This window comes from Aulonocara sp. 'chitande type north' Nkhata Bay, linkage group LG10, assembly GCF_057382095.1.
Source record: "Aulonocara sp. 'chitande type north' Nkhata Bay isolate Kocher_YH1m ecotype deep benthic linkage group LG10, A_spYH_male_GT1.1, whole genome shotgun sequence".
NCBI classification, from domain to species: Eukaryota; Metazoa; Chordata; class Actinopteri; order Cichliformes; family Cichlidae; genus Aulonocara; species Aulonocara sp. 'chitande type north' Nkhata Bay.
Window position 1 is genome coordinate 10,108,113 of NC_141353.1, and position 71,793 is coordinate 10,179,905.

The following is a 71,793-nucleotide window of genomic DNA, read 5'->3' on the forward strand; positions in this document are numbered from 1 at the left end:
AAAAAGTCTTTCAGTTGTTCACTAATGAACTTTTCTAGAACTTTTGCTAGAACAATTTAGTTAAACAACTCCTTGGTGGCAGAGCCCCTGGTGTTGATGAGGTCCGCCCCGAGTTCCTGAAGGCTCTGGAAGTTGTAGGGCTGTCCTGGTTGACACGCCTCTGCAATGTTGCGTGGAGATCAGGGGCAGTACCTGTGGACTGGCAGACCGGGGTGGTGGTCCCCATCTTTAAGAAGGGGGACCGAGGGTGTGTTCCAACTACAGGGGGATCCCACTCCTCAGCCTTCCTGGGAAAGTCTATGCCAGGGTGCTGGAAAGGAGGGTTCGTCCGCTAGTCGAACCTCGGATACACGAGGAACAATGCGGTTTTCGTCCTGGTCGCGGAACACTGGACCAGCTCTTTATCCTCTCGAGGATACTTGAGGGTGCATGGGAGTTTGCCCAACCAGTCTACATGTGTAGACTGGTTGGGCAAACCAGGGCTGCCCTTTGTCTCCGGTTCTGTTCATAATTTTTATGGACAGGATTTCTAGGCGCAGCCAAGTGGCGGAGAGCTTTCACTTTGGTGGCCTCAGACTCTCATCTCTGATTTTTGCGGATGATGTGGTTCTGTTGGCTTCATCGGGTGAGGGCCTCCAGCTCGCACTGGAACGGTTCGCAGCCTAGTGTGAAGCAGCGGGAATGAGGATCAGCACCTCCAAATCTGAGGCCATGGTTCTCAGCCGGAAAAGGGTGGAGTGCCCACTCCGGGTCAGGGATGAGTTCCTGCCCCAAGTGGAGTTCAAGTATCTCGGGGTCTTGTTCGCGAGTGATGGGAGAAGGGAGCCGGAGATCGACAGACGGATTAGGGCTACAGCTGCAGTAATGTGGACGCTGCACCGGTCCGTCGTGGTGAAGAGGGAGCTGAGTGTAAAAGCGAAGCTCTCAATTTACTGGTCGATCTACGTCCCTACCCTCACCTATGGCCACGAGCTGTGGGTAGTGACCGAAAGAACGAGATCGCGGATACAAGCGGCAGAAATGAGCTTCCTCCGAAGGGTGGCTGGCCTCTCCCTTAGAGATAGGGTGAGAAGTTCGGCCATCCGGGAGGGGCTCAGAGTAGAGCAGCTGCTGCTCCACATCGAAAGGAGCCAGCTGAGGTGGTTCGGGCATCTGACAAGGATGCCCCCTGGGCGCCTCCTGGGTGAGGTGTTCCAGGCATGTCCCACCGGGAGGAGGCCCCGGGGCAGACCCAGGACACGCTGGAGAGATTATATCTCTCGGCTGGCCTGGGAACGCCTTGGTGTTCCCTTGGATAAGCTGGAGGAGGTTTGATCTTAGTTTTGTTTTCATTCAAAATAAGAGAATTGCCGACAACCAATCCTTGACCTCTTTCATGCAGTCTAACAAGCAGTACTGTGGCGTGGTTTAAAGCCAGACTGAAATTTGTCAGTAATATTATTTGTGTTTAAGTAGGGCTGTATTTGCAAAAAGACAATTTTCTCTAGTACTTTAGATAAGAACAGGAGTTTGGAGATCAATCTATAGTTTGCATGATCATTCCGGTCAAGGCTGCTTTTCGTCACATGTTTAAAGGCAGTTGGGACACAGCCCACCAGTAATGATAGGTTCATCAAAGATAGAATATAAGGCCCAATTACATCAAAACCATCCTTAATAATGCAGAAAGGGGGGATGTCATGTACAGAATTAAAACTTCTCAAGTGTTCAATTAATCTCTTGAGGGTGGAGAGTGAAATTGGCTCAAACTGATTAAAATTTGACTGACATCTTAAAGTAGGAAGAGGTTTCACCACAGGAGGGTGTAAAGTGAAGCCTTAAGAAATAAAACATTTTCTTGTAAAATGAAAGAGTAGAAAGAGTCATAGGAGGGGCAGCCAGCCTCAATAACTGTACTTCGGAGCTAGAAAAGGTGGGAGAAGGCAATTGTCGGACTGTAAATTTATTTTTAAAAACCGAGGCTAGGCCACCATCCCTCCCAGAGGATCTCGATGAGGTGAAGAAAACACAATCCAGGGGAAGAAGTTTAGAGAAGGAAAAGGACTCACCAGGGCAAATCCAGGTTTATGTCAGGAACAAAGTATCCAACTGCAAGGTGAGAAACAAACCAAACAAAAGGAGCCAGAAAAAAAAAAAAAAAAAAAGCAACACTGGAGCCCGGAGAGCAACAGAACAAAAACAGGCTCACGACAGGCGCAGGCGGCCAGGAAAAACAGTTCACACAAAGTTCAGGGGGGCGGCCCGGAGGCTGACGGCCCAGGAGCCCAGAAAACAGGTCAGGGGGCCGGGCAGGCGGGAGGCACCGGCGGCGACCGAACAGGTCAGGAGGCCGGCCGGGCGGGAGGCACCGGCGGCGACGTAGTTCAGGGGACAATAACGTCCAGTCATCGGCCTGGAAAGCGGCTGAACAGGACGTGCAGGATGAGCAGGCCGGACAGGACATGCAGGCCGGACAGGACGTGCAGGCCAGACAGGACGTGCAGGATGAGCAGACCAGACAGGACGTGCAGGCCGGACAGGACGTGCAGGCTGGACAGGACGTGCAGGACCAGATGGCATGGGGACCTCAGGCGCAGACGAAGCTAGACGGAGCAAGGGAGGACCAGGCGACGCCGAAGGTGAAGACACGGAGGCTGGACCAGGCGACGCAGAGGCTGAAGCTGGACCAGGCGAAGCTGAAGACTCGGAAGCTGGACCAGGCGAAGCTGATGACTCGGAGGCTGGACCAGGCGAAGCTGAAGACTCGGAGGCTGGACCAGACGAGGGCGAAGACTCGGAGGCTGGACCAGAATCAGAATCAGAATGGGGTTTATTGCCAAATGTTGAGCAGGTTTACAACATTAGGAAATTGCTGCGGTGCTTCAGTGCAAACATGCTGTCATAAATAGCACTTAAATAGACATGGAAAAAAATAAAAGTAGGGATAAGAATTAAAAGTGCTACGTGGAAAGATATGTGCATGAGATATACATGAGATATATACATGAGAATAAGAATTAAGAGTGCTACGTTGAAAGATATATACATGAGTGCAGGTGGTGATCAGTGCCAAACATAGAATGATGCAGTGACACAGCGTAGGGTCATGTGTTAGTGGCGGGTACAGTCATATGGTTATTGTTCATGTGTCCAACAGCAGAGGGGAAGAAACTGTTCTTATGGCGAGAGGTTCTGGTGCGAATGGACCGGAGCCTCCTGCCTGAGGGGAGCAGGTCAAACAGACTGTGTCCAGGGTGAGAAGGGTCAGCTGAGATCCGAGCTGCACGCCCCAGTGTCCTGGAGGTGTACAGGTCCTGCAAAGATGGGAGTCTGCAGCCAATCACCTTCTCAGCAGAGCGCACAACACGCTGCAGTCTCTGTTTGTCCCTGATAGTGGCTCCAGCGTACCACACGGTGATGGAGGAGGTGAGGATGGACTCGATGATTGCAGTGTAGAACTGCATCATCGTCCGTGTTGGCAGGTTGAATTTCTTCAGCTGCCTCAGGAAGTACATCCTCTGCTGGGCTTTCTTGATGACGGAGGTGATGGTGGGCTCCCACTTCAGGTCCTGGGTGATGGTGGTACCCAGGAAGCAGAATGAGTCCACAGAGGTGATGGGGGTGTCAGTCAGGATGATGGGGGGGAGTGGGGCTGTGTGCTTCCTGAAGTCCACAATAATCTCCACTGTCTTCTGGGCATTCAGCACCAGGTTGTTGTGGCTGCACCAGGACACCAGACGTTCAACCTCCCTCCTGTAGGTAGACTCGTCCCCGTCCGAGATGAGTCCAATAACGGTGGTGTCATCTGCAAACTTGATTAGCTTGACAGACTGGTGGGTGGAGGTGCAGCAGTTGGTGTACAGGGAGAAGAGCAGAGGAGAAAGAACACAGCCCTGAGGGGAGCCGGTGCTGATGGTCCGGGAGTCCGAGACATTCTTTCCCAGCCTCACATGCTGCTTCCTGTCCGTCAGGAAGTCAGTGATCCACCGGCAGATGGGATCAGGCACATTCATCTGGGAAAGCTTGTCTCGGAGATGGTCTGGAAGGATGGTGTTGAAGGCAGAGCTGAAGTCCACAAACAGGATCCTGGCGTAGGTTCCTGGGGAGTCCAGATGCTGCAGGATGAAGTGTAGGGCCATGTTGATGGCGTCGTCTACAGACCTGTTGGCTCTATATGCAAACTGCAGGGGGTCCAGGAGGGGGGCCGTGAGGGTCCTGAGATGGGAGAGAACCAGGCGCTCAAAAGACTTCATGACCACAGATGTCAGAGCCACGGGTCTGTAGTCATTTAGTCCAGTGATCCTAGGTTTCTTGGGGACAGGGATTATGGTGGAGGACTTGAAGCAGGCAGGCACATGACATGCCTGCAGTGAGGAGTTGAAAATGCCAGAAAACACTGGGGCCAGCTCGTTTGCACAGTGTCTGAGGGTGGCAGGAGACACACCGTCTGGGCCGGGAGCTTTCCGAGCATTCAGGTTCTTAAACTGCTTCCTCACATCTGCTTCATGACCAGACGAGGGTGGCGCTGCAGGTGATGGCGTGGGAGCCGCAGGTGGTGGCGCTGCAGGCGACAGCGTGGGAGCCACAGGTGGCGGCTGGACGGGCCCCTATGAGGAACACCCCTATGAGGAACACCCAAGGCAGGTGTTCCGCGTCACCGGTGCCCCAGCACCCTCTCCCGGTCCAGGAGGGACATACAGCATTCCGGTAAGGACTCGAGAGGGGTATATGCCATGCTTTGGTGGACACGGGCTGTACGCAGACCCTCGTGCACCAAAGCTTGGTTCGCCCTAGGGCATTGCTGGAGGCAGAACGGGTGGAGGTGAAGTGTGTCCATGGTGATGTTCACTGGTATCCCATAGTGCCGCTGTTATTAAAGTATAAGGGCAAAACGCATAGAGTAACAGCTGCGGTTAGCCCGCGCCTGTCGCATCCCCTAATTCTGGGCACGAATTGACCGGGGTTTCATCATCTGTTAGGGCAGTATGCGGGGATGCGATCACGACCGTTAGTAGCGTGTAGTGTCCGCGCGGCGCTCAGGGGTGACGTGGGGTCGTCCGACGCTGACTCCGGGGAGGGGGAGACAGCGGGTCCTTCATGGGAGGCCCCGCCGGCTCCGGAAATTTCCCCCATGGGTGATTTCCCACTGGAGCAGTCTCGTGATGACACCCTACGCTCAGCCTTTGACCAGGTGATTGAGATTGATGGTCACGTGGTGCGCCCTGAAGTCGTGCGGACCTACCCGCGCTTCATTTTATTAAAAGATAGGTTATATCGAGTGAGTTGTGACACTCCCACGGAGGAGACACACACTCAGTTGTTGGTGCCGCAGGGCCGCCGGGAAATGATTTTCCAGCCGGCTCATTATAACCCCATGGCAGGGCATATGGGATACGAAAAAACTCTGGAGTGAATAACGGCCCGATTTTATTCGCCGGGCATCCGAGCGGATGTGCGCCACTGGTGCGCGTCCTGCCCGGACTGCCAACTTGTTAATCAGCCGGCCATACCAAAAGCGCCTTTGCGCCCACTCCCACTTATAGAGGTCCCATTTGAGCACATTGGCATGGACCTCATCGGGCCATTTCATCGGAGTGCACGCAGCTACCGCTTTGTATTAGTCCTGGTGGATTATGCAACGCGGTACCCGGAAGCAGTCCCGCTGCGCAACATCTCTGCAAAGAGTGTGGCGCAGGCACTGTTTCAGGTCATCTCCCGAGTCGGAATCCCGAAAGAGATACTGACTGACCAGGGCACGTCGTTCATGTCTTGCACACTGCGGGAACTGTACAAATTACTGGGCATTAAATCTATTCAGACCAGCGTCTACCACCCTCAGACAGATGGGCTGGTGGAGCGGTTGAATAAGACTTTAAAATCCATGATTCGTAAGTTCATTACCGAAGATGAACGCAATTGGGATCGCTGGCTAGACCCTCTGTTATTTGCAGTGCGGGAGGTGCCCCAGGCCTCCACGGGATTTTCTCCCTTTGAACTGCTGTTCGGCAGGAAGCCGCGTGGAGTACTCTACCTGATTACAGAAACCTGGGAGGAAGGTCCGAGCCCCGCCAAGAATGAGATTAAGTACATGTTGGACCTGAGAGCGAAACTCCACACTTTGGGGAGGTTGTCACGGGAGAATTTGCTCCAGGCTCAGCAGCGTCAGCAACGCCTGTATGACAGAGGGGCTAGACTCAGGCAATTTTCACCGGGAGAAAAAGTGCTTGTATTACTCCCTTCTTCTAGCTCAAAGTTGCTCGCCAAGTGGCAAGGACCCTTTGTGGTCACACGGCGAGTTGGGGACGTTGACTACGAGGTCGCTCGGTCGGACAGGGGAGGGGCCAAGCAGATTTATCACCTCAATCTCCTTAAAGAGTGGAGAGAGGCTGAAACCGCTTCTGTGGTAAGCCTGGTTAAGGAGAGAGATGAGTTGGGGCCGGAAGTACCAAATTCCATCATTTGCGCCTCCCTCCCTTGTGATGACCATCTCACACAGACCCAGAGAGCGGACGTTGTCGCGTTACAACAGCGTTTTGCTGATGTGTTCTCCCCCCTGCCCAGCCGAACGTCTCTCATTGAGCATCATTTTGAAACGCAGCCTGGCGTGACGGTGCGTTCACGGCCCTACAGGCTTCCTGAGCATAAACGGCAAATTGTTCAGAGGGAATTAGCTGAAATGCTGAAAATGGGAGTGATAGAAGAGTCGCACAGCGCCTGGTGTAGCCCCATCGTTCTTGTGGTGAAGAAGGATGGGTCTATACGGTTCTGTGTCGACTATCGCAAGGTGAATGAAGTGTCACGCTTTGATGCTTTCCCATGCCCCGGGTCGACGAGCTCCTGGATCGGTTGGGCACGGCCCGTTTTTTCACGACACTGGATTTAACCAAGGGCTACTGGCAGATTCCCTTGTCTGCTGAGTCAAAGGAGAAAACGGCCTTCTCCACTCTGTACGGTTTGTACCAATTCGTTACGCTTCCGTTCGGCTTGTTCGGAGCCCCTGCCACCTTTCAGCGCCTCATGGACCGGGTGCTGCGTCCGCACGCTGCATATGCTGCTGCCTACCTGGATGACGTGATCATCCACAGCGACATCTTGGCGGAGCATGTGCAGCGGGTGTCCGCGGTCCTGGAGTACCTGAGGAGGGCGGGGAAGTCTGCAGTTGGACGGAGGGAGGTACAGTATCTGGGGTACCACTTGGGGGGCGGGCAGGTGCGTCCACAGGTGGAGAAGACGGCAGGTATCGCATCCTGCCCGCGCCCCAAGACTAAAAAGGAGGTGAGATGGTTTCTGGGGCTGGCAGGTTACTACCACCGTTTCGTGCCGGGATTTGCGCAGCTGACCAGCCCCTTGACCGATTTCACCCGAAAGAGTGCTCCAGATCTGGTTCAGTGGACGGGGCCGTGCCAGGCGGCATTTGTGCAGGTGAAAAAGGCTCTCTGTGGGGAGCCGCTGCTTCACACTCCTAACTTTTCCCTCCCTTTTGTTCTGCAGACTGACGCCTCGAACAGAGGGCTGGGGGCTGTTTTGTCCCAGCAGGTAAGGGGGGCCGACCGTCCCGTTCTTTACATCAGCCGGAAGCTGGCAGAGCGTGAAAGACGGTACAGCACTGTGGAGAAGGAGTGCTTGGCTATCCGGTGGGCGGTCGACTCCCTTCGCTATTACCTCCTGGGGCACTCATTCACCCTCTGCTCGGACCACACCCCGCTGCAGTAGCTCCACCGCATGAAGGATGCCAATGCCTGGATCACCCAGTGGTATCTGGCTTTACAGCTCTTTAAGTTCAAGGTGGTCCATAGGCCAGGGGCGCGGCTGCAGGGGAGGAGTGGTGCAGTGAGCTCAACGGGGCGGTGCTGGAGACGCAGGTGAGAACAGCTGATGGCGTTTGGACTGATGATGGTTTCCTTCCCTTTTATAGTGAGACGGAGAGGAGCGGAGGGGAGGCTGGAAATCAGCTGAGACCGGAGCTGTCAGATTGTGGTCGGTCATAACATATGTAAACTATAAATAAACGTGGCATCTGGCGACAAACAAATGTGCGTGTGTGTACGTGTGTGAAGTGCATTTCACAGACATATATATTTCTTTTTTAAAATCCACATACATTTTAAGTCATTACATACATTTCCGACTACACATATGGGGAAAAGCCCTACAAAGAAAGAAAAAACAGTATTTACCATCTATTCCTCAACAGATTTAAAAAATAAACTACAAGTGTGAACTCTCATCCTTTATGCTGACTTCCTAATTACCTGGGGGCACCTTAAAAACAGCCAGCCCCTCTCAAGAATTGGGATGGTAAATGGCCTGTATTTGTATAGTGCTTTTACTAGTCCCGCCTAGGGACCCCAAAGCACTTTACACACCCAGTCATCCACCCATTCACACACACATTCACACACTGGTGGAGGCAGCTACAGTTGTAGCCACAGCTGCCCTGGGGCAGACTGACAGAAGCGAGGCTGCCATATCGCGCCATCGGCCCTTCTGACCAACACCAGTAGGCGGTAGGTGAAGTGTCTTGCCCAAGGACACAACGACCGAGACTGTCCGAGCCGGGGCTCGACCGGCAACCTTCCGATTACAAGGCGAACTCCCAACGCTTGAGCCACGGTCGCCCGGGATAGATCATTTGGCAAAAAAAAACAAGCAAAGGGGACCAAACATTGAGGAGCAAATCCTCATTTTCTGCTAAGGCAGCAGCAAATCTTTCATGAGAAATAACTTTAAACAATTCCCTGTACCACAAAGTAACAGTGGGTTTAACGGTTTAACGTTAACCTCCTAGGACCTGGTGTCCACATATGTGGACATCACATTTTGGGTTGTCTAGACCAAAATATCAGGATCAGCACCTCCAAATCTGAGGCCATGGTTCTCAGCCGGAAAAGGGTGGAGTGCCCACTCCGGGTCGGGGATGAGTTCCTGCCCCAAGTGGAGTTCAAGTATCTCGGGGTCTTGTTCGCGAGTGATGGGAGAAGAGAGCCGGAGATCGACAGACGGATTGGGGCTGCAGCTGCAGTAATGCGGACGCTGCACCGGTCCGTTGTGGTGAAGAGGGAGCTGAGTGTAAAAGCGAAGCTCTCAATTTACCGGTCGATCTATGTCCCTACCCTCACCTATGGCCACGAGCTGTGGGTAGTGACCGAAAGAACGAGATCGCGGATACAAGCGGCAGAAATGAGCTTCCTCCGAAGGGTGGCTGGCCTCTCCCTTAGAGATAGGGTGAGAAGTTCGGCCATCCGGGAGGGGCTCAGAGTAGAGCAGCTGCTGCTCCACATCGAAAGGAGCCAGCTGAGGTGGTTCGGGCATCTGACAAGGATGCCCCCTGGGCGCCTCCTGTGTGAGGTGTTCCAGGCATGTCCCACCGGGAGGAGGCCCCGGGGCAGACCCAGGACACGCTGGAGAGATTATATCTCTCGGCTGGCCTGGGAACGCCTTGGTATTCCCCCGGATAAGCTGGAGGAGGTGGCTGGGGAGAGGGAGGTCTGGGCCTCTTTGCTTAGGCTGCTGGCCCCGCGACCCGGCCCCGGACAAAGCGGATGAAGATGGATGGATGGATGGATGGATGGATAGACCAAAATACTAAATTTAGCTCCACAAGGGACTGATATCCACTTACGAGAACATTACACTGCCTCTGTTTTATCAAAATTTAAAACAAATTTCTTCATATGTGGCTCTCGTTTTTCTTAGAAACAAAAATCGGGTAAAAAAAAAAATCTGGTAATTCTTTGTTTTTACATTCATTGGGTTCCAATCAGCCCAAATATCAAAGAGAAATTAAAAATGCATGCCGTGGAAGAGTTCAGGTCTTAGGAAGTTAACTGAGTTAAGAATAAGAAAACATTTCCGAGCTAACAGCAATATTTTATCACATAATTTACGCTGTGAGTAAGTTAATGTTAATTATTTTGAAGGTAAACCAAGAATAAAATATCCAGGTTTCTTTTGGATCCAATTCTTAAAGATATTACTCAGATCTTGAGATATAGAACTCCAAAATCTTTTAATTAGTTTGCATTGCCAAAAGTAATGGGAAAAGGTACAAGTTTCTTTTTGACATTTGATACAGACACATCAGGTGTAATCTTATGCAGGCATTAGGAGTTACGCGGTGTCAAATTTTTTTATTGGGTCTCTTGCAAACAGTTGCAAGTAAAAGTAGATCTAGCTATGTTTCCACTCCTCCTCCACATATTGATTATTAAGATCTCTCTCCCATTTATGAATAGCACTCAATGTGCTGCTACTATGAGTATATAGTAAAGAATAAAAGGCAGAAATAAAATGAGTTCTGTCTTTTTGTTTAATAAGAAAAGTCTCCAAATCTTCATACATAGCTGTTTCTGCAGATTGTGAAATTTCAGAATCAACAAAATGACAAACATGGAGAAAGCCCAAAAAAAATTTCTCTAGGAATATTAAAATTTGAATCCAGTTGCTGAAAGTTCATCAGTGTGTTGTTTAAATACAAATCGCCCTTAGCCTGTTGTTATGCCACATATCAAACAGACTGCGAGACATTCCTAGAACAAAGTCTTTGTTTCTCAATAAAGGAGTCAAAAAAATCTCTGCCCAACCTTTTGTGCATTTCCCTCCAAAACCTTATTGTATTATAAATAACTGGGTTATTGTTAATCTCTGTTTGTAATTTCTTTTTGTCACAGACAACTAGGCCCCAAAGTGAAGAAGGTGAAGCAGACCAAGAGTCAAAAAAAAAAGACTGAACTTTATACCCTTTGTGTTCTGAACATGCACGAAAGGTCTGACAGATGGCAGGGTCATTGTATTTTAGCATAAAAATCATACTCTTTAAAAACATTTTCCTTTTAGTTAACATGAGAGAATGAGTAACTATTGATGTACTTTATGCAGTAACTTTATGAATTTAAAGAAAACAATCTTAATGGGGTTTTTTTACCTCACAAATGAAATGCATTTGGAAATCAACAACTCAAATTTTACTGTACAAGAATCTCACTTAAGATTATCACAATGACGTGCCTAATGCCAAATTGCCTTATTATAATGGATTGGATTTATATAGCACTTTTCAAGGCACCCAAAGCGCTTTACAATTCCACAAATTTCCACTATTCATTCACTCTCGCATTCACACACTTATTATTATTCTTTCAGTTTAGGTTCAGTTTCTTACATATACAATACTGAACCAAAATGGTGATATGTGCTGATTTTGTGAACTGTTCCTAATTCACTGTTCCAGTCTGATTTGCCAACATATGCACAGTAGTAAGAACAAAATTGGCTAGTGTGCATGTGTCATAAATGTGAGGGATTTTTCATACAAGCTAATTTTTGCAAGAAAATAAACACATTTTTTTCATGGGGTAAGAAGCTTTTCATGCTGATATTAGTGAATTATTCCCAATGAGTCTTTTGTCACTGGATTAATTAAAGCTCTCTCTCTCCTTTGCAGTATTGTTTTAATTCAGCTGTATTTTAAACGGCCTGTTTAAGTTCATATAAACATCTCAATCAGATTTAAGTCCCGAGATTGTCTTTTTTGGTTTTGAATGAAAGCTACGGTATAAGTAAGAATACTAAAAATTACTTCCATGCAAAGGTATTCTCTTGGCCTTTAAAATTCATTACATCGGTATAACCGGGTGTTATTGCTGGTTTCATACCATTATGTTCTTTCTTAAATACTAATTATGTATTTAGCTCCAATAAAACTGCACAGTCCTTGTGTCTGTGTTTAACAAAGGCTTACCAGCAGATAGCGAACATTTGCTTTTGTCTTTAACGTCATCTAATGTAAATTAAACTTCATGAATGAGACAAAACCACAGATTGGCTTAAGCTTTTATTTTACACAAACATACACACATTTTGAAATGCTGACTAAAGTTTTATACATTAGTTTCTTACAGCAGCAAAAACATTAACTTCCGTCTAATTATGATTAAAATAGCTGTCAGAGATGATCTCCCTTTAGATGTTGAATTTCTATAAAAACAAACAGAAACACATTCTGTTTATGATGCCAAAACCTTCTTGGATACACAAAACTTCAAAAGGGCTTTTTGTAGGTCTTTGGACTGCACACCATAAATAATGGGGTTCAGACTGCCTGGAAATATACCAAACAGAATAGCAGAGATTTTTCTGTACTCTGTGTACTGAGGGAAGCGATGCAGAGTAATAAGTGCCATTCCACTAAGTGTCATAATCAGATAAACAACCAGATGAGTGCTGCAGGTCTTCAACGCTTTACTGTTCAAAGACTTGTTCTTACTGGTCAGACAAACCACTGCAATGCTTGTATAGGAAAGAACTATTGCCCCTATAGAGCCCACATAAAGAGCCACAGTGAAAGTGATACCATAGATGTTGTTAATGACTACACTTTCACAGGAAAGTTTAAACAATGAGGCATTGTCACAGTAGGGGTTTGTGATCAAAGTCCTGCATCGACTCAGTCGTGTGGTCAGACCTAGAAGAATCCCGACCAAAACAAAGGCCACTCCCCAGGCACAAACTGTCAGCTTGATCATCATTTTGTTGGTCATTATGGAAACATAGTGAAAAGGATTACAAATGGCCACATATCTGTCATAGGCCATAATCATGAGAACAGTGTGACTTGTGGTTCCAACCAAGTGCGCAATGTAGGCCTGAACAACACACTGATTATAACTAATGAGGCGCTCAGATGGAGGTCTCATAAGGTCTATAAGCAAACGGGGCACCACGTTAGAGTTTACAAGAATATCATTCAATGGCAAGTTGCAAAAAAGGAGATACATGGGCTGGTGAAGATTCTTGTTCATGACAATCAAAATAGTAATGCCCACATTTATAATCATTATAAACAGGTAGGAGAAAAACAAGAAAAGAAAGGCGGGGTAGAGAGAATCCTTTGAAGTGTTTAAGCCCTCTAACTGGAGGATGTAGCTGTTGTAGGTGTAGTTCTCTATCATCCTGAAAGAACGTTATTTTACACTTACAGATCTTATGAGATAGTAAGTCCATATGATCTTATCAGAAACAATAAAAGTTACAGGAGGAACTTTATAGTAGTGAAAACAATGAGGCTGAGTTATAGAAAAGCTGATGTAAAGCTGTTGGTAGACTAATACATCAACGCACAGCTTGTTTGCCACTGTTCTCCGCTGTCTTATAGGCACAGACTCCCAGAGGGTGTCCACATTGCCTCAGATTTTGAATGATGTAATTGCAATGATAATAAGATCAGGGACTTGTTCTTAGTGGTTAGACACACCACAGTAATCTTAGTATAGGTAAGAACCATGCTACCAATAGAACCTGTGAACAAAAGCACAGTGAAAGTGAGGCCATAGACATTGTTAATGAACACATCCTCAAAGGACAGGTTAAACAGTGCAGTGTTAGGTTTTGTATTGTTTATTGTCATTTATGCTTAGAAATATCTACTTATATATGCTTAGACTTTTATAATTAGTTGTAGATTGGTAGAGGTTTGATCCTTAATAGTCTGCAAACTTTGTGTGCATTCCAGAGCACTCTGGAATGCACACAAAGTTTGCATTGGAGAGGTCGTACCTTGTCTTATTGTTTTATGGTAGGATAAACGTATCTATATCTGTTTTAGGCTAAGTGCCTTTTGTTTAGATGAACTGCTGGACTTCCAGACCAATGTAAATAGCTGACCTGACTGGATACCTCCCTGGACTTTTTTAGGGGGGGGGGGGGGGGGCAGGAAACAATGTTTAAAACAATAACAATAATTATATTTATATTTATAACAAGGTGCAATAATAATTAATGTGCAATAATAACAGTGTGCGATACACATGCACTGATTCTTCTTTTTTATACTAAGTTAATATACTGTGTTGTGTTGTTTGTTGCGTTGTGATGTGTCATATCGTGTCGTGTTGTGTTATATGTAGTGCCGACGTAGGACAGTTTTCCAATTTCATTGTACTACTGTACTATGTATGACTGTGCAATGACAATAAAGAGTTATCTTATCATTGTCACAATAGGGGCTTTTGATCAGAGTTCTGCATCGGCCCGGTCTCAAGGTCAGACCGAGCAGAATCCCAACCAAAACAAAGGCCACCCCCCAGGCAGAAACTGTCAGCTTCATCAACATCTTATTTGTCATTACTGCAGCATAACACAGAGGATTACAGATGGCTACATATCTGTCATAGGCCATTATCATAAGCACTGTGTGAGCTGTGGTACTAAACATATGTGTGGTGAAAGCTTGGACCACACATTCATAATAACTGATGAGGCGCTCAGACGGAGGCCTCAACATGTCTACAAGCAAACGAGGGATCATGATAGAGTTTCCAAATAAATCATTAATGGACAGATTACAAAAAAGGATATACATGGGCTGGTGAAGACTCTTGTCAACAAAAACCAAAACAGCAATGCCCACATTTGCAACAATTAGAAACAAGTAGGAGAAAAAAGAAAAAGAAACATAGCATATGTGGCTTCCTGTGGGACATTTAAACCCTCCAGCTGTATTGTGAAGATGTTGTTTGTATTTTGCATGGACCTGAAAGAACAAGACAATTTCAAAGGCATTTCAAAAGCAATCCAGTCACTATCTAAAATCACATTTTGGGTTGTCTAGACCAGAGATGGGCAGTAACGCTTTACTAGTAACGCTTTACTGGTAACGCGTTACTGTAATCTGATTACTTTTTTCAAGTAACGAGTAAAGTAAGGGATTACTATTGCAAAAACGGTAATTAGATTACTGTTACTTTCCCCTAGGAACGCTGCGTTACTGCGTTACTAAAACCGTGATTTTTTTTGCGAAAATGTCTCACGACAGTGGCGTAAGCGAGTGCGCCGTTCTGACAACACCTGTGTGCAGATCAACAATGGATCACATATCGATTGTGTATGTGCGTGCAGCGTTTAAAGCGTGGAAGTACTGACCTTACTTTGAGTTTAATTCCATAAAAAGTGACAAAAACATTAGCGTCCATCGTGCGTGGGAAGAAAACTTTTTACAGCGAAAAAACCCCTAAACTTCCAAGCAAGCACCGAGTGCGCAACGACGTAATGCGCAACTGACCGCGGCACACCTGCACCAAGGTAAACCTCCGCCTACTGCAGTCCTGCTTTACAGGTGAAAATAGAGCAAAAGGACCGCTTAGTCTTTGACTTTATTTATTTTCTGCTGTGTTTTACTTGCATCTATTTGAAAGACTGAGTGTAAACACAAAACAAATTTTATTTTATGTGCTGGAATGTGCAGAAAATAGGTTTAAATCTTAAACTAATTTATTCAAGTCAGAGAATGATGCATATAATTAAATTTTTGCTTGATGCATAAAGTTAAAAGATTAAAACTAATAAAACAAGTTTTAAAAAGAGACTTTTCCATTTGATTACATTTTGTATGATGGATTATGCAGAAAAAGTAGAATTGGGCTGAAAGATCTATCACTTTATCACCTCTTCAGGTTGTAAATCGTGTTTTTAAAAAGTAACTAAGTAACTAACTAATTAATTACTTTTGAAAATAAGTAATCAGTAAGGTAACGGGATTACTTTTTTGGGGAAGTAATCAGTAATTCGTTACTGATTACTTTTTTCAAGTAACTTGACCAACACTGGTCTAGACCAAAATACTAAATTTAGCTCCACAAGGGACTGATATCCACTTACGATAACATTACACTGCCTCTGTTTTATCAAAATTTAAAACAAATTTCTTCATATGTGGCTCTCATTTTTCTTAGAAACTAAAATCGGGTAAAAAAAAAAACAGTAATTCTTTGTTTTTACATTCATTGGGTTCCAATCAGCCCAAATATCAAAGAGAAATTAAAAATGCATGCCGTGGAAGAGTTCAGGTCTTAGGAGGTTAACCCAGTTAAGAATAAGAAAACATTTCCGAGCTAACAGCAATATTTTATCACATAATTTACGCTGTGAGTAAGTTAATGTTAATTATTTTGAAGGTAAACCAAGAATAAAATATCCAGGGTCCTTTTGGATCCAAATCTTAAAGATATTACTCAGATCTTGAGATATAGAACTCCAAAATCTTTTAATTAGTTTGCATTGCCAAAAGTAATGGAAAAAGGTACAAGTTTCTTTTTGACATTTGATACAGACACATCAGGTGTAATCTTATGCAGGCATTAGGAGTTAGGCGGTGTCGAATTTTTTTATTGGGTATCTTGCAAACAGTTGCAAGTAAAAGTAGATCTAGCTATGTTTCCACTCCTCCTCCACATATTGATTATTAAGATCTCTCTCCCATTTATGAATAGCACTCAATGTGCTGCTACTATGAGTATATAGTAAAGAATAAAAGTGTCATGGTCCTGCGGCCATGACTCAGTGACTTTGTGTTTGTGTTCCTTATTGTTATTATTCTCTTTATTATTCTTGGGCTGTTTTGGGATGGTTTGTGTTTTGGGATTTTAGATACTGGGTTTTGGGTTTGTGCTCCCTCTATTGGTCCCTGGTGTTAGTGTTCCCCTGTCTCGTCAGGTTAATCAGGTCCAGCTGTGTCTCCCACCTGTGTGTGATTTCCCAGTGTCTCTCTGTGTACTTATAGTGTGTGTTTGCCTCTGTTCCTCGTCGCGTCGTCTGTGTTCATACCTGGTGAATTTCCCTGCGTGCTCTCCCTGCTGTTCTCCCTTCATGTTCAGGTTTGCCACTCCTTTGTGTAGTTTCTCCCAGTTTAGTTCGTCCTTAGTTCTGTTTGCCATCTCCACTTTATGTTCAGTATTGTCAATAAATCACCCTTCACGTCTGAAATAGTGCTGCGTTTGAGTCCTCCTTCCACTCTTCACACGGCTGCTGCCCCGAGCCGTGACAGTACGACGCGACCACAAGATGGACCCAGCAGCGCTTAATCCGTCCAGGGAGCTACGGGAGACGCTCATCGATGCCACACAGGAGCTGATCGACCTGTGGCTGGAAAGCCTGGGTGGCACGTCCCAGCGCTAAAGAGAGGCGGCTACAGCGTCTGGTGACCGGTCTCCCATGGCTTCTGGACTCGCTCTGTTCGTGGGAGCGGGAGTTTCTCCTTTTGGACCTTGGACTTCACCCCCCGTCTGCATTTACTTTCGAGCACCCCGAGGCGGTGAGTGAGCGGGATGCATTGGCTTCCCCAGATTCCGGGACTTTGTTTTCTGGGGCTATTCAGAGCGGGATGGGAGACTGTACGGGTCGCTTACCTACCTTCGTGGTAACAGATCCTTCGCAAGTGGGCGTGTACAAACCCTCTGTGAAACCGAGAGACTGTTTCTCTGCCGCCCCTTCTGAGCCAGGACTTTATCGCCATTCTCCGGCTCAGTTCTGTGTCCAGCCACAAGCCTCCCAGTCTGTAGCTCAACCGCTAGCCTCCCCAAGGACACAATTACCTGTTCTGCCGCCGCTCCAGTTAGCCACTCAGCCACCACCACCGCTTGCATCACCGCAACCCGTAGTTCACTAGCATCCCCAGGCTTCTACCTTTCTACCTATAAAACCCGGAGAGCAGTCAAATGGTGGAAGTGGAAGCTAAATTGGCTAGTCATTCATATGTATATTAAGATAAGATAAGATAAGATAAGATAGAACTTTATTAATCCCTCGGGTGGGTTCCTCTGGGAAATTCGACTTCCAAAAAGCACAGCAACGACCGAAGTTACAGTTACAGAATTGTTATATATATATATACACACACACACACACACACACACACACACACACACACACATACATATATAAATACAGAGACAAATATAAATAAAATATACAAAGGGGATAAATAGAATAAATAGGAATAAAAAATAAAAATACAAGTGAATTGCACATTTCAAGTATTGAGTCTATTGCACTGTTGACTATTTACAAAAAGTATTGCACAAGGTATTGTACAGTGAGGTGAAGAGGCACTACAGCTTAGTTGTTCCCCCCTCCTTTGTTCTCCTGTTTCCCCTCCCTCTCCCCTCCAGAGAGGAGTTAAACAGTTTGATGGCGTGTGGGACAAAGGAGTTTTTAAGTCTGTTAGTTCTTGTCTTGGGGAGAAGCAACCTGTCACTGAACAGACTCTTCTGATTGTTTACCTGGGAATTCTGGAGGGAGGGGAGTGGGGGTGAGTGATTGAGGGGGTGGGGGAGTTGCTAAAAGCTGTGAACTTCCCTTTTGTGTTTCATCTTGATGCATTCTCAATCATCCAGGGAAATAAATCTCCAAAAGTCACCAACTTGGAGTGTTTCAGTTTGCCATCTTAGGGAGAAATCAACACACATGGGTGTATGCCCTTTGTTGCTGAGATTTATTGATAAAAACAGTACAAAAAACCAACCATTTGTACACATATTTACAAATAATAATAAAAAGCGAGTGAGTACATTACAACATTTTCAGCAATCACTCACAATCCTGGCACTGCCATGGTATGTGTAGTCTGCATTTACCACATGTGTATCTGTAGCAGTGAACACATCGCACAGTGGCCTGATTTTTCTTGCATTTGTGTTTGACTGTCAGGTCAAACACAAATGCAAGTCCACCATAGTTGGTGACAAATGATCCCCACACACTGGAAATTGCAGCGAACTTATCAGTTGTGATTATGCTTTTATTATACCAGTGGTCTGATTGATGCCACAATGGACCATTGATCAGTCGTCCATTGTGGCATCAATCAGACCCGTCCATTGTGGCAACCCGTCACACCCCGCTTAGCGACACTGCAAGCGATTATGCTTTTATTGTACCAGTGGTCTGATATATGGGTATATATATGATACAATCTCACTGCACTTAGCCTAATCCTTCATTGCCCTGAAGAATTCTGTGGTGTACGGACCTCCTCTCCAAGGAAAGAAAATGCAGAGAAGACTCACCACTCAGCAGGCCTTGGAAATGATCCTGAGGGAAGTCGACCCTTGTGACTCGGATGGAGAAGACCTAGAAGTTCAGCCGGATTCGGACTCAGAGCTGTCTGATCAGTCTTCCGGTTAGTTTCATTTCATGTTATTTCCTTTTTCATTTCAAACAAGTAAGTGGATGTAGTTAGTAAGTAAGATATTTCAGACATTATTCTGATACAGAGGAAGAGATACTGGAATTATAATTAGTATCTATGCATGCATTTGTGATTTTGTTTGACCTTCCCATTGCTCACAATTTGAATTTGTTCACACTGCAGATGAGGAGACTGCTTCTCCACCGAAAAAGAGAGCTTGTTTGGGGACTGAGACAGCGAAAGATGGCACAGTGTGGCGTGAAGAACATGTGGGGACCCGTCTCCCTTTCACCCCAATAGAAGCGTACGCTGCAGATGGAGAGCCAACGGCTAAGGCCAGGAGAAGTATCTCGAGTCGCCTTCAGAGCTTCCTGTGTTTCATCACTCTTGACATGCTTCGTAGCATTCAAGAATGGACTATTCAACATGCACAGCAAACGGAGCATGTTCATTGGTTCATGGACCTCCTTGAACTAATGGCATTTATCGCAATTGTCATCTTGCGGGGGGTTTACAGGGTTCCATCTGTAAATGACTGCTGGTCAGCAAACCTGGGAAACCCACAGATAATTGGAACTATGGCACGAAACCGCTTCCAAGACATCATGCAACACCTACGCTTTGATGACAAGTCCACCCGCTGTGATCGAGCAAAGACTGACAAGTTCGCTGCAATTTCCAGTCTGTGGGGATCATTTGTCACCAACTGCATCACGTGCTACAACCCTGGTCTACATATCACCGTTGATGAACAGCTTTTCCCATCAAAGACTCGGTGCTGTTTCCTGCAGTATATTGCAAGTAAACCTGACAAGTTTGGGATCAAGTTTTGGGTGGCTTGCGACCTAAAATCCAAGTACATTTGCAATGTCTTCCCATATCTTGGCAAGGACCCCAATCGTCCCACTGGGGAGAGACTTTCTGAAAATGTAGTAATGAGGCTGATGGAACCATTCCTAGACAAGGGCAGAAATGTTACCACGGACAATTTTTTCACATCGCTTTCACTTGCGCAAAAACTTCTTAGACGGAAAACCACCATCCTCGGCACAGTCAACAGGATTCGCAGGGAAATTCCTCAATCCACTAGACAGACAGATCGCAATGAGTTCACCACTCAGGTATGTTGCAGGTCTTTTGTGGTTCTATGTTTATGTGTTTCATTGTGTGTAAAAGGGCTATGGAAATAACAATTTATCTTATTTCTTAGGTGTTTTCAACCTCTGCTGCCACGCTGACGGCGTATGCGGCCAAACGGAAGAAGACAGTCTATATTCTTAGCAGCATGCACAGCGTGGTTCAGACTGATAACACTACCAAAAGGAAGCCAAACACTGTCACCCTTTACAACAAAACAAAGTGTGGCGTGGATGTGATGGACCAGATGGTTCGGGAGTACACTGTCCGCAAAGGAACACGGCGCTGGCCAGTCGCCGTGTTTTATAACATGATTGACATGGCAGCACTGAATGCACATGTGCTGTATCAAGCATGCACCGGGACGAAGGAAAGACGGGTGGACTTCCTGGTGGCGCTTGCAACAGAGTTGGCTCGCTCTCATGTAGCTGCGAAGAAGGCAAGAAAAGAACAGTTGCTTCGGGCACAACCCTCCACACCTAGCCCTAGAAAAAGAGCCACGTGTCAGGTCAAACACAAATGCAAGAAAAATCAGGCCACTGTGCGATGTGTTCACTGCTACAGATACACATGTGGTAAATGCAGACTACAGATACCATGGCAGTGCCAGGATTGTGAGTGATTGCTGAAAATGTTGTAATGTACTCACTCGCTTTTTATTATTATTTGTAAATATGTGTACAAATGGTTGGTTTTTTGTACTGTTTTTATCAATAAATCTCAGCAACAAAGGACATACACCCATGTGTGTTGATTTCTCCCTAAGATGGCAAACTGAAACACTCCAAGTTGGTGACTTTTGGAGATTTATTTCCCTGGATGATTGAGAATGCATCAAGATGAAACACAAAAGGGAAGTTCACAGCTTTTAGCAGCTCCCCCACCCCCTCAATCACACCCCCCCCCCCCCACTCCCCTCCCTCCAGAATTCCTAGGTAACAGCCTAATATACATATGAATGACTAGCCAATTTAGCTTCCTCCAGCATTTGACTGCTCTCCGGCTTTTAAAGGTAGAAACGCAAAATGATGGCTCCGCGGGGGTAAAATGATGGCTCCGCGGGGGTTTAAGTGCATCACCACAACCCGTAGTTCAGTTAATGGCTGAGTCACAATATTCACACTGTTTTTCCACCGCTGTTTCTAAGCAGGGAGATGAACTGTTTTACAACGGACCTGTTCCTCAAAAGCTGGCAACAATAGAGACTATTGCTCACTCCGGGGCTTCCCCAGAGGCTGGGTTACTGCCCTCAGCTTACTCTGGACCCCTGGAGGCCAAGATGCCAGCTGTGAACTGCACCGGGCTGTCACTGCCTGAGCAGGGTCAGTGCTCTGCGCAGCTGCAGCCCTCTGTATGTGTGCCAGAGGCCCACGTGCCTACTGGTTTTGTTTCGTGTGTGCCAGAGGCCCACGTGCCTACTGGTTTTTTTTCATGCGTGCCAGAGGCCCACGTGCCTACTGGTTCTTTTTCATGCGTGCCGGAGGCCCGCGTGCCTCCTAGTTTTGTTTCATGTGTGCCAAAGGCCCACGTGCCTCCTAGTTTTGTTTCATGTGTGCCAGAGGCCCACGTGCCTCCTAGTTTTGTTTCATGTGTGCCAGAGGCCCACGTGCCTCCTAGTTTTGTTTTGTGTGTGCCGGGGGCCCCGGTGCCCACTGGTTCTGCGGCTGTTTTTGCTGGGGGGCCCGAGGAGCCCGTCCAGCCTCCTGCTTCGCCTAATGGGGGGCCCGAGGAGCCCGTCCAGCCTCCTGTTTCGCCTGCTGGGGGGCCCGAGGAGCCCGTCCAGCCTCCTGTTTCGCCTGCTGGGGGGCCCGAGGAGCCCGTCCAGCCTCCTGTTTCGCCTGCTGGGGGGCCCGAGGAGTCCGTCCAGCCTCCTGCTTCGCTAGCTGGGGGGCCCGAGGAGCCCGTCTGGCCTCATGCCACACCGGCTGCCACGTCGGCTGGGGGGCCCGAGGAGCCCATCTCCACTTTATGTTCAGTATTGTCAATAAATCACCCTTCACGTCTGAAATAGTGCTGCGTTTGAGTCCTCCTTCCACTCTTCACATGGCTGCTGCCCCGAGCCGTGACAAAAAGGCAGAAATAAAATGAGTTCTGTCTTTTTGTTTAATAAGAAAAGTCTCCAAATCTTCATATATAGCTGTTTCTGCAGATTGTGAAATTTCAGAATCAACAAAATGACAAACATGGAGGAAGCCCAAAAAATTTTTCTCTAGGAATATTAAAATTTGAATCCAGTTGCTGAAAGTTCATCAGTGTGTTGTTTAAATACAAATCGCCCTTAGCCTGTTGTTATGCCACATATCAAACAGACTGCGAGACATTCCTAGAACAAAGTCTTTGTTTCTCAATAAAGGAGTCAAAAAAATCTCTGCCCAACCTTTTGTGCATTTCCCTCCAAAACCTTATTGTATTATAAATAACTGGGTTATTGTTAATCTCTGTTTGTAATTTCTTTTTGTCACAGACAACTAGGCCCCAAAGTGAAGAAGGTGAAGCAGACCAAGAGTCAAAAAAAAAAAGACTGAACTTTATACCCTTTGTGTTCTGAACATGCACGAAAGGTCTGACAGATGGCAGGGTCATTGTATTTTAGCATAAAAGTCATACTCTTTAAAAACATTTTCCTTTTAGTTAACATGAGAGAATGAGTAACTATTGATGTACTTTATGCAGTAACTTTATGAATTTAAAGAAAACAATCTTAATGGGGTTTTTTTTTACCTCACAAATGAAATGCATTTGGAAATCAACAACTCAAATTTTACTGTACAAGAATCTCACTTAAGATTATCACAATGACATGCCTAATGCCAAATTGCCTTATTATAATGGATTGGTTTTATATAGCACTTTTCAGGGCACCCAAAGCGCTTTACAATTCGACTAATTTCCACTATTCATTCACTCTCGCATTCACACACTTATTATTATTCTTTCAGTTTAGGATCAGTTTCTTACATATACAATACTGAACCAAAATGGTGATATGTGCTGATTTTGTGAACTGTTCCAAATTCACTGTTCCAGTCTGATTTGCCAACATATGCACAGTAGTAAGAACAAAATTGGCTAGTGTGCATGTGTCATAAATGTGAGGGATTTGGAGTATTGTTTTAATTCAGCTGTATTTTAAACGGCCTGTTTAAGTTCATATAAACATCTCAATCAGATTTAAGTCCAGAGATTGTCTTTTTTGGTTTTAAATGAAAGCTACGGTATAAGTAAGAATACTAAAAATTACTTCCATGCAAAGGTATTCTCTTGGCCATTACTCTGATTCATTACATCGGTATAACCGGGTGTTATTGCTGGTTTCATACCATTATGTTCTTCTTAAATACTAATTATGTATTTAGCTCCAATAAAACTGCACAGTCCTTGTGTCTGTGTTTAACAAAGGCTTACCAGCAGATAGCGAACATTTGCTTTTGTCTTTAACGTCATCTAATGTAAATTAAACTTCATGAATGAGACAAAACCACAGATTGGCTTAAGCTTTTATTTTACACAAACATACACACATTTTGAAATGCTGACTAAAGTTTTATACATTCGTTTCTTACAGCAGTAAAAACATTAACTTCCATCTAATTATGATTAAAATAGCTGTCAGAGATGATCTCCCTTTAGATGTTGAATTTCTATAAAAACAAACAGAAACACATTCTGTTTATGATGCCAAAACCTTCTTGGATACACAAAACTTCAAAAGGGCTTTTTGTAGGTCTTTGGACTGCACACCATAAATAATGGGGTTCAGACTGCCTGGAAATATACCAAACAGAATAGCAAAGATTTTTCTGTACTCTGTGTACTGAGGGAAGCGATGCAGAGTAACACGTGTCATTCCACTAAGTGTCATAATCAGATAAACAACCAGATGAGTGCTGCAGGTCTTCAACGCTTTACTGTTCAAAGACTTGTTCTTACTGGTCAGACAAACCACTGCAATGCTTGTATAGGAAAGAACTATTGCCCCTATAGAGCCCACATAAACAGCCACAGTGAAAGTGATACCATAGATGTTGTTAATGACCACACTTTCACAGGAAAGTTTAAACAATGAGGCATTGTCACAGTAGGGGTTTGTGATCAAAGTCCTGCATCGACTCAGTCGTGTGGTCAGACCTAGAAGAATCCCGACCAAAACAAAGGCCACTCCCCAGGCACAAACTGTCAGCTTGATCATCATTTTGTTGGTCATTATGGAAACATAGTGAAAAGGATTACAAATGGCCACATATCTGTCATAGGCCATAATCATGAGAACAGTGTGACTTGTGGTTCCAACCAAATGCACAATGTAGGCCTGAACAACACATTGATAATAACTAATGAGGCGCTCAGATGGAGGTCTCATAAGGTCTATAAGCAAACGGGGCACCACGATAGAGGTTGCAAGAATATCATTCAATGGCAAGTTGCAATAAAGGAGATACATGGGCTGGTGAAGATTCTTGTTCATGACAATCAAAATAGTAATGCCCACATTTATAATCATTATAAACAGGTAGGAGAAAAACAAGAAAAGAAAGGCGGGGTAGAGAGAATCCTTTGAAGTGTTTAAGCCCTCTAACTGGAGGATGTAGCTGTTGTAGGTGTAGTTCTCTATCATCCTGAAAGAACGTTATTTTACACTTACAGATCTTATGAGATAGTAAGTCCATATGATCTTATCAGAAACAATAAAAGTTACAGGAGGAACTTTATAGTAGTGAAAACAATGAGGCTGAGTTATAGAAAAGCTGATGTAAAGCTGTTGGTAGACTAATACATCAACGCACAGCTTGTTTGCCACTGTTCTCCGCTGTCTTATAGGCACAGACTCCCAGAGGGTGTCCACATTGCCTCAGATTTTGAATGATGTAATTGCAATGATAATAAGATCAGGGACTTGTTCTTAGTGGTTAGACACACCACAGTAATCTTAGTATAGGTAAGAACCATGCTACCAATAGAACCTGTGAACAAAAGCACAGTGAAAGTGAGGCCATAGACATTGTTAATGAACACATCCTCAAAGGACAGGTTAAACAGTGCAGTGTTAGGTTTTGTATTGTTTATTGTCATTTATGCTTAGAAATATCTACTTATATATGCTTAGACTTTTATAATTAGTTGTAGATTGGTAGAGGTTTGATCCTTAATAGTCTGCAAACTTTGTGTGCATTCCAGAGCACTCTGGAATGCACACAAAGTTTGCATTGGAGAGGTCGTACCTTGTCTTATTGTTTTATGGTAGGATAAACGTATCTATATCTGTTTTAGGCTAAGTGCCTTTTGTTTAGATGAACTGCTGGACTTCCAGACCAATGTAAATAGCTGACCTGACTGGATACCTCCCTGGACTTTTTTAGGGGGGGGGGGGGGGGGGGGGGGCAGGAAACAATGTTTAAAACAATAACAATAATTATATTTATATTTATAACAAGGTGCAATAATAATTAATGTGCAATAATAACAGTGTGCGATACACATGCACTGATTCTTCTTTTTTATACTAAGTTAATATACTGTGTTGTGTTGTTTGTTGCGTTGTGATGTGTCATATCGTGTCGTGTTGTGTTATATGTAGTGCCGACGTAGGACAGTTTTCCAATTTCATTGTACTACTGTACATGTATGACTGTGCAATGACAATAAAGAGTTATCTTATCATTGTCACAATAGGGGCTTTTGATCAGAGTTCTGCATCGGCCCGGTCTCAAGGTCAGACCGAGCAGAATCCCAACCAAAACAAAGGCCACCCCCCAGGCAGAAACTGTCAGCTTCATCAACATCTTATTTGTCATTACTGCAGCATAACACAGAGGATTACAGATGGCTACATATCTGTCATAGGCCATTATCATAAGCACTGTGTGAGCTGTGGTACTAAACATATGTGTGGTGAAAGCTTGGACCACACATTCATAATAACTGATGAGGCGCTCAGACGGAGGCCTCAACATGTCTACAAGCAAACGAGGGATCATGATAGAGTTTCCAAATAAATCATTAATGGACAGATTACAAAAAAGGATATACATGGGCTGGTGAAGACTCTTGTCAACAAAAACCAAAACAGCAATGCCCACATTTGCAACAATTAGAAACAAGTAGGAGAAAAAAGAAAAAGAAACATAGCATATGTGGCTTCCTGTGGGACATTTAAACCCTCCAGCTGTATTGTGAAGATGTTGTTTGTATTTTGCATGGACCTGAAAGAACAAGACAATTTCAAAGGCATTTCAAAAGCAATCCAGTCACTATCTAAAATCACATTTTGGGTTGTCTAGACCAGAGATGGGCAGTAACGCTTTACTAGTAACGCTTTACTGGTAACGCGTTACTGTAATCTGATTACTTTTTTCAAGTAACGAGTAAAGTAAGGGATTACTATTGCAAAAACGGTAATTAGATTACTGTTACTTTCCCCTAGGAACGCTGCGTTACTGCGTTACTAAAACCGTGATTTTTTTTGCGAAAATGTCTCACGACAGTGGCGTAAGCGAGTGCGCCGTTCTGACAACACCTGTGTGCAGATCAACAATGGATCACATATCGATTGTGTATGTGCGTGCAGCGTTTAAAGCGTGGAAGTACTGACCTTACTTTGAGTTTAATTCCATAAAAAGTGACAAAAACATTAGCGTCCATCGTGCGTGGGAAGAAAACTTTTTACAGCGAAAAAACCCCTAAACTTCCAAGCAAGCACCGAGTGCGCAACGACGTAATGCGCAACTGACCGCGGCACACCTGCACCAAGGTAAACCTCCGCCTACTGCAGTCCTGCTTTACAGGTGAAAATAGAGCAAAAGGACCGCTTAGTCTTTGACTTTATTTATTTTCTGCTGTGTTTTACTTGCATCTATTTGAAAGACTGAGTGTAAACACAAAACAAATTTTATTTTATGTGCTGGAATGTGCAGAAAATAGGTTTAAATCTTAAACTAATTTATTCAAGTCAGAGAATGATGCATATAATTAAATTTTTGCTTGATGCATAAAGTTAAAAGATTAAAACTAATAAAACAAGTTTTAAAAAGAGACTTTTCCATTTGATTACATTTTGTATGATGGATTATGCAGAAAAAGTAGAATTGGGCTGAAAGATCTATCACTTTATCACCTCTTCAGGTTGTAAATCGTGTTTTTAAAAAGTAACTAAGTAACTAACTAATTAATTACTTTTGAAAATAAGTAATCAGTAAGGTAACGGGATTACTTTTTTGGGGAAGTAATCAGTAATTCGTTACTGATTACTTTTTTCAAGTAACTTGACCAACACTGGTCTAGACCAAAATACTAAATTTAGCTCCACAAGGGACTGATATCCACTTACGATAACATTACACTGCCTCTGTTTTATCAAAATTTAAAACAAATTTCTTCATATGTGGCTCTCATTTTTCTTAGAAACTAAAATCGGGTAAAAAAAAAAACAGTAATTCTTTGTTTTTACATTCATTGGGTTCCAATCAGCCCAAATATCAAAGAGAAATTAAAAATGCATGCCGTGGAAGAGTTCAGGTCTTAGGAGGTTAACCCAGTTAAGAATAAGAAAACATTTCCGAGCTAACAGCAATATTTTATCACATAATTTACGCTGTGAGTAAGTTAATGTTAATTATTTTGAAGGTAAACCAAGAATAAAATATCCAGGGTCCTTTTGGATCCAAATCTTAAAGATATTACTCAGATCTTGAGATATAGAACTCCAAAATCTTTTAATTAGTTTGCATTGCCAAAAGTAATGGAAAAAGGTACAAGTTTCTTTTTGACATTTGATACAGACACATCAGGTGTAATCTTATGCAGGCATTAGGAGTTAGGCGGTGTCGAATTTTTTTATTGGGTATCTTGCAAACAGTTGCAAGTAAAAGTAGATCTAGCTATGTTTCCACTCCTCCTCCACATATTGATTATTAAGATCTCTCTCCCATTTATGAATAGCACTCAATGTGCTGCTACTATGAGTATATAGTAAAGAATAAAAGTGTCATGGTCCTGCGGCCATGACTCAGTGACTTTGTGTTTGTGTTCCTTATTGTTATTATTCTCTTTATTATTCTTGGGCTGTTTTGGGATGGTTTGTGTTTTGGGATTTTAGATACTGGGTTTTGGGTTTGTGCTCCCTCTATTGGTCCCTGGTGTTAGTGTTCCCCTGTCTCGTCAGGTTAATCAGGTCCAGCTGTGTCTCCCACCTGTGTGTGATTTCCCAGTGTCTCTCTGTGTACTTATAGTGTGTGTTTGCCTCTGTTCCTCGTCGCGTCGTCTGTGTTCATACCTGGTGAATTTCCCTGCGTGCTCTCCCTGCTGTTCTCCCTTCATGTTCAGGTTTGCCACTCCTTTGTGTAGTTTCTCCCAGTTTAGTTCGTCCTTAGTTCTGTTTGCCATCTCCACTTTATGTTCAGTATTGTCAATAAATCACCCTTCACGTCTGAAATAGTGCTGCGTTTGAGTCCTCCTTCCACTCTTCACACGGCTGCTGCCCCGAGCCGTGACAGTACGACGCGACCACAAGATGGACCCAGCAGCGCTTAATCCGTCCAGGGAGCTACGGGAGACGCTCATCGATGCCACACAGGAGCTGATCGACCTGTGGCTGGAAAGCCTGGGTGGCACGTCCCAGCGCTAAAGAGAGGCGGCTACAGCGTCTGGTGACCGGTCTCCCATGGCTTCTGGACTCGCTCTGTTCGTGGGAGCGGGAGTTTCTCCTTTTGGACCTTGGACTTCACCCCCCGTCTGCATTTACTTTCGAGCACCCCGAGGCGGTGAGTGAGCGGGATGCATTGGCTTCCCCAGATTCCGGGACTTTGTTTTCTGGGGCTATTCAGAGCGGGATGGGAGACTGTACGGGTCGCTTACCTACCTTCGTGGTAACAGATCCTTCGCAAGTGGGCGTGTACAAACCCTCTGTGAAACCGAGAGACTGTTTCTCTGCCGCCCCTTCTGAGCCAGGACTTTATCGCCATTCTCCGGCTCAGTTCTGTGTCCAGCCACAAGCCTCCCAGTCTGTAGCTCAACCGCTAGCCTCCCCAAGGACACAATTACCTGTTCTGCCGCCGCTCCAGTTAGCCACTCAGCCACCACCACCGCTTGCATCACCGCAACCCGTAGTTCACTAGCATCCCCAGGCTTCTACCTTTCTACCTATAAAACCCGGAGAGCAGTCAAATGGTGGAAGTGGAAGCTAAATTGGCTAGTCATTCATATGTATATTAAGATAAGATAAGATAAGATAAGATAGAACTTTATTAATCCCTCGGGTGGGTTCCTCTGGGAAATTCGACTTCCAAAAAGCACAGCAACGACCGAAGTTACAGTTACAGAATTGTTATATATATATATACACACACACACACACACACACACACACACACACACACACACACACACACACATATATAAATACAGAGACAAATATAAATAAAATATACAAAGGGGATAAATAGAATAAATAGGAATAAAAAATAAAAATACAAGTGAATTGCACATTTCAAGTATTGAGTCTATTGCACTGTTGACTATTTACAAAAAGTATTGCACAAGGTATTGTACAGTGAGGTGAAGAGGCACTACAGCTTAGTTGTTCCCCCCTCCTTTGTTCTCCTGTTTCCCCTCCCTCTCCCCTCCAGAGAGGAGTTAAACAGTTTGATGGCGTGTGGGACAAAGGAGTTTTTAAGTCTGTTAGTTCTTGTCTTGGGGAGAAGCAACCTGTCACTGAACAGACTCTTCTGATTGTTTACCTGGGAATTCTGGAGGGAGGGGAGTGGGGGTGAGTGATTGAGGGGGTGGGGGAGTTGCTAAAAGCTGTGAACTTCCCTTTTGTGTTTCATCTTGATGCATTCTCAATCATCCAGGGAAATAAATCTCCAAAAGTCACCAACTTGGAGTGTTTCAGTTTGCCATCTTAGGGAGAAATCAACACACATGGGTGTATGCCCTTTGTTGCTGAGATTTATTGATAAAAACAGTACAAAAAACCAACCATTTGTACACATATTTACAAATAATAATAAAAAGCGAGTGAGTACATTACAACATTTTCAGCAATCACTCACAATCCTGGCACTGCCATGGTATGTGTAGTCTGCATTTACCACATGTGTATCTGTAGCAGTGAACACATCGCACAGTGGCCTGATTTTTCTTGCATTTGTGTTTGACTGTCAGGTCAAACACAAATGCAAGTCCACCATAGTTGGTGACAAATGATCCCCACACACTGGAAATTGCAGCGAACTTATCAGTTGTGATTATGCTTTTATTATACCAGTGGTCTGATTGATGCCACAATGGACCATTGATCAGTCGTCCATTGTGGCATCAATCAGACCCGTCCATTGTGGCAACCCGTCACACCCCGCTTAGCGACACTGCAAGCGATTATGCTTTTATTGTACCAGTGGTCTGATATATGGGTATATATATGATACAATCTCACTGCACTTAGCCTAATCCTTCATTGCCCTGAAGAATTCTGTGGTGTACGGACCTCCTCTCCAAGGAAAGAAAATGCAGAGAAGACTCACCACTCAGCAGGCCTTGGAAATGATCCTGAGGGAAGTCGACCCTTGTGACTCGGATGGAGAAGACCTAGAAGTTCAGCCGGATTCGGACTCAGAGCTGTCTGATCAGTCTTCCGGTTAGTTTCATTTCATGTTATTTCCTTTTTCATTTCAAACAAGTAAGTGGATGTAGTTAGTAAGTAAGATATTTCAGACATTATTCTGATACAGAGGAAGAGATACTGGAATTATAATTAGTATCTATGCATGCATTTGTGATTTTGTTTGACCTTCCCATTGCTCACAATTTGAATTTGTTCACACTGCAGATGAGGAGACTGCTTCTCCACCGAAAAAGAGAGCTTGTTTGGGGACTGAGACAGCGAAAGATGGCACAGTGTGGCGTGAAGAACATGTGGGGACCCGTCTCCCTTTCACCCCAATAGAAGCGTACGCTGCAGATGGAGAGCCAACGGCTAAGGCCAGGAGAAGTATCTCGAGTCGCCTTCAGAGCTTCCTGTGTTTCATCACTCTTGACATGCTTCGTAGCATTCAAGAATGGACTATTCAACATGCACAGCAAACGGAGCATGTTCATTGGTTCATGGACCTCCTTGAACTAATGGCATTTATCGCAATTGTCATCTTGCGGGGGGTTTACAGGGTTCCATCTGTAAATGACTGCTGGTCAGCAAACCTGGGAAACCCACAGATAATTGGAACTATGGCACGAAACCGCTTCCAAGACATCATGCAACACCTACGCTTTGATGACAAGTCCACCCGCTGTGATCGAGCAAAGACTGACAAGTTCGCTGCAATTTCCAGTCTGTGGGGATCATTTGTCACCAACTGCATCACGTGCTACAACCCTGGTCTACATATCACCGTTGATGAACAGCTTTTCCCATCAAAGACTCGGTGCTGTTTCCTGCAGTATATTGCAAGTAAACCTGACAAGTTTGGGATCAAGTTTTGGGTGGCTTGCGACCTAAAATCCAAGTACATTTGCAATGTCTTCCCATATCTTGGCAAGGACCCCAATCGTCCCACTGGGGAGAGACTTTCTGAAAATGTAGTAATGAGGCTGATGGAACCATTCCTAGACAAGGGCAGAAATGTTACCACGGACAATTTTTTCACATCGCTTTCACTTGCGCAAAAACTTCTTAGACGGAAAACCACCATCCTCGGCACAGTCAACAGGATTCGCAGGGAAATTCCTCAATCCACTAGACAGACAGATCGCAATGAGTTCACCACTCAGGTATGTTGCAGGTCTTTTGTGGTTCTATGTTTATGTGTTTCATTGTGTGTAAAAGGGCTATGGAAATAACAATTTATCTTATTTCTTAGGTGTTTTCAACCTCTGCTGCCACGCTGACGGCGTATGCGGCCAAACGGAAGAAGACAGTCTATATTCTTAGCAGCATGCACAGCGTGGTTCAGACTGATAACACTACCAAAAGGAAGCCAAACACTGTCACCCTTTACAACAAAACAAAGTGTGGCGTGGATGTGATGGACCAGATGGTTCGGGAGTACACTGTCCGCAAAGGAACACGGCGCTGGCCAGTCGCCGTGTTTTATAACATGATTGACATGGCAGCACTGAATGCACATGTGCTGTATCAAGCATGCACCGGGACGAAGGAAAGACGGGTGGACTTCCTGGTGGCGCTTGCAACAGAGTTGGCTCGCTCTCATGTAGCTGCGAAGAAGGCAAGAAAAGAACAGTTGCTTCGGGCACAACCCTCCACACCTAGCCCTAGAAAAAGAGCCACGTGTCAGGTCAAACACAAATGCAAGAAAAATCAGGCCACTGTGCGATGTGTTCACTGCTACAGATACACATGTGGTAAATGCAGACTACAGATACCATGGCAGTGCCAGGATTGTGAGTGATTGCTGAAAATGTTGTAATGTACTCACTCGCTTTTTATTATTATTTGTAAATATGTGTACAAATGGTTGGTTTTTTGTACTGTTTTTATCAATAAATCTCAGCAACAAAGGACATACACCCATGTGTGTTGATTTCTCCCTAAGATGGCAAACTGAAACACTCCAAGTTGGTGACTTTTGGAGATTTATTTCCCTGGATGATTGAGAATGCATCAAGATGAAACACAAAAGGGAAGTTCACAGCTTTTAGCAGCTCCCCCACCCCCTCAATCACACCCCCCCCCCCCCACTCCCCTCCCTCCAGAATTCCTAGGTAACAGCCTAATATACATATGAATGACTAGCCAATTTAGCTTCCTCCAGCATTTGACTGCTCTCCGGCTTTTAAAGGTAGAAACGCAAAATGATGGCTCCGCGGGGGTAAAATGATGGCTCCGCGGGGGTTTAAGTGCATCACCACAACCCGTAGTTCAGTTAATGGCTGAGTCACAATATTCACACTGTTTTTCCACCGCTGTTTCTAAGCAGGGAGATGAACTGTTTTACAACGGACCTGTTCCTCAAAAGCTGGCAACAATAGAGACTATTGCTCACTCCGGGGCTTCCCCAGAGGCTGGGTTACTGCCCTCAGCTTACTCTGGACCCCTGGAGGCCAAGATGCCAGCTGTGAACTGCACCGGGCTGTCACTGCCTGAGCAGGGTCAGTGCTCTGCGCAGCTGCAGCCCTCTGTATGTGTGCCAGAGGCCCACGTGCCTACTGGTTTTGTTTCGTGTGTGCCAGAGGCCCACGTGCCTACTGGTTTTTTTTCATGCGTGCCAGAGGCCCACGTGCCTACTGGTTCTTTTTCATGCGTGCCGGAGGCCCGCGTGCCTCCTAGTTTTGTTTCATGTGTGCCAAAGGCCCACGTGCCTCCTAGTTTTGTTTCATGTGTGCCAGAGGCCCACGTGCCTCCTAGTTTTGTTTCATGTGTGCCAGAGGCCCACGTGCCTCCTAGTTTTGTTTTGTGTGTGCCGGGGGCCCCGGTGCCCACTGGTTCTGCGGCTGTTTTTGCTGGGGGGCCCGAGGAGCCCGTCCAGCCTCCTGCTTCGCCTGCTGGGGGGCCCGAGGAGCCCGTCCAGCCTCCTGTTTCGCCTGCTGGGGGGCCCGAGGAGCCCGTCCAGCCTCCTGTTTCGCCTGCTGGGGGGCCCGAGGAGTCCGTCCAGCCTCCTGCTTCGCTAGCTGGGGGGCCCGAGGAGCCCGTCTGGCCTCATGCCACACCGGCTGCCACGTCGGCTGGGGGGCCCGAGGAGCCCATCTCCACTTTATGTTCAGTATTGTCAATAAATCACCCTTCACGTCTGAAATAGTGCTGCGTTTGAGTCCTCCTTCCACTCTTCACATGGCTGCTGCCCCGAGCCGTGACAAAAAGGCAGAAATAAAATGAGTTCTGTCTTTTTGTTTAATAAGAAAAGTCTCCAAATCTTCATATATAGCTGTTTCTGCAGATTGTGAAATTTCAGAATCAACAAAATGACAAACATGGAGGAAGCCCAAAAAATTTTTCTCTAGGAATATTAAAATTTGAATCCAGTTGCTGAAAGTTCATCAGTGTGTTGTTTAAATACAAATCGCCCTTAGCCTGTTGTTATGCCACATATCAAACAGACTGCGAGACATTCCTAGAACAAAGTCTTTGTTTCTCAATAAAGGAGTCAAAAAAATCTCTGCCCAACCTTTTGTGCATTTCCCTCCAAAACCTTATTGTATTATAAATAACTGGGTTATTGTTAATCTCTGTTTGTAATTTCTTTTTGTCACAGACAACTAGGCCCCAAAGTGAAGAAGGTGAAGCAGACCAAGAGTCAAAAAAAAAAAGACTGAACTTTATACCCTTTGTGTTCTGAACATGCACGAAAGGTCTGACAGATGGCAGGGTCATTGTATTTTAGCATAAAAGTCATACTCTTTAAAAACATTTTCCTTTTAGTTAACATGAGAGAATGAGTAACTATTGATGTACTTTATGCAGTAACTTTATGAATTTAAAGAAAACAATCTTAATGGGGTTTTTTTTTACCTCACAAATGAAATGCATTTGGAAATCAACAACTCAAATTTTACTGTACAAGAATCTCACTTAAGATTATCACAATGACATGCCTAATGCCAAATTGCCTTATTATAATGGATTGGTTTTATATAGCACTTTTCAGGGCACCCAAAGCGCTTTACAATTCGACTAATTTCCACTATTCATTCACTCTCGCATTCACACACTTATTATTATTCTTTCAGTTTAGGTTCAGTTTCTTACATATACAATACTGAACCAAAATGGTGATATGTGCTGATTTTGTGAACTGTTCCAAATTCACTGTTCCAGTCTGATTTGCCAACATATGCACAGTAGTAAGAACAAAATTGGCTAGTGTGCATGTGTCATAAATGTGAGGGATTTGGAGTATTGTTTTAATTCAGCTGTATTTTAAACGGCCTGTTTAAGTTCATATAAACATCTCAATCAGATTTAAGTCCAGAGATTGTCTTTTTTGGTTTTAAATGAAAGCTACGGTATAAGTAAGAATACTAAAAATTACTTCCATGCAAAGGTATTCTCTTGGCCATTACTCTGATTCATTACATCGGTATAACCGGGTGTTATTGCTGGTTTCATACCATTATGTTCTTCTTAAATACTAATTATGTATTTAGCTCCAATAAAACTGCACAGTCCTTGTGTCTGTGTTTAACAAAGGCTTACCAGCAGATAGCGAACATTTGCTTTTGTCTTTAACGTCATCTAATGTAAATTAAACTTCATGAATGAGACAAAACCACAGATTGGCTTAAGCTTTTATTTTACACAAACATACACACATTTTGAAATGCTGACTAAAGTTTTATACATTCGTTTCTTACAGCAGTAAAAACATTAACTTCCATCTAATTATGATTAAAATAGCTGTCAGAGATGATCTCCCTTTAGATGTTGAATTTCTATAAAAACAAACAGAAACACATTCTGTTTATGATGCCAAAACCTTCTTGGATACACAAAACTTCAAAAGGGCTTTTTGTAGGTCTTTGGACTGCACACCATAAATAATGGGGTTCAGACTGCCTGGAAATATACCAAACAGAATAGCAAAGATTTTTCTGTACTCTGTGTACTGAGGGAAGCGATGCAGAGTAACACGTGTCATTCCACTAAGTGTCATAATCAGATAAACAACCAGATGAGTGCTGCAGGTCTTCAACGCTTTACTGTTCAAAGACTTGTTCTTACTGGTCAGACAAACCACTGCAATGCTTGTATAGGAAAGAACTATTGCCCCTATAGAGCCCACATAAACAGCCACAGTGAAAGTGATACCATAGATGTTGTTAATGACCACACTTTCACAGGAAAGTTTAAACAATGAGGCATTGTCACAGTAGGGGTTTGTGATCAAAGTCCTGCATCGACTCAGTCGTGTGGTCAGACCTAGAAGAATCCCGACCAAAACAAAGGCCACTCCCCAGGCACAAACTGTCAGCTTGATCATCATTTTGTTGGTCATTATGGAAACATAGTGAAAAGGATTACAAATGGCCACATATCTGTCATAGGCCATAATCATGAGAACAGTGTGACTTGTGGTTCCAACCAAATGCACAATGTAGGCCTGAACAACACATTGATAATAACTAATGAGGCGCTCAGATGGAGGTCTCATAAGGTCTATAAGCAAACGGGGCACCACGATAGAGGTTGCAAGAATATCATTCAATGGCAAGTTGCAATAAAGGAGATACATGGGCTGGTGAAGATTCTTGTTCATGACAATCAAAATAGTAATGCCCACATTTATAATCATTATAAACAGGTAGGAGAAAAACAAGAAAAGAAAGGCGGGGTAGAGAGAATCCTTTGAAGTGTTTAAGCCCTCTAACTGGAGGATGTAGCTGTTGTAGGTGTAGTTCTCCATCATCCTGAAAGAACGTTATTTTACACTTACAGATCTTATGAGATAGTAAGTCCATATGATCTTATCAGAAACAATAAAAGTTACAGGAGGAACTTTATAGTAGTGAAAACAATGAGGCTGAGTTATAGAAAAGCTGATGTAAAGCTGTTGGTAGACTAATACATCAACGCACAGCTTGTTTGTTACTGTCCTCCGCTGTCTTATAGGCACAGACTCCCAGAGGGTGTCCACATTGCCTCAGATTTTGAATGATGTAATTGCAATGATAATAAGATCAAAGGTGCTTTGTTCATGAAAACTCAAGGCAATTCCTTTGTTATCAGGGCCCTTACCAAATAATCCTCCAAGAGAAAGCACACAACACCCACAAATGACCAAATTAGTAGGAACAAGCATTTTACCATTTCAATTCATTCAGATATCTTTTATTTTGACAAGGAATTTCTTTCCATCTTTTCCTTATAATACACGCAGATAGTAGGGCTGCAACGATACACAAAATTCACGGTTCGGTTCGATTCTTTGGTGTCACGGTTCGATATTTTTTCGATACAAAAAAAATGTTCATGCCTTTTTAATTTGTCATTTATTAAAATTATAAATATATATTTTAACTCAAAAGTACAGTTTTTAAATTTAATGTTGCTGAAACAACAAAGTAACAAAATAATAAATCTATCTGATGGAGGAATCACTCATCTTTGGAAAAGAGAGTTTATTACAGAGAAATGGCTCTTTCCCAAATAAAAGCTATACTATACGCTTCTTCTGGGCTATATTCTCAGCAGAATGTTAAACATATCAGGTCCCCATAAGGAGAATCATGTGCTAACGGCTGTCTAAATGACTCGGGTAAAGTTTGTAGCATGCGTGCTTGTTGTTTTTGTCTGCTTCCACTTGTCTTTGCACTAGGATGCTGTCGGAGTAAATGTGCAGTCATATTCATTGTGTTCCCACTAGTGCTGTCAGCGTTAATCTCGTTGAAATGACGTTAACGCCACAACACAGCAAATCTCCGTTAACGAGCTACCACGGATCGCCCCGTGCATGGGGCTGGACGGCCAACACGTTAACAAGCTAACTTCGCTAACACACTAGTTCCCACCCATGTAATTGAGCATTGCGTGGCACATCCGACATACTGTTTTACTTTTGTCCATGACGCGCTTACCTTCAGGGTCATACGTCACATGAAAACCAAAATAGTTCCAAACGCCAGAATGAGGGTGGGGGAGGTTCAATTTGCCATGTTGCAACGAGAGCTTAACTTCTGTCTCGCTAGCTTGCCCTGCGCTCAGTGAATCTGCGTTCGACTACTCCGCCTAGGCTGCACTGTCGAGCGCAGATCCACTGAGCGCTCAACACAGTGCACACTTTTGTCAAATCACATGCCAAAAATTTGGGGGTTATACTTGACAGCAATTTCACCTTTGAAAAACAAATTAGCTCAGTTGTACAGCGGTCTTTCTTCAAACTGAGGCTTTTATCTAAGGTGAGATCATTTTTATCTTTTAAAAACTTTGAACGAGCGATTCATGCTTTTATTATATCCCAGCTGGACTATTGTAACTCCTTATATGCTGGAGACAGCCAGACCTGCCTGGCAAGGCTGCAGTTGGTCCAGAATTCTGCAGCTCGTCTTCTGACACGTACTAAAAGATGTGAACACATTTCCCCGGTACTTGCCTCCCTTTATTGGCTCCCTGTCCGCTTAAGAATTAATTTTAAAATTTTATTGTTGACTTACAAAGCCCTGAATGGACAGGCTCCCGGGTATTTGTCTGACCTCTTGCAGACTTATACCCCCCTTAGATCTCTTAGATCAAGTGATCTTTTGCTTTTAGCTGTACCAAGGTCGAGGCTGGTTCATAGAGGTGATCGAGCATTTGCAGTCGTAGCGCCTAAGCTGTGGAATAATTTACCCCTACACATCAGACAGGCTCATACTGTCAATCTTTTTAAATCTTATCTTAAAATGCATTTTTATTTACTGGCTTTTAATACAGCATGAGAGTTATTTGTTAATTCATATTTGGTGTTTGCCTTTAATACTCTAAGTTGTTTTTATTATGTATGTTGTATTCTTGTACAGCACTTTGGTCAACGCTCCTGTTGTAATTAAATGTGCTATATAAATAATTAAACTATTAAACTATTAAACACAGACAGCATCATCAGAAGGAAAGTTGATAAAATAAATAAAAAATTTTGTATTGTTCAATACATATGCGTACTGAACCGAAAGCACTGTATCGAATGGTTCAATATCGATACGAGTATTGTTGCACCCCTAGCAGATAGAGTGCAAAAAGCAGTGCTTCAGAAGCAGTTTCAGCAGTGTTGCATTACTCCCTTTTATTTTAGCAATCTGGTACTGACAGAAATGTAATGACTTTAATTCATATTAATAGAATTGGAGAAGTAAATTTGTAATAGTGACAACGGATCGAGTTGGCAAAGATCTCATTTATTAAGCCAGGTTTGTCACGGTGGTGGACGGACTCAGGCACAGACTGAGGTAGCATGGTTCAACAACACTTTATTAATCACTCCAGTGCGCTATGTACACGTGAAGGGGGGGTGGAGAGAAACACCAGGGTCCCGGGGATCAATAGGCCGGGGAAACACACTTCTTCACACTTGCTCCGCTCCTTGTCCAAACACTCCTCACACGAGCAACCCACTCACACTCACGGGGTCAAAACGGGCGGGTCCAAATAAACCTATAAACATAGACGAGGGTAAGTCGGCGGCAAGCACGGGAACAACTGATTCACAATGAAGCCAGGCAATAGTGATGAGGGTTACTCAATATTCGAGCAACGAATAGCTCAGAGCCCCAGCCTTAAGAAGAGCCAGGGATCAACTGCAATTCATTCGAGATCAGCTGCAGGTGCGTGGGCCAAGGGCAGGAGCCCAATCAGAGCTCCGCCCAGGCAGACAGGTAGGAGAGAGAGAGGGAGAGAGAGAAAAACAACAAAAACTTGTGGCCACACTGGGCTGGCCGGGGAGGCACAGGGACCATGACAGTACCCTTCCCCCCCCCCCCCCCTCCCCCTCAACGGGAGCCTCCCGGTGACCCACCAGGCTTACCCGGGTGCAGGCAGTGGAAGTCCCGGAGCAGACCTCTATCCACGCTAGCCGACCGGGGCACCCAGGAACGTTCCTCTAGCCCGTAGCCCTCCCAGTCAACCAGGTACTGAAATCCCCGGCGCCGGGAGTCCATGACGCACGAGACGGTGTAAACCAGCTGGCCATCCACGAGCCGGGGGGGCGGCGGGGCCTCGAACGAGGGCACACCGGGCTGAAGACCACTGGCTTGACCTGAGAGACATGGAATACATCATGAACATGCATATTGCGTGGCAGTGCCAATCGGACGGATGCAGGGTTGATTATAGCACTGATTTCAAATGGGCCGATGAAGTTGGGGGAGAGTTTTTTCGATTCGGCACGTAAGGGCACGAATCGAGTGGAGAGCCATACCTTCTGCCCCACCACATATTCAGGGGCGGCTGTCCTCCGGTGGCAATCCGCGAGCGCTTTATTGCGTTCCTTCATCCGGAGTAAAGCCGCCTGAGTGGCCCGCCAGGCCCTGCGACACATGCGGAGGTGATGTCGGACAGATGGAACAGTATGCTCACCTTCAACCATGGGAAACAGAGGTGGTTGGTATCCCAGAGACGCATTGAAGGGTGACACGCCGGTAGCAGAGGATGTGTGACTGTTGTGAGCATACTCCATCCATGGCGGAAGGATGGAAGCCAGAGGAGAGGCTGACCTTGGCTCCTATGGCAGAGCAGAACTCCTTCCACACCCGTGACGTGAACTGAGGGCCCCGTCCGAGACAATGTCCTCAGGGATGCCATGGAGCCGAAAAACATGTGTGGTGAGGAGTCGAGCAGTCTCCAAGGCTGTAGGGAGCTTAGGAAGCGCAATGAAATGGGCAGCTTTGGAGAAACGGTCAACAATGGTCAATATTGTAGTGTTACCTGCAGATGGTGGCAGACCAGTGATGAAATCCAGAGAGATGTGGGACCAGGGTCGGCTGGGTGTGGAGAGTGGCTGCAGACGTCCAGACGGGTGTTGATTGGAGTGCTTATTTTGAGCACAAGTGGTGCAGGCGGTTACGTACTCCCGTGAGTCTTTAATGAGGGCGGGCCACCAGAAATACCTGCGCAGGAATGCAGTGGTGCGGTTAACTCCTGGATGGCAGGAAAAATGGGCTGTGTGAGCCCACTGGAGCATTTGGGACCGGACAGCCGCCGGAACGAAGAGTTGATCAGGGGGGCCCGTGCCAGGATCAGGGTCGGTTTCTTGTGCCTCCCGGACGAGCTCTTCGATCTCCCACGTAACGGCTCCAATAATACAGGAAGCAGGCAGAACAGATCCAGGGTCAGACTTCTCTCCGACTGGAGCGAATTGCCAGGAAAGAGCGTCTGGTTTAACGTTTCGGGAGCCTGGCCTGTAAGTGATGGTGAAATTAAACCGGGTGAAAAACAAAGCCCACCTGGCCTGCCATGTGTTGAGCCATTTCGCCGAGCGGATGTATTCAAGGTTTTTATGATCAGTCCATACAATAAACGGCTGTGCGGCCCCCTCCAGCCAGTGTCTCCACTGCTCCAGAGCCAGCTTCACGGCCAGAAGTTCGCGGTCTCCGATGTCATAATTCTTCTCGGCTAGGGAAAGACGACGGGAGAAAAAGGCACAGGGGTGGAGCTTACCTTCGAACTGTTGAGAGAGCACGGCCCCTACTCCAGTCTCTGATGCATCCACCTCCATGATGAACTGCAGGGAGAGGTCTGGCTGGCGAAGGATTGGGGCGGTGGCGAACTGTTCCTTGAGGCAAGAGAAGACTTCCTGAGCCAGCCGGTCCCATTGGAATGGCACCTTGGGTGACGTTAACCTAGTGAGAGGTAGAGCAACTTTACTAAAATCCCTGATGAAACGTCTGTAGAAGTTAGCAAACCCCAGAAGGCGCTGAAGCTGCCGGCGATCGGGTGGTTTGGGCCAGTCCAACACTGCCTGAACGTTTGCCGGGTCAGGTTTCAAATCCCCTCTGGTGATGATGTAGCCCACAAATGCCACTGAATCCATGTGGAAGTCGCATTTCTCTCCTTTAACAAAGAGCCTATTTTCCAGTAGGCGCTGCAGGATCTGCCTTACATGGACCTCATGTTCCGCTTTAGATTTGGAGAAGACGAGAATCTCTTCTAAGTAGACAAAAGCACATCGGTCAGGCCGAACGGCATCACAAGGTACTCGAAATGGCCCAGGTGAGTATTGAAGGCCGTTTTCCACTCATCCCCTTCACGGATTCTCACCAGATGGTAGGCGTTGCGCAAGTCCAACTTACTGAAGATCGTGGCGCCCTGGTTACAATCAGGTTACAATCTCTGCACACTGTCAGTTTAAAAAACATTAATATGTCACTTCAAACTGTTCAAATAACCCTGAAAATTGTCTTTAATATAATGGCAAAACCTTCTTTAACTTAACATTTGATATATCTCTTTGGATTGCATACCATAAATGATGGGATTGAGGCTTCCAGGGATGATGTGATACAGGACAGCAACAATTTTTCTGCTCCCTGAGTACTCAGGAAAGCGATGCAGAGTGATTATGGACATACCACTGAACAAAAAAATCAGATATACAACCAGGTGAGTGCTGCAGGTCTTCAAGGCTTTATTGTTCAAGGACTTGTTCTTAGTGGTTAGACACACCACAGTAATCTTAGTATAGGTAAGAACCATGCTACCAATAGAACCTGTGAACAAAAGCACAGTGAAAGTGAGGCCATAGACATTGTTAATGAACACATCCTCACAGGACAGGTTAAACAGTGCAGCATTGTCACAATAGGGGCTTTTGATCAGAGTTCTGCATCGGCCCAGTCTCAAGGTCAGACCGAGCAGAATCCCAACCAAAACAAAGGCCACCCCCCAGGCAGAAACTGTCAGCTTCATCAACATCTTATTTGTCATTACTGCAGCATAACGCAGAGGATTACAGATCGCTACATATCTGTCAAAGGCCATTATCATAAGCACTGTGTGAGCTGTGGTACTAAACATATGTGTGGTGAAAGCTTGGACCACACATTCATAATAACTGATGAGGCGCTCAGACGGAGGCCTCAACATGTCTACAAGCAAACGAGGGATCGTGATAGAGTTTCCAAATAAATCATTAATGGACAGATTACAAAAAAGGATATACATGGGCTGGTGAAGACTCTTGTCAACAAAAACCAAAACAGCAATGCCCACATTTGCAACAATTAGAAACAAGTAGGAGAAAAAAGAAAAAGAAACACAGCATATGTGGCTTCCTGTGGGACATTTAAACCCTCCAGCTGTATTGTGAAGATGTTGTTTTTATTTTGCATGGACCTGAAAGAACAAGACAATTTCAAAGGCATTTCAAAAGCAATCCAGTCACCATCTAAAATCACATTTTGGGTTGTCTAGACCAAAATACTAATTTTAGCTCCACAAGGGACTGATATCCACTTACGAGAACATTACACTGCCTCTGTTTTATCAAAATTTAAAACGAATTTCTTCATATGTGGCTCTCATTTTTCTTAGAAACTAAAATCGGGTAAAAAAACAAAACAGTAATTCTTTGTTTTTACATTCATTGGGTTCCAATCAGCCCAAATATCAAAGAGAAATTAAAAATGCATGCCGTGGAAGAGTTCAGGTCTTAGGAAGTTAACCCAGTTAAGAATAAGAAAACATTTCTGAGCTAACAACAATATTTTATCACATAATTTACGCTGTGAGTAAGTTAATGTTAATTCTTTTGAAGGTAAACCAAGAATAAAATATCCAGGGTCCTTTTGGATCCAATTCTTAAAGATATTACTCAGATCTTGAGATATAGAACTCCAAAATCTTTTAATTAGTTTGCATTGCCAAAAGTAATGGGAAAAGGTACAAGTTTCTTTTTGACATTTAATGGCGCCGGTGAGGTCGGCTGCCGTCACGACTGCTCCGACCACTTTTTCTTTGTCTTTGCTTTTTAAGTTAGTTTTCAGCGTTTCTAAATCGGCAAAATCATCACCATTGGGTACATTAGGTATGACAGTGACACTCTTGTTTCTATTGGTATACAATGTACTCACAATTCGAAGTTTTTAACTCCGGATCCGAGCTGGCCGAGTGAGATCTCGAGGGAGAACAAAGGGAAGCGGCGGCGGCCTAGAGGGAAGCGAGCCGGCGTCAGGAACAGGCTGAGAGCTCGTGCACACCGCACACCTCTGCCTAGCATCCTGCTCGCCAACGTCCAGTCACTGGAGAACAAGCTTGACGACCTCAGGGCCAGGATAAAGTTCCAGAGAGACATTCGGGACTGCAATCTCCTCTGCTTCACCGAGACATGGCTGAACCCAGCGGTGCCGGACCACGCCATCCAGCCGGCCGAGTTCTTCTCGGTTCACCGCATGGACAGGACACGGGACTCGGGGAAGTCAAGGGGAGGCGGCGTGTGTTTAATGGTGAACAACAACTGGTGCAACAGTGCGAACGTTGTTCCTCTCACACGCTCCTGCACACCAAATCTGGAACTACTGTCCATCATGTGTCGTCCTTTTTATCTACCTCGGGAATTTACATCGGTCATTGTAAGTGCCGTTTATATTCCACCACAAGCGGACACGGTCACCGCCTTATGCGAGCTGCATGAGGCACTCACACAGCACCAGACACAACACCGGGACGCTGCGCTTATTGTGACGGGGGACTTTAATAGCGCCAACCTCAAACGCGCAGCGCCGAACTTTTATCAACACATCACCTGCCCCACCAGGGGTGAAAGGACACTGGACCACTGCTACACTACGGTCAAGGACGGCTACAAGGCACAATCCCGCCCCCCGTTTGGCAAATCTGATCACGCCGCCATCTTCCTCATGCCAAAATACAAACAAAGGCTGAAACAGGAAGTTCCGGTTCAGAGGAAGGTCGCGCGCTGGACGGATCAATCGGTGGCCGCGTTACAGGACGCACTCGATGACGCAGACTGGGGCATGTTCAGAAACAGCTCCGACGATGACGTCAACGTGTTTACGGAAGCGGTTGTGGGATTCATCGGGAAACTAGCGGATGATACCGTGGAGACAAAGACTATCACAACGTTTCCCAACCAGAAGCCGTGGGTGGATAAAACCATCCGCGACGCCCTGAGATCCCGCACCGCTGCCTACAACACGGGACTCATGACGGGGGACATGGACCCGTACAAAGCCGCGTCATATAACGTGCGGAGGGCGGTGAAAAAGGCGAAGCAGCGCTACGGGAGGAAACTAGAGTCACAACTCCAACAGAGTGACTCTAGGAGCCTGTGGCGGGGACTAAGGACAATAACGGACTATAAAGCACCAACAACCGGTATGACGAACGCGGCCGTGACTCTGGCAGACGAGCTGAACACTTTCTATGCTCGCTTCGAGGCTGCAGCTAAGGTCTCCAACAATGCTAGTGTTAGCGGCGCTAACGGCTGCAGACAGGAAGATACTGCCAGCACCGGAAACGTGCTCGTCATCTCCGAGCATGAAGTAAGGAGAGCCTTGAAGAGAGTGAACACCAGGAAAGCAGCAGGACCAGACGGCATCCCAGGTCGTATCCTAAGAGACTGCGCATACCAGCTAGCTCCTGTGTTCACTGAGATATTCAACATCTCGTTATCTCAGTCGGTGATCCCCACATGCTTCAAAGAGTCCATCATTGTTCCTGTCCCGAAGAAACCCCACCCTGCTTCTCTCAATGACTATCGCCCTGTAGCCCTCACCTCAGTAGTGATGAAGTGCTTTGAACGCCTGGTCAGAGACTTCATCATTTCTTCACTACCAGACACACTGGACCCACTACAGTTCGCTTACCATCCAAATCGTTCCACAGACGATGCCATCTCTCATCTCCTCCACACATCACTCACTCACTTGGACACTAGAAGGGGGAATTATGTTAAAATGCTCTTCATAGACTACAGCTCTGCATTTAACACCATAATTCCTGTCATGATTCGTTGTGTGGCAGGCAGGAGAAGGACCCAAGATGCAGACTCACAGACACGGGGATAAACTTAAAGAACACAGCTTTAATGCTGGCACGGCAGAACGTAGGAAATACAAAACTAAACTGGGAAAACTAAATACAAAGCTCGCCAAGAAACACAGGGAGGAACACACACAACATGAGGGAGAACGCGACGCCGAACAGAGGAAGACGCAGACAGAAATACACAGAGGGTTAACGAGGAAAGTGGGAACACACGGGGAACACAGCTGACACAGATAACCATAACGAGACAGGGCGGGGTGACATAACACTGACGGGTACAGGCACAGAGGTTCAGACAGGAGGAGAGAGAGCACGGGGAAAACACAGACATAACGGGCTGGGGAAACATGAAACAACCACAAAGGGAGACGAGGGCTCATAAATACATAGAGGGCACACAGGGGGGAGAGAGAGCACGGGGAGAATTTAGACATAAAGGGCAGGGGAAACATGGAATAAAACATAAGGAGAGACGAGGGCTCACAGATACACAGAGGGGCACACAGGGGGTAAAAGCCATGAAGGGAAAACACTTAGGGAACAACACAACAGGACAAACTCAGAAAACATGGTCTAAATAAGGAACGAAATACAAAAATACAAGAAACTAAGAATACTGGGCCCACATGGCCCAGGACCATGACACCACCCCCCCCTAAAGGGCTGGCTCCTGACAGCCCAAACCCGAGAAACAAAAACAACCCACCCAGGGCGGGAGGCGGGGGACCAGGACGGAGGGACCAGAACGGGAAACAAAACAAACAACAGAAAACACAGGAGCACATGACCATAGTCAAAATAAAGTTCAGGGGGCCGACCCAGAGCCCACAGGCACAAGAGTTCACGGGTCACACGGTCGGGGGGCCGACCAGGCGGGTGGCACAGGTGGCAGAGTTGGTCCGGAGGTCGGCCGTGCGGAAGGCAGCGGCGGCGGCGGAGGAGACGACGGAGCAGTTCAGGGGGCCGGCCGCGCGGAAGGCGGCGGCGGCTCTCCAGTGTCAGGCGTGCTGGCCATGGCCCGGTGGGCACAGGACCAGACGAAGCACAGGCTGAAGGCTCAGAGGCTGGACCAGACGAAGCACAGGCCGGAGCTGCGGCAGGTGAGGCTGAAGGCTCAGAGGCTGCAGCGGACGAAGGCTCAGAGGCTGCAGCGGACGAAGGCTCAGAGGCTGCAGCGGACGAAGGCTCAGAGGCTGCAGCGGACGAAGGCTCAGAGGCTGCAGCGGACGAAGGCTCAGGGGCTGCAGCGGACGAAGGCTCAGGGGCTGCAGCGGACGAAGGCTCTGGGGCTGCAGCGGACGAAGGCTCTGGGGCTGCAGCGGACGAAGGCTCTGGGGCTGCAGCGGACGAAGGCTCTGGGGCTGCAGCGGACGAAGGCTCTGGGGCTGCAGCGGACGAAGGCTCTGAGGCTGCAGCGGACGAAGCACAGGCTGGACCAGGCGTAGCAGAAGGTGGCTGGATGGGCTCCTCGGGCCCTCCAGCAGACGAGGCGTGAGGCTGAACGGGCTCCTCGGACCCTCCAGCAGACGAGGCGTGAGGCTGAACGGGCCCCTCGGACCCTCCAGCGGAGACAGGAGGCTGAACGGGCCCCTCGGACCCTCCAGCGGAGACAGGAGGCTGAACGGGCCCCTCGGACCCTCCAGCTGACGTGGCATGAGGCTGGTGCGGTTCTCCAGAACCCCCAGCTGACGAGGAAGGTTGCTGAACGGGCCCCTCGGACCCTCCAGCGGAGACAGGAGGCTGAACGGGCCCCTCGGGCCCTCCAGCTGAGACAGGAGGCTGAACGGGCCCCTCGGACCCTCCAGCTGACGTGGCATGAGGCTGGTGCGGTTCTCCAGAACCCCCAGCTGACGAGGAAGGTTGCTGAACGGGCCTCTCGGACCCTCCAGCTGAGACAGGAGGCTGAACGGGCCCCTCGGACCCTCCAGCGGAGACAGGTGGCTGAACGGGCCCCTCGGACCCTCCAGCGGAGACAGGTGGCTGAACAGGCTCCTCGGACCCTCCAGCGGAGACAGGTGGCTGAACGGGCCCCTCGGACCCTCCAGCGGAGACAGGTGGCTGAACAGGCTCCTCGGGCCCTCCAGCGGAGACAGGTGGCTGAACGGGCCCCTCGGACCCTCCAGCGGAGACAGGTGGCTGAACGGGCCCCTCGGACCCTCCAGCGGGAACAGACGGCTGAGGTAGAAGGCAGTCTGAGGCGGAGAGAAAGCTCACGCCATTCCTAGAAGGCTGAGAAGCAACCTGTACAGCTGACGTGGAAGGAAGCTGAACGGGCTCCTCGGGCCCTCCAGCTGGAAGAGACGGCTGAAGCAGAAGGCAGTCTGAGGCGGAGAGAAAGCTCACGCCATTCCTAGAAGGCTGAGAAGCAGCCTGTACAGCCGACGTGGAAGGGAGCTGAACGGGCCCCTCGGGCCCTCCAGCGGAGACGGGAGGCTGAACGGGCCCCTCGGACCCTCCAGCGGAGACAGGTGGCTGAGTGGGCCCCTCGGACCCTCCAGCTGACGAGACATGAGGCTGGACGCATTCACCTGACATCTTACAGTTAACAGTCCAGAAGCAAACAGGTGTCAGATGTCCCGAGGCACAGACTAGCTCATTCACTGCAAGACTCATGTAGGCTGACATAACAGGCTCCAAAACAGAAAGTCCTGCTTCTATATTCCTCCCTTCAGTCTCGAGCAATGACAGGGCTACAGGAGCTACTGGGGCCTGCGCTACAGGCGGCACTGGAGCTACTGGGGCCTGCGCTACAGGCGGCACTGGAGCTACTGGGGCCTGCGCTACAGGCGGCACTGGAGCTACTGGGGCCTGCGCTATAGGCGGCACTGGAGCTACTGGGGCCTGCGCTACAGGCGGCACTGGAGCTACTGGGGCCTGCGCTACAGGCGGCACTGGAGCTACTGGGGGTGACACTGGAGCTACTGGAGACTGAACTGGGGGTGACACTGGAGCTACTGGAGACTGAACTGGGGGTGACACTGGAGCTACTGGAGACTGAACTGGGGGTGACACTGGTGTACTGGGGTGAAGGCAGCGAGGATGCAGTCTCTCTCTTAAGGGAGGATCGAATGATTTAGCGATAAATCTTGACGGGAAAAGATGCCGATGCTGAGAATACCAGGCAGCGGGGGCTTCCAGGAGGGTAGCTGACTGAACTGAGGGTGGCTGCGAGGGAGCTAACTGAACTGAGGGTGGCTGCGAGGGAGCTAACTGAACTGAGGGTGGCTGCGAGGGAGCTAACTGAACTGAGGGTGGCTGCGAGGGTGCTAACTGAACTGAGGGTGGCTGCGAGGGTGCTAACTGAGTTGTGAGGGGCTGCGAGAGAGCTAACTGAACTGACCTGGGAGGAGAAACACGAGCAGGAAAAGGAGCAGGCTCAGAAAAAACTGTCCGAGAAATGGCAGGCTCAGGGTCGACAAAAATAACTCTATCAAAGATGAACCCGCCGTCCACTTCATGTTTTGTAGTCTTAGCATTGTCCGGTTTATGGCGGCGGGCGCGCCGCCTCCTTCGAGCAGAGGAAGCTGGCGCGATGGGCGCTGATGGCGCCAACACAGAGGGTGACGTAGTGGTGAGTTCCCCGTCGTCCGCCCCCATCCTTGCCAGAAATGAGGCAGGCGAAAAATAGCCTAAGCGGATCGGAGACGGCGAGCGGCTGGTAGGCTGTGCAGCAGGTGAGAGGTCCTCCTCCGGGATGAGCCAGGGTTTCCGCCGGAGCTCGTCCTCCCGATAAGCCCGTAACACCTGCTGCCGCTCTTCCTCGCCAAAGTCTATGGCTTCCGTTGTCTCCGTGCGCCACGCCGTGCGGCCAGACCGCGGTGAAGACGCGGAAGCCGGCGGGGTGCGGGCGGAAGGTGTGTCTGTGGCGAGCCTCACCGTTCCAACTCTGACCGCTACTGGCTCATGAGACAGCGGGGAAACGGCGCAACGGCACGGCTCTGGTGAAGGTGCACGCCCACCGGGCCGCTGCTCCTGCGGACGGAGTTGGAGGGTGGAGACGAGAAAGTCGCTGACGAGGGGGTGCAGCGTCTCCCATAACCAGGGGAACACAGATACGCACACCCCTACTTGGCGGGCGAACTCCTCTCGTTCCTCCTCACTGGAACAGTGCAGCCACTTGTCGCAGAGAGACTCCACTGTCCGGACGATCCCCCTCCTCCGTGTCGCTGGGTCCGACATGTTCGCGTCGTCCTGGAGGTCCGCGGAGGGGTTGTGAACTGCTGGGTCCATGTTGTGGTCGCGTTCTTCTGTCATGATTCGTTGTGTGGCAGGCAGGAGAAGGACCCAAGATGCAGACTCACAGACACGGGGATAAACTTAAAGAACACAGCTTTAATGCTGGCACGGCAGAACGTAGGAAATACAAAACTAAACTGGGAAAACTAAATACAAAGCTCGCCAAGAAACACAGGGAGGAACACACACAACATGAGGGAGAACGCGACGCCGAACAGAGGAAGACGCAGACAGAAATACACAGAGGGTTAACGAGGAAAGTGGGAACACACGGGGAACACAGCTGACACAGATAACCATAACGAGACAGGGCGGGGTGACATAACACTGACGGGTACAGGCACAGAGGTTCAGACAGGAGGAGAGAGAGCACGGGGAAAACACAGACATAACGGGCTGGGGAAACATGAAACAACCACAAAGGGAGACGAGGGCTCATAAATACATAGAGGGCACACAGGGGGGAGAGAGAGCACGGGGAGAATTTAGACATAAAGGGCAGGGGAAACATGGAATAAAACATAAGGAGAGACGAGGGCTCACAGATACACAGAGGGGCACACAGGGGGTAAAAGCCATGAAGGGAAAACACTTAGGGAACAACACAACAGGACAAACTCAGAAAACATGGTCTAAATAAGGAACGAAATACAAAAATACAAGAAACTAAGAATACTGGGCCCACATGGCCCAGGACCATGACAAATTCCCTCCACACTCACCACCAAGCTGGAGCATCTGGGACTCAGCTCATCTATGTGTCAGTGGATCTCCAACTTCCTAACTGGCAGACCACAGGCAGTAAGGATGGGCGGACATGTCTCAGCCTCCACCACTCTCAGCACTGGAGCCCCCCAGGGGTGTGTTCTGAGCCCCCTGCTGTACTCTTTGTACACATATGACTGTGTGGCCACTACCAGCTCCACCACCATCATCAAGTTTGCTGACGACACCGTCGTGGTGGGCCTGATCTCTGATAACAACGAGACGGCCTACCTGAAGGAGATTAGGAATCTGGAGAACTGGTGCCAGAGGAACAACCTCCTTCTAAACTTCAGTAAGACAAAGGAGCTGATAGTGGACTTCAGCACTAAGCAGGAGAGGAACTACCAGACCCCCGTCATCAACGAGTGCCCAGTGGAGAGAGTGGACAGCTTCAAATACCTCGGAGTTCACATCACGCAGGACCTGTCATGGTCCTGTCACATCAACACCGTGGTGAAAAAGGCCCGACAGCGTCTCTACCACCTCAGACGCTTGAGAGACTTCCAACTGCCCTCCAAGGTGCTCAGGAACTTTTACTCCTGCACCATAGAGAGCATCCTGGCGGGAAACATCTTAACCTGGTTCGGGAACAGCACCATGCAGGACAGACGAGCTCTACAGAGGGTTGTGCGGTCAGCTGAGCGCACCATCCGCTCCGAGCTCCCTGACCTGCACTCAATCTACAGCAGGCGGTGCTGGACCAAGGCCAGGAAGATCGTGAAGGACCTCAGCCATCCCAACAACAGACTGTTCTCTCTGTTGAGGTCAGGAAAGCGATTCTGCTCCCTGAAGACCAACACAGAGAGACTGAGGAGGAGCTTCTTCCCGCAGGCGATACGGTCTCTCAATCACACCACCACACAGTACTGACCCACACATATGGTTCTTACACACACACTGGACTTTCTGGACTTTGGTTTTGCACAACACTGGTCACTATATTCTTCATTTCCGGTTAATACTTGTACAGCTGCTGTTATTGTGTATATATTTATTTATATTTAGATTTCTTCATACATTCTTATATAGTTCTATATTGTGTATTGTGTATTTTGTTGTACAGTTATTTTATTTTCAACTTTAATTTATATATTTATCTTTATCTTATTCTTCCCAGTTAAATTTACCCTTCATTCTAATTTGTGTTGTACAGTTATTTCATTTTTAACCTTAATTTATATTTTATTCCTTCCTAGTTAAATTTACCCTTTTTAATTTTTCATATTTATTTCCTATCTTATTCATAGCCTTTTCCTTTTTTGTTCTCTTTAGGTCACGAGCAGTTGTCCAAGCATTTCACTACATATCGTACTGTGTATGACTGTGTACGTGACAAATAAAATTTGAATTTGATTTGATACAGACACATCAGGTGTAATCTTATGCAGGCATTAGGAGTTAGGCGGTGTCAAATTTTTTTATTGGGTATCTTGCAAACAGTTGCAAGTAAAAGTAGATCTAGCTATGTTTCCACTCCTCCTCCACATATTGATTATTAAGATCTCTCTCCCATTTATGAATAGCACTCAATGTGCTGCTACTATGAGTATAAAGTAAAGAATAAAAGGCAGAAATAAAATGAGTTCTGTCTTTTTGTTTAATAAGAAAAGTCTCCAAATCTTCATATATAGCTGTTTCTGCAGATTGTGAAATTTCAGAATCAACAAAATGACAAACATGGAGAAAGCCCAAAAAAATTGTCTCTAGGAATATTAAAATTTGAATCCAGTTGCTGAAAGTTCATCAGTGTGTTGTTTAAATACAAATCACCCTTAGCCTGTTGTTATGCCACATATCAAACAGACTGCGAGACATTCCTAGAACAAAGTCTTTGTTTCTCAATAAAGGAGTCAAAAAAATCTTCTCTGCCCAACCTTTTGTGCATTTCCCTCCAAAACCTTATTGTATTATAAATAACTGGGTTATTGTTAATCTCTGTTTGTAATTTCTTTTTGTCACAGACAACTAGGCCCCAAAGTGAAGAAGGTGAAGCAGACCAAGAGTCAAAAAAAAAAGACTGAACTTTATACCCTTTGTGTTCTGAACATGCACGAAAGGTCTGACAGATGGCAGGGTCATTGTATTTTAGCATAAAAATCATACTCTTTAAAAACATTTTCCTTTTAGTTAACATGAGAGAATGAGTAACTATTGATGTACTTTATGCAGTAACTTTATGAATTTAAAGAAAACAATCTTAATGGGGTTTTTTTTTACCTCACAAATGAAATGCATTTGGAAATCAACAACTCAAATTTTACTGTACAAGAATCTCACTTAAGATTATCACAATGACATGCCTAATGCCAAATTGCCTTATTATAATGGATTGGTTTTATATAGCACTTTTCAGGGCACCCAAAGCGCTTTACAATTCGACTAATTTCCACTATTCATTCACTCTCGCATTCACACACTTATTATTATTCTTTCAGTTTAGGTTCAGTTTCTTACATATACAATACTGAACCAAAATGGTGATATGTGCTGATTTTGTGAACTGTTCCTAATTCACTGTTCCAGTCTGATTTGCCAACATATGCACAGTAGTAAGAACAAAATTGGCTAGTGTGCATGTGTCATAAATGTGAGGGATTTGGAGTATTGTTTTAATTCAGCTGTATTTTAAACGGCCTGTTTAAGTTCATATAAACATCTCAATCAGATTTAAGTCCAGAGATTGTCTTTTTTGGTTTTAAATGAAAGCTACGGTATAAGTAAGAATACTAAAAATTACTTCCATGCAAAGGTATTCTCTTGGCCATTACTCTGATTCATTACATCGGTATAACCGGGTGTTATTGCTGGTTTCATACCATTATGTTCTTCTTAAATACTAATTATGTATTTAGCTCCAATAAAACTGCACAGTCCTTGTGTCTGTGTTTAACAAAGGCTTACCAGCAGATAGCGAACATTTGCTTTTGTCTTTAACGTCATCTAATGTAAATTAAACTTCATGAATGAGACAAAACCACAGATTGGCTTAAGCTTTTATTTTACACAAACATACACACATTTTGAAATGCTGACTAAAGTTTTATACATTCGTTTCTTACAGCAGTAAAAACATTAACTTCCATCTAATTATGATTAAAATAGCTGTCAGAGATGATCTCCCTTTAGATGTTGAATTTCTATAAAAACAAACAGAAACACATTCTGTTTATGATGCCAAAACCTTCTTGGATACACAAAACTTCAAAAGGGCTTTTTGTAGGTCTTTGGACTGCACACCATAAATAATGGGGTTCAGACTGCCTGGAACCATATAACACAGAAGAGCAGAGATTTTTCTGTACTCTGAGTACTGAGGGAAGCGATGCAGAGTAATAAGTGCCATTCCACTAAGTGTCAAAATCAGATAAACAACCAGATGAGTGCTGCAGGTCTTCAACGCTTTACTGTTCAAAGACTTGTTCTTACTGGTCAGACAAACCACTGCAATGCTTGTATAGGAAAGAACTATTGCCCCTATAGAGCCCACATAAAGAGCCACAGTGAAAGTGATACCATAGATGTTGTTAATGACCACACTTTCACAGGAAAGTTTAAACAATGAGGCATTGTCACAGTAGGGGTGTGTGATCAAAGTCCTGCATCGACTCAGTCGTGTGGTCAGACCTAGAAGAATCCCGACCAAAACAAAGGCCACTCCCCAGGCACAAACTGTCAGCTTGATCATCATTTTGTTGGTCATTATGGAAACATAGTGAAAAGGATTACAAATGGCCACATATCTGTCATAGGCCATAATCATGAGAACAGTGTGACTTGTGGTTCCAACCAAGTGCGCAATGTAGGCCTGAACAACACATTGATAATAACTAATGAGGCGCTCAGATGGAGGTCTCATAAGGTCTATAAGCAAACGGGGCACCACGTTAGAGTTTACAAGAATATCATTCAATGGCAAGTTGCAAAAAAGGAGATACATGGGCTGGTGAAGATTCTTGTTCATGACAATCAAAATAGTAATGCCCACATTTATAATCATTATAAACAGGTAGGAGAAAAACAAGAAAAGAAAGGCGGGGTAGAGAGAATCCTTTGAAGTGTTTAAGCCCTCTAACTGGAGGATGTAGCTGTTGTAGGTGTAGTTCTCCATCATCCTGAAAGAACGTTATTTTACACTTACAGATCTTATGAGATTGTAAGTCCATATGATCTTATCAGAAACAATAAAAGTTACAGGAGGAACTTTATAGTAGTGAAAACAATGAGGCTGAGTTATAGAAAAGCTGATGTAAAGCTGTTGGTAGACTAATACATCAACGCACAGCTTGTTTGCCACTGTTCTCCGCTGTCTTATAGGCACAGACTCCCAGAGGGTGTCCACATTGCCTCAGATTTTGAATGATGTAATTGCAATGATAATAAGATCAAAGGTGCTTTGTTCATGAAAACTCAAGGCAATTCCTTTGTTATCAGGGCCCTTACCAAATAATCCTCCAAGAGAAAGCACACAACACCCACAAATGACCAAATTAGTAGGAACAAGCATTTTACCATTTCAATTCATTCAGGTATCTTTTATTTTGACAAGGAATTTCTTTCCATCTTTTCCTTATAATACACGCAGATAGTAGGGCTGCAACGATACACAAAATTCACGGTTCGGTTCGATTCTTTGGTGTCACGGTTCGATATTTTTTCGATACAAAAAAAATGTTCATGCCTTTTTAATTTGTCATTTATTAAAATTATAAATATATATTTTAACTCAAAAGTACAGTTTTTAAATTTAATGTTGCTGAAACAACAAAGTAACAAAATAATAAATCTATCTGATGGAGGAATCACTCATCTTTGGAAAAGAGAGTTTATTACAGAGAAATGGCTCTTTCCCAAATAAAAGCTATACTATACGCTTCTTCTGGGCTATATTCTCAGCAGCATATTAAACATATCAGGTCCCCATAAGGAGAATCATGTGCTAACGGCTGTCTAAATGACTCGGGTAAAGTTTGTAGCATGCGTGCTTGTTGTTTTTGTCTGCTTCCACTTGTCTTTGCACTAGGATGCTGTCGGAGTAAATGTGCAGTCATATTCGTTGTGTTCCCACTAGTGCTGTCAGCGTTAATCTCGTTGAAATGACGTTAACGCCACAACACAGCAAATCTCCGTTAACGAGCTACCACGGATCGCCCCGTGCATGGGGCTGGACGGCCAACACGTTAACGAGCTAACTGCGCTAACACACTAGTTCCCACCCATGTAATTGAGCATTGCGTGGCACATCCGACATACTGTTTTACTTTTGTCCATGACGCGCTTACCTTCAGGGTCATACGTCACATGAAAACCAAAATAGTTCCAAACGCCAGAATGAGGTTGGGGGAGGTTCAATTTGCCATGTTGCAACGAGAGCTTAACTTCTGTCTCGCTAGCTTGCCCTGCGCTCAGTGAATCTGCGTTCGACTACTCCGCCTAGGCTGCACTGTCGAGCGCAGATCCACTGAGCGCTCAACACAGTGCACACTTTTGTCAAATCACATGCCAAAAATTTGGGGGTTATACTTGACAGCAATTTCACCTTTGAAAAACAAATTAGCTCAGTTGTACAGCGGTCTTTCTTCAAACTGAGGCTTTTATCTAAGGTGAGATCATTTTTATCTTTTAAAAACTTTGAACGAGCGATTCATGCTTTTATTATATCCCAGCTGGACTATTGTAACTCCTTATATGCTGGAGACAGCCAGACCTGCCTGGCAAGGCTGCAGTTGGTCCAGAATTCTGCAGCTCGTCTTCTGACACGTACTAAAAGATGTGAACACATTTCCCCGGTACTTGCCTCCCTTTATTGGCTCCCTGTCCGCTTAAGAATTAATTTTAAAATTTTATTGTTGACTTACAAAGCCCTGAATGGACAGGCTCCCGGGTATTTGTCTGACCTCTTGCAGACTTATACCCCCCTTAGATCTCTTAGATCAAGTGATCGAGCATTTGCAGTCGTAGCGCCTAAGCTGTGGAATAATTTACCCCTACACATCAGACAGGCTCATACTGTCAATCTTTTTAAATCTTATCTTAAAATGCATTTTTATTTACTGGCTTTTAATACAGCATGAGAGTTATTTGTTAATTCATATTTGGTGTTTGCCTTTAATACTCTAAGTTGTTTTTATTATGTATGTTGTATTCTTGTACAGCACTTTGGTCAACGCTCCTGTTGTAATTAAATGTGCTATATAAATAATTAAACTATTAAACTATTAAACACAGACAGCATCATCAGAAGGAAAGTTGATAAAATAAATTAAAAATTTTGTATTGTTCAATACATATGCGTACTGAACCGAAAGCACTGTATCGAATGGTTCAATATCGATACGAGTATTGTTGCACCCCTAGCAGATAGAGTGCAAAAAGCAGTGCTTCAGAAGCAGTTTCAGCAGTGTTGCATTACTCCCTTTTATTTTAGCAATCTGGTACTGACAGAAATGTAATGACTTTAATTCATATTAATAGAATTGGAGAAGTAAATTTGTAATAGTGACAACGGATCGAGTTGGCAAAGATCTCATTTATTAAGCCAGGTTTGTCACGGTGGTGGACGGACTCAGGCACAGACTGAGGTAGCATGGTTCAACAACACTTTATTAATCACTCCAGTGCGCTATGTACACGTGAAGGGGGGGTGGAGAGAAACACCAGGGTCCCGGGGATCAATAGGCCGGGGAAACACACTTCTTCACACTTGCTCCGCTCCTTGTCCAAACACTCCTCACACGAGCAACCCACTCACACTCACGGGGTCAAAACGGGCGGGTCCAAATAAACCTATAAACATAGACGAGGGTAAGTCGGCGGCAAGCACGGGAACAACTGATTCACAATGAAGCCAGGCAATAGTGATGAGGGTTACTCAATATTCGAGCAACGAATAGCTCAGAGTCCCAGCCTTAAGAAGAGCCAGGGATCAACTGCAATTCATTCGAGATCAGCTGCAAGTGCGTGGGCCAAGGGCAGGAGCCCAATCAGAGCTCCGCCCAGGCAGACAGGTAGGAGAGAGAGAGGGAGAGAGAGAAAAACAACAAAAACTTGTGGCCACACTGGGCTGGCCGGGGAGGCACAGGGACCATGACAGTACCCTCCCCCCCCCCCCCCCCCCCCCCCTCTCAACGGGAGCCTCCCGGTGACCCACCAGGCTTACCCGGGTGCAGGCAGTGGAAGTCCCGGAGCAGACCTCTATCCACGCTAGCCGACCGGGGCACCCAGGAATGTTCCTCTAGCCCGTAGCCCTCCCAGTCAACCACGTACTGAAATCCCCGGCGCCGGGAGTCCATGACGCACGAGACGGTGTAAACCAGCTGGCCATCCACGAGCCGGGGGGGCGGCGGGGCCTCGAACGAGGGCACACCGGGCTGGAGACCACTGGCTTGACCTGAGAGACATGGAATACATCATGAACATGCATATTGCGTGGCAGTGCCAATCGGACGGATGCAGGGTTGATTATAGCACTGATTTCAAATGGGCCGATGAAGTTGGGGGAGAGTTTTTTCGATTCGGCACGTAAGGGCACGAATCGAGTGGAGAGCCATACCTTCTGCCCCACCACATATTCAGGGGCGGCTGTCCTCCGGTGGCAATCCGCGAGCGCTTTATTGCGTTCCTTCATCCGGAGTAAAGCCGCCTGAGTGGCCCGCCAGGCCCTGCGACACATGCGGAGGTGATGTCGGACAGATGGAACAGTATGCTCACCTTCAACCATGGGAAACAGAGGTGGTTGGTATCCCAGAGACGCATTGAAGGGTGACACGCCGGTAGCAGAGGATGTGTGACTGGTGTGAGCATACTCCATCCATGGCGGAAGGATGGAAGCCAGAGGAGAGGCTGACCTTGGCTCCTATGGCAGAGCAGAACTCCTTCCACACCCGTGACGTGAACTGAGGGCCCCGTCCGAGACGATGTCCTCAGGGATGCCATGGAGCCGAAAAACATGTGTGGTGAGGAGTCGAGCAGTCTCCAAGGCTGTAGGGAGCTTAGGAAGCGCAATGAAATGGGCAGCTTTGGAGAAACGGTCAACAATGGTCAATATTGTAGTGTTACCTGCAGATGGTGGCAGACCAGTGACGAAATCCAGAGAGATGTGGGACCAGGGTCGGCTGGGTGTGGAGAGTGGCTGCAGACGTCCAGACGGGTGTTGATTGGAGTGCTTATTTTGAGCACAAGTGGTGCAGGCGGTTACGTACTCCCGTGAGTCTTTAATGAGGGCGGGCCACCAGAAATACCTGCACAGGAATGCAGTGGTGCGGTTAACTCCTGGATGGCAGGAAAAATGGGCTGTGTGAGCCCACTGGAGCATTTGGGACCGGACAGCCGCCGGAACGAAGAGTTGATCAGGGGGGCCCGTGCCAGGATCAGGGTCGGTTTCTTGTGCCTCCCGGACGAGCTCTTCGATCTCCCACGTAACGGCTCCAATAATACAGGAAGCAGGCAGAACAGATCCAGGGTCAGACTTCTCTCCGACTGGAGCGAATTGCCAGGAAAGAGCGTCTGGTTTAACGTTTCGGGAGCCTGGCCTGTAAGTGATGGTGAAATTAAACCGGGTGAAAAACAAAGCCCACCAGGCCTGCCATGTGTTGAGCCATTTCGCCGAGCGGATGTATTCAGTCCATACAATAAACGGCTGTGCGGCCCCCTCCAGCCAGTGTCTCCACTGCTCCAGAGCCAGCTTCACGGCCAGAAGTTCGCGGTCTCCGATGTCATAATTCTTCTCGGCTAGGGAAAGACGACGGGAGAAAAAGGCACAGGGGTGGAGCTTACCTTCGAACTGTTGAGAGAGCACGGCCCCTACTCCAGTCTCTGATGCATCCACCTCCATGATGAACTGCAGGGAGAGGTCTGGCTGGCGAAGGATTGGGGCGGTGGCGAACTGTTCCTTGAGGCAAGAGAAGACTTCCTGAGCCAGCCGGTCCTATTGGAATGGCACCTTGGGTGACGTTAACCTAGTGAGAGGTAGAGCAACTTTACTAAAATCCCTGATGAAACGTCTGTAGAAGTTAGCAAACCCCAGAAGGCGCTGAAGCTGCCGGCGATCGGGTGGTTTGGGCCAGTCCAACACTGCCTGAACGTTTGCCGGGTCAGGTTTCAAATCCCTTCTGGTGATGATGTAGCCCACAAATGCCACTGAATCCATGTGGAAGTCGCATTTCTCTCCTTTAACAAAGAGCCTATTTTCCAGTAGGCGCTGCAGGATCTGCCTTACATGGACCTCATGTTCCGCTTTAGATTTGGAGAAGACGAGAATCTCTTCTAAGTAGACAAAAGCACATCGGTCAGGCCGAACGGCATCACAAGGTACTCGAAATGGCCCAGGTGAGTATTGAAGGCCGTTTTCCACTCATCCCCTTCACGGATTCTCACCAGATGGTAGGCGTTGCGCAAGTCCAACTTACTGAAGATCGTGGCGCCCTGGTTACAATCAGGTTACAATCTCTGCACACTGTCAGTTTAAAAAACATTAATATGTCACTTCAAACTGTTCAAATAACCCTGAAAATTGTCTTTAATATAATGGCAAAACCTTCTTTAACTTAACATTTGATATATCTCTTTGGATTGCATACCATAAATGATGGGATTGAGGCTTCCAGGGATGATGTGATACAGGACAGCAACAATTTTTCTGCTCCCTGAGTACTCAGGAAAGCGATGCAGAGTGATTATGGACATACCACTGAACAAAAAAATCAGATATACAACCAGGTGAGTGCTGCAGGTCTTCAAGGCTTTATTGTTCAAGGACTTGTTCTTAGTGGTTAGACACACCACAGTAATCTTAGTATAGGTAAGAACCATGCTACCGATAGAACCTGTGAACAAAAGCACAGTGAAAGTGAGGCCATAGACATTGTTAATGAACACATCCTCACAGGACAGGTTAAACAGTGCAGCATTGTCACAATAGGGGCTTTTGATCAGAGTTCTGCATCGGCCCGGTCTCAAGGTCAGACCAAGCAGAATCCCAACCAAAACAAAGGCCACCCCCCAGGCAAAAACTGTCAGCTTCATCAACATCTTATTTGTCATTACTGCAGCATAACGCAGAGGATTACAGATCGCTACATATCTGTCAAAGGCCATTATCATAAGCACTGTGTGAGCTGTGGTACTAAACATATGTGTGGTGAAAGCTTGGACCACACATTCATAATAACTGATGAGGCGCTCAGACGGAGGCCTCAACATGTCTACAAGCAAACGAGGGATCGTGATAGAGTTTCCAAATAAATCATTAATGGACAGATTACAAAAAAGGATATACATGGGCTGGTGAAGACTCTTGTCAACAAAAACCAAAACAGCAATGCCCACATTTGCAACAATTAGAAACAAGTAGGAGAAAAAAGAAAAAGAAACACAGCATATGTGGCTTCCTGTGGGACATTTAAACCCTCCAGCTGTATTGTGAAGATGTTGTTTTTATTTTGCATGGACCTGAAAGAACAAGACAATTTCAAAGGCATTTCAAAAGCAATCCAGTCACCATCTAAAATCACATTTTGGGTTGTCTAGACCAAAATACTAATTTTAGCTCCACAAGGGACTGATATCCACTTACGAGAACATTACACTGCCTCTGTTTTATCAAAATTTAAAACGAATTTCTTCATATGTGGCTCTCATTTTTCTTAGAAACTAAAATCGGGTAAAAAAACAAAACAGTAATTCTTTGTTTTTACATTCATTGGGTTCCAATCAGCCCAAATATCAAAGAGAAATTAAAAATGCATGCCGTGGAAGAGTTCAGGTCTTAGGAAGTTAACCCAGTTAAGAATAAGAAAACATTTCTGAGCTAACAACAATATTTTATCACATAATTTACGCTGTGAGTAAGTTAATGTTAATTCTTTTGAAGGTAAACCAAGAATAAAATATCCAGGGTCCTTTTGGATCCAATTCTTAAAGATATTACTCAGATCTTGAGATATAGAACTCCAAAATCTTTTAATTAGTTTGCATTGCCAAAAGTAATGGGAAAAGGTACAAGTTTCTTTTTGACATTTAATGGCGCCGGTGAGGTCGGCTGCCGTCACGACTGCTCCGACCACTTTTTCTTTGTCTTTGCTTTTTAAGTTAGTTTTCAGCGTTTCTAAATCGGCAAAATCATCACCATTGGGTACATTAGGTATGACAGTGACACTCTTGTTTCTATTGGTATACAATGTACTCACAATTCGAAGTTTTTAACTCCGGATCCGAGCTGGCCGAGTGAGATCTCGAGGGAGAACAAAGGGAAGCGGCGGCGGCCTAGAGGGAAGCGAGCCGGCGTCAGGAACAGGCTGAGAGCTCGTGCACACCGCACACCTCTGCCTAGCATCCTGCTCGCCAACGTCCAGTCACTGGAGAACAAGCTTGACGACCTCAGGGCCAGGATAAAGTTCCAGAGAGACATTCGGGACTGCAATCTCCTCTGCTTCACCGAGACATGGCTGAACCCAGCGGTGCCGGACCACGCCATCCAGCCGGCCGAGTTCTTCTCGGTTCACCGCATGGACAGGACACGGGACTCGGGGAAGTCAAGGGGAGGCGGCGTGTGTTTAATGGTGAACAACAACTGGTGCAACAGTGCGAACGTTGTTCCTCTCACACGCTCCTGCACACCAAATCTGGAACTACTGTCCATCATGTGTCGTCCTTTTTATCTACCTCGGGAATTTACATCGGTCATTGTAAGTGCCGTTTATATTCCACCACAAGCGGACACGGTCACCGCCTTATGCGAGCTGCATGAGGCACTCACACAGCACCAGACACAACACCGGGACGCTGCGCTTATTGTGACGGGGGACTTTAATAGCGCCAACCTCAAACGCGCAGCGCCGAACTTTTATCAACACATCACCTGCCCCACCAGGACACTGGACCACTGCTACACTACGGTCAAGGACGGCTACAAGGCACAATCCCGCCCCCCGTTTGGCAAATCTGATCACGCCGCCATCTTCCTCATGCCAAAATACAAACAAAGGCTGAAACAGGAAGTTCCGGTTCAGAGGAAGGTCGCGCGCTGGACGGATCAATCGGTGGCCGCGTTACAGGACGCACTCGATGACGCAGACTGGGGCATGTTCAGAAACAGCTCCGACGATGACGTCAACGTGTTTACGGAAGCGGTTGTGGGATTCATCGGGAAACTAGCGGATGATACCGTGGAGACAAAGACTATCACAACGTTTCCCAACCAGAAGCCGTGGGTGGATAAAACCATCCGCGACGCTCTGAGATCCCGCACCGCTGCCTACAACACGGGACTCATGACGGGGGACATGGACCCGTACAAAGCCGCGTCATATAACGTGCGGAGGGCGGTGAAAAAGGCGAAGCAGCGCTACGGGAGGAAACTAGAGTCACAACTCCAACAGAGTGACTCTAGGAGCCTGTGGCGGGGACTAAGGACAATAACGGACTATAAAGCACCAACAACCGGTATGACGAACGCGGCCGTGACTCTGGCAGACGAGCTGAACACTTTCTATGCTCGCTTCGAGGCTGCAGCTAAGGTCTCCAACAATGCTAGTGTTAGCGGCGCTAACGGCTGCAGACAGGAAGATACTGCCAGCACCGGAAACGTGCTCGTCATCTCCGAGCATGAAGTAAGGAGAGCCTTCAAGAGAGTGAACACCAGGAAAGCAGCAGGACCAGACGGCATCCCAGGTCGTATCCTCAGAGACTGCGCATACCAGCTAGCTCCTGTGTTCACTGAGATATTCAACATCTCGTTATCTCAGTCGGTGATCCCCACATGCTTCAAAGAGTCCATCATTGTTCCTGTCCCGAAGAAACCCCACCCTGCTTCTCTCAATGACTATCGCCCTGTAGCCCTCACCTCAGTAGTGATGAAGTGCTTTGAACGCCTGGTCAGAGACTTCATCATTTCTTCACTACCAGACACACTGGACCCACTACAGTTCGCTTACCATCCAAATCGTTCCACAGACGATGCCATCTCTCATCTCCTCCACACATCACTCACTCACTTGGACACTAGAAGGGGGAATTATGTTAAAATGCTCTTCATAGACTACAGCTCTGCATTTAACACCATAATTCCCTCCACACTCACCACCAAGCTGGAGCATCTGGGACTCAGCTCATCTATGTGTCAGTGGATCTCCAACTTCCTAACTGGCAGACCACAGGCAGTAAGGATGGGCGGACATGTCTCAGCCTCCACCACTCTCAGCACTGGAGCCCCCCAGGGGTGTGTTCTGAGCCCCCTGCTGTACTCTTTGTACACATATGACTGTGTGGCCACTACCAGCTCCACCACCATCATCAAGTTTGCTGACGACACCGTCGTGGTGGGCCTGATCTCTGATAACAACGAGACGGCCTACCTGAAGGAGATTAGGAATCTGGAGAACTGGTGCCAGAGGAACAACCTCCTTCTAAACGTCAGTAAGACAAAGGAGCTGATAGTGGACTTCAGCACTAAGCAGGAGAGGAACTACCAGACCCCCGTCATCAACGAGTGCCCAGTGGAGAGAGTGGACAGCTTCAAATACCTCGGAGTTCACATCACGCAGGACCTGTCATGGTCCTGTCACATCAACACCGTGGTGAAAAAGGCCTGACAGCGTCTCTACCACCTCAGACGCTTGAGAGACTTCCAACTGCCCTCCAAGGTGCTCAGGAACTTTTACTCGTGCACCATAGAGAGCATCCTGGCGGGAAACATCTTAACCTGGTTCGGGAACAGCACCATGCAGGACAGACGAGCTCTACAGAGGGTTGTGCGGTCAGCTGAGCGCACCATCCGCTCCGAGCTCCCTGACCTGCACTCAATCTACAGCAGGCGGTGCTGGACCAAGGCCAGGAAGATCGTGAAGGACCTCAGCCATCCCAACAACAGACTGTTCTCTCTGTTGAGGTCAGGAAAGCGATTCCGCTCCCTGAAGACCAACACAGAGAGACTGAGGAGGAGCTTCTTCCCGCAGGCGATACGGTCTCTCAATCACACCACCACACAGTACTGACCCACACATATGGTTCTTACACACACACTGGACTTTCTGGACTTTGGTTTTGCACAACACTGGTCACTATATTCTTCATTTCCGGTTAATACTTGTACAGCTGCTGTTATTGTGTATATATTTATTTATATTTATATTTCTTCATACATTCTTATATAGTTCTATATTGTGTATTTTGTTGTACAGTTATTTTATTTTCAACTTTAATTTATATATTTATCTTTATCTTATTCTTCCCAGTTAAATTTACCCTTCATTCTAATTTGTGTTGTACAGTTATTTCATTTTTAACCTTAATTTATATTTTATTCCTTCCTAGTTAAATTTACCCTTTTTAATTTTTCATATTTATTTCCTATCTTATTCATAGCCTTTTCCTTTTTTGTTCTCTTTAGGTCACGAGCAGTTGTCCAAGCATTTCACTACATATCGTACTGTGTATGACTGTGTACGTGACAAATAAAATTTGAATTTGATTTGATACAGACACATCAGGTGTAATCTTATGCAGGCATTAGGAGTTAGGCGGTGTCAAATTTTTTTATTGGGTATCTTGCAAACAGTTGCAAGTAAAAGTAGATCTAGCTATGTTTCCACTCCTCCTCCACATATTGATTATTAAGATCTCTCTCCCATTTATGAATAGCACTCAATGTGCTGCTACTATGAGTATAAAGTAAAGAATAAAAGGCAGAAATAAAATGAGTTCTGTCTTTTTGTTTAATAAGAAAAGTCTCCAAATCTTCATATATAGCTGTTTCTGCAGATTGTGAAATTTCAGAATTAACAAAATGACAAACATGGAGAAAGCCCAAAAAAATTGTCTCTAGGAATATTAAAATTTGAATCCAGTTGCTGAAAGTTCATCAGTGTGTTGTTTAAATACAAATCACCCTTAGCATGTTGTTATGCCACATATCAAACAGACTGCGAGACATTCCTAGAACAAAGTCTTTGTTTCTCAATAAAGGAGTCAAAAAAATCTCTGCCCAACCTTTTGTGCATTTCCCTCCAAAACCTTATTGTATTATAAATAACTGGGTTATTGTTAATCTCTGTTTGTAATTTCTTTTTGTCACAGACAACTAGGCCCCAAAGTGAAGAAGGTGAAGCAGACCAAGAGTCAAAAAAAAAAGACTGAACTTTATACCCCTTGTGTTCTGAACATGCACGAAAGGTCTGACAGATGGCAGGGTCATTGTATTTTAGCATAAAAATCATACTCTTTAAAAACATTTTCCTTTTAGTTAACATGAGAGAATGAGTAACTATTGATGTACTTTATGCAGTAACTTTATGAATTTAAAGAAAACAATCTTAATGGGGTTTTTTTACCTCACAAATGAAATGCATTTGGAAATCAACAACTCAAATTTTACTGTACAAGAATCTCACTTAAGATTATCACAATGACATGCCTAATGCCAAATTGCCTTATTATAATGGATTGGTTTTATATAACACTTTTCAGGGCACCCAAAGCGCTTTACAATTCGACTAATTTCCACTATTCATTCACTCTCGCATTCACACACTTATTATTATTCTTTCAGTTTAGGTTCAGTTTCTTACATATACAATACTGAACCAAAATGGTGATATGTGCTGATTTTGTGAACTGTTCCTAATTCACTGTTCCAGTCTGATTTGCCAACATATGCACAGTAGTAAGAACAAAATTGGCTAGTGTGCATGTGTCATAAATGTGAGGGATTTGGAGTATTGTTTTAATTCAGCTGTATTTTAAGCGGCCTGTTTAAGTTCATATAAACATCTCAATCAGATATAAGTCCAGAGTAGGGATGGGTATCGTTTAGGTTTTATCCGATACCGGTGCCAAATCGGTACTTTTGAAACGGTGCCGGTGCTTAAACGGTGCTCGAACCGGTGCTTAAAGAATGGAGAACACAAAATTGGTCCAAAAACCTCTCATGTTCAGCTGGTTCACCAGGCCATCAGACTGCTGAACACGTCATAGACACCTCAGCTTCACTACTGGAACTTTAACATTATGCACTCCATACTGTACAGTAATGCCACTGTTTTGCACATGTCTCAACTCTGTATATTTTATATATTTTATTTATTGTTTACTCTATTTAATTTGTAAAATATGTGTACACACACACACACACACGTAGGAAAATATTTACTATACACATCCAGAAATGCATATACTATTATATATTGTACATATATTTATTAGTTTCAGATGTAGCCATTCTTGTATTTTGCTTGTTTACATTATTGTATTTTGCACAACTCTGTTGCTTGTGAAGCTCGCACACAAGAATTTCACTCACATGTGCTGTACCAATGTACCTGCACATGTGATGTGACAATAAAAGTGATTTGATTTGATTTGGTTTTTGTAAAAAGATAACAATGTTAGCCTTTTCTGCAGCTATAGGGCATATATGGTATCACTCTTGGCTGGAAGCAGTGCATAAACAATGGAAAAAACACAAACTTTGTCCAAAAACCTCTCATGTTCAGCTGTTTCCCTCTTTTTCTTTGGTCATTTTAGCCTTTTTGGCCAGGGTGAAGGGAGTAGCTGCCATCAAACAAGAAGACAGCCGCATGTAGATATGATGATATTTGCTAGTTCACCTTACATGCATTAATTTAATAACGTGGTTAGCCTACTCAACGTAAATTACTCACGCAGAGAAGAACGGCTGCTGCTGCTGCTGCCATCATCATCCGTCATCATTTCTGCTACACTGGCAGGGCTAGGGGCCAGGACTCTCCTCTTCGTGTTTTTAGGTATGTTGCTAACTCCGGGTCCGATAACAGGCACCACACCGCAGTAGATGCGCTCGGTGTGAGATCTCGCAGCAAGCTATCAAATACAGCGCATTTCTTGGTTTTTGGAGAGAAAAAAACGCTATGCGTCGCTAGGTGTTTCATCGGATTTGAGGAGTTACCTCCTTTGACAGTATCAGCTTAAAGCACTTGTTGCAGGCTGCTGAGTTTGCATCTTTTGCTGTGAAGTACAGCCAGACTTTTGACCGCTTCGCCTTGGGCATTTTTAATCTGTAGCTCTGCATAAAAGAACGTACGTACCTGGCCCCGCCTACTATCCTCGGAAACGTAAAATGATTGTCTAGAAGTGTATCACAGCTCAGGAAAAAAAAGCACCGAAATAAAGCACCGAAATGTGCGCTGCTTTTCGGTCTGGTTACTACCGTTTATGTCAGAACCGGTGCCATCATGGCACCGGACACCGGTACCCATCCCTAGTCCAGAGATTGTCTTTTTTGGTTTTAAATGAAAGCTATGGTATAAGTAAGAATACTAAAAATTACTCCCATGCAAAGGTATTCTCTTGGCCATTACTCTGATTCATTACATCGGTATAACCGGGTGTTATTGCTGGTTTCATACCATTATGTTCTTCTTAAATACTAATTATGTATTTAGCTCCAATAAAACTGCACAGTCCTTGTGTCTGTGTTTAACAAAGGCTTACCAGCAGATAGCGAACATTTGCTTTTGTCTTTAACGTCATCTAATGTAAATTAAACTTCATGAATGAGACAAAACCACAGATTGGCTTAAGCTTTTATTTTACACAAACATACACACATTTTGAAATGCTGACTAAAGTTTTATACATTAGTTTCTTACAGCAGCAAAAACATTAACTTCCATCTAATTATGATTAAAATAGCTGTCAGAGATGATCTCCCTTTAGATGTTGAATTTCTATAAAAACAAACAGAAACACATTCTGTTTATGATGCCAAAACCTTCTTGGATACACAAAACTTCAAAAGGGCTTTTTGTAGGTCTTTGGACTGCACACCATAAATAATGGGGTTCAGACTGCCTGGAACCATATAACACAGAAGAGCAGAGATTTTTCTGTACTCTGAGTACTGAGGGAAGCGATGCAGAGTAATAAGTGCCATTCCACTAAGTGTCAAAATCAGATAAACAACCAGATGAGTGCTGCAGGTCTTCAACGCTTTACTGTTCAAAGACTTGTTCTTACTGGTCAGACAAACCACTGCAATGCTTGTATAGGAAAGAACTATTGCCCCTATAGAGCCCACATAAAGAGCCACAGTGAAAGTGATACCATAGATGTTGTTAATGACCACACTTTCACAGGAAAGTTTAAACAATGAGGCATTGTCACAGTAGGGGTTTGTGATCAAAGTCCTGCATCGACTCAGTCGTGTGGTCAGACCTAGAAGAATCCCGACCAAAACAAAGGCCACTCCCCAGGCACAAACTGTCAGCTTGATCATCATTTTGTTGGTCATTATGGAAACATAGTGAAAAGGATTACAAATGGCCACATATCTGTCATAGGCCATAATCATGAGAACAGTGTGACTTGTGGTTCCAACCAAGTGCGCAATGTAGGCCTGAACAACACACTGATTATAACTAATGAGGCGCTCAGATGGAGGTCTCATAAGGTCTATAAGCAAACGGGGCACCACGATAGAGTTTACAAGAATATCATTCAATGGCAAGTTGCAAAAAAGGAGATACATGGGCTGGTGAAGATTCTTGTTCATGACAATCAAAATAGTAATGCCCACATTTATAATCATTATAAACAGGTAGGAGAAAAACAAGAAAAGAAAGGCGGGGTAGAGAGAATCCTTTGAAGTGTTTAAGCCCTCTAACTGGAGGATGTAGCTGTTGTAGGTGTAGTTCTCCATCATCCTGAAAGAACGTTATTTTACACTTACAGATCTTATGAGATAGTAAGTCCATATGATCTTATCAGAAACAATAAAAGTTACAGGAGGAACTTTATAGTAGTGAAAACAATGAGGCTGAGTTATAGAAAAGCTGATGTAAAGCTGTTGGTAGACTAATACATCAACGCACAGCTTGTTTGTCACTGTTCTCCGCTGTCTTATAGGCACAGACTCCCAGAGGGTGTCCACATTGCCTCAGATTTTGAATGATGTAATTGCAATGATAATAAGATCAAAGGTGCTTTGTTCGTGAAAACTCAAGGCAATTCCTTTGTTATCAGGGCCCTTACCAAATAATCCTCCAAGAGAAAACACACAACACCCACAAATGACCAAATTAGTAGGAACAAGCATTTTACCATTTCAATTCATTCAGATATCTTTTATTTTGACAAGGAATTTCTTTCCATCTTTTCCTTATAATACACGCAGATAGTAGGGGTGCAACGATACACAAAATTCACGGTTCGGTTTGGTTCAATACTTTGGTGTCACGGTTCGATGTTTTTTCGACACAAAAAAAATGTTCATGCCTTTTTAATTTGTCATTTATTAAAATTATAAATATATATTTTAACTCAAAAGTACAGTTTTTAAATTTAATGTTGCTGAAAAAACAAAGTAACAAAATAATAAATCTATCTGATGGAGGAATCACTCATCTTTGGAAAAGAGTTTATTACAGAGAAATGTCTCTTTCCAAAATAAAAGCTATACTATACGCTTCTTCTGGGCTATACTCTCAGCAGAATGTTAAACATATCAGGTGCCCATAAGGAGAATCATGTGCTAACGGCTGTCTAAACGACTCGGGTAAAGTTTGTAGCCTGCTTGTTGTTTTTGTCTGCTTCCACTTGTCTTTGCACTAGGATGCTGTCGGAGTAAATGTGCAGTCAAATTCGTTGTGTTCCCACTAGAGCTGTCAGCGTTAATCTGAAATGACGTTAACGCCACAACACGGCAAATCTCCGTTAACAAGCTAACACGGATCGCCCCGTGCATGGGGCTGGACGGCCAACACGTTAACGAGCTAACTGCGCTAACGCACTAGTTCCCACCCATGTAATTGAGCATTACGTGGCACATCCGACATACTGTTTTACTTTAGTCCATGACGCGCTTACCTTCAGGGTCATACCGTCACATGGAAACCAAAATAGTTCCAAACGCCAGAATGAGGGTGGGGGAGGTTCAATTTGCCATGTTGCAACGAGAGCTTAACTTTTGTCTCGTTAGCTTGCCCTGCGCTCAGTGAATCTGCGTTCGACTACTCCGCCTAGGCTGCACTGTCGAGCGCAGATCCACTGAGCGCTCAACACAGACAGCATCGTCAGAAGGAAAGTTGATAAAATAAATTAAAAATTTTGTATTGTTCGATACATATGCGTACCGAACCGAAAGCACTGTATCGAATGGTTCAATATCGATACGAGTATCGTTGCACCCCTAGCATATAGAGTGCAAAAAGCAGTGCTTCAGAAGCAGTTTCAGCAGTGTTGCATTACTCCCTTTTATTTTAGCAATCTGGTACTGACAGAAATGTAATGACTTTAATTCATATTAATAGAATTGGAGAAGTAAATTTGTAATACTGACAACGGATCGAGTTGGCAAAGATCTCATTTATTAAGCCAGGTTTGTCACGGTGGTGGACGGACTCAGGCACAGACTGAGGTATCATGTTTCAACAACACTTTATTAATAACTCCAGTGCGCTATGTACACATGAATGGGGGGTGGAGAGAAACACCAGGGTCCCGGGGATAAATAGGCCGGGGAAACACACTTCTTCACACTTGCTCCGCTCCTTGTCCAAACACTCCTCACACGAGCAACCCACTCACACTCACGGAGTCAAAACGGGCGGGTCCAAATAAACCTATAAACATAGACGAGGGTAAGTCGGCGGCAAGCACGGGAACAACTGATTCACAATGAAGCCAGGCAATACTGATGAGGGTTACTCAATATTCCAGCAACGAATAGCTCAGAGCCCCAGCCTTAAGAAGAGCCAGGGATCAACTGCAATTCACTCGAGATCAGCTGCAGGTGCGTGGGCCAAGGGCAGGAGCCCAATCAGAGCTCCGCCCAGGCAGACAGGTAGGAGAGAGAGAGGGAGAGAGAGAAAAACAACAAAAACTTGTGGCCACACTGGGCTGGCCAGGGAGGCACAGGGACCATGACAGTACCCCCCCCCCCCCCCTCAACGGGAGCCTCCCGGCGACCCACCAGGCTTACCCGGGTGCAGGCGGTGGAAGTCCCGGAGCAGACCCCTATCCACGATAGCCGACCGGGGCACCCAGGAACGTTCCTCTAGCCCGTAGCCCTCCCAGTCAACCAGGTACTGAAATCCCCGACCCCGGCGCCGGGAGTCCATGATGCACGAGACGGTGTAAACCAGCTGGCCATCCACGAGCCGGGGGGGCGGCGGGGGCCTGCAATGAGGGCATACCGGGCTGGAGACCACTGGCTTGACCTGAGAGACATGGAATACATCATGAACATGCATATTGCGTGGCAGTGCCAATCAGACGGATGCAGGGTTGATTATAGCACTGATTTCAAATGGGCCGATGAAGTTGGGGGAGA

The 71,793-nt window shown here is 45.7% G+C and overlaps 5 protein-coding genes and 4 pseudogenes across 5 annotated transcripts; all 9 read right to left on the reverse strand.

The window, feature by feature from the left end:
- Window positions 1-11,984: 11,984 nt before the first annotated feature.
- LOC147320270 (olfactory receptor 8G17-like) lies at window positions 11,985-12,929 on the reverse strand. The gene has a single exon (XM_086307430.1). The coding sequence runs from the start codon at window positions 12,927-12,929 to the stop codon at window positions 11,985-11,987; it is 945 nt and encodes a 314-aa protein (XP_086163556.1).
- A 197-nt stretch (window positions 12,930-13,126) lies between these two features.
- LOC147320271 (olfactory receptor 4F5-like) lies at window positions 13,127-17,396 on the reverse strand (annotated as a pseudogene).
- Window positions 17,397-23,747: 6,351 nt separating this feature from the next.
- On the reverse strand, window positions 23,748-24,692 carry LOC147320272 (olfactory receptor 8G17-like). The gene has a single exon (XM_086307431.1). It carries the CDS (start codon window positions 24,690-24,692, stop codon window positions 23,748-23,750), a length of 945 nt encoding a protein of 314 aa, XP_086163557.1.
- A 197-nt stretch (window positions 24,693-24,889) lies between these two features.
- On the reverse strand, window positions 24,890-29,164 carry LOC147320273 (olfactory receptor 4F5-like; annotated as a pseudogene).
- A 6,317-nt stretch (window positions 29,165-35,481) lies between these two features.
- On the reverse strand, window positions 35,482-36,497 carry LOC147320274 (olfactory receptor 8G17-like). Its single transcript, XM_086307432.1, has one exon. It carries the CDS (start codon window positions 36,424-36,426, stop codon window positions 35,482-35,484), a length of 945 nt encoding a protein of 314 aa, XP_086163558.1. The 5' UTR covers window positions 36,427-36,497.
- Window positions 36,498-41,889: 5,392 nt separating this feature from the next.
- LOC147320275 (olfactory receptor 8G17-like) lies at window positions 41,890-42,850 on the reverse strand (annotated as a pseudogene).
- A 10,807-nt stretch (window positions 42,851-53,657) lies between these two features.
- LOC147320276 (olfactory receptor 8G17-like) lies at window positions 53,658-54,606 on the reverse strand. The gene has a single exon (XM_086307433.1). The coding sequence runs from the start codon at window positions 54,604-54,606 to the stop codon at window positions 53,662-53,664; it is 945 nt and encodes a 314-aa protein (XP_086163559.1). The 3' UTR covers window positions 53,658-53,661.
- Window positions 54,607-60,009: 5,403 nt separating this feature from the next.
- LOC147320277 (olfactory receptor 8G17-like) lies at window positions 60,010-60,970 on the reverse strand (annotated as a pseudogene).
- A 7,246-nt stretch (window positions 60,971-68,216) lies between these two features.
- On the reverse strand, window positions 68,217-69,236 carry LOC147320278 (olfactory receptor 8G17-like). Its single transcript, XM_086307434.1, has one exon. The coding sequence runs from the start codon at window positions 69,163-69,165 to the stop codon at window positions 68,221-68,223; it is 945 nt and encodes a 314-aa protein (XP_086163560.1). The 5' UTR covers window positions 69,166-69,236; the 3' UTR covers window positions 68,217-68,220.
- Window positions 69,237-71,793: the final 2,557 nt, after the last annotated feature.

What these genes read in the sequence shown, in the direction of transcription:
- LOC147320272 (XM_086307431.1), bottom strand. Translation starts at nt 24,692, where the DNA reads ATGATAGAGAACTACACCTACAACAGCTACATCCTCCAGTTAGAGGGC.
- LOC147320276 (XM_086307433.1), bottom strand. Translation starts at nt 54,606, where the DNA reads ATGATGGAGAACTACACCTACAACAGCTACATCCTCCAGTTAGAGGGC.
- LOC147320270 (XM_086307430.1), bottom strand. Translation starts at nt 12,929, where the DNA reads ATGATAGAGAACTACACCTACAACAGCTACATCCTCCAGTTAGAGGGC.
- LOC147320278 (XM_086307434.1), bottom strand. Translation starts at nt 69,165, where the DNA reads ATGATGGAGAACTACACCTACAACAGCTACATCCTCCAGTTAGAGGGC.
- LOC147320274 (XM_086307432.1), bottom strand. Translation starts at nt 36,426, where the DNA reads ATGATGGAGAACTACACCTACAACAGCTACATCCTCCAGTTAGAGGGC.